The sequence below is a fragment of the Peromyscus eremicus genome, chromosome 7, assembly GCF_949786415.1.
Source record: "Peromyscus eremicus chromosome 7, PerEre_H2_v1, whole genome shotgun sequence".
NCBI lineage: Eukaryota > Metazoa > Chordata > Mammalia > Rodentia > Cricetidae > Peromyscus > Peromyscus eremicus.
The window spans coordinates 72,030,701-72,102,789 of NC_081422.1; the positions used below are offsets into that span (position 1 = coordinate 72,030,701).

General features: G+C 43.6%; 1 protein-coding gene across 1 annotated transcript; it reads left to right on the forward strand.

Moving 5' to 3' along the window:
* Window positions 1-1,838: 1,838 nt before the first annotated feature.
* Gclc (glutamate-cysteine ligase catalytic subunit) lies at window positions 1,839-46,236 on the forward strand. Its single transcript, XM_059268259.1, has 16 exons — window positions 1,839-2,022; window positions 24,945-25,057; window positions 25,716-25,898; window positions 29,948-30,061; window positions 31,646-31,704; window positions 31,807-31,940; window positions 35,860-35,934; window positions 36,317-36,433; window positions 37,285-37,423; window positions 37,850-37,962; window positions 38,392-38,484; window positions 38,765-38,869; window positions 43,429-43,510; window positions 43,592-43,695; window positions 43,764-43,884; window positions 44,907-46,236. The coding sequence occupies exons 1-16, from the start codon at window positions 1,873-1,875 to the stop codon at window positions 45,110-45,112; spliced, it is 1,908 nt and encodes a 635-aa protein (XP_059124242.1). The 5' UTR covers window positions 1,839-1,872; the 3' UTR covers window positions 45,113-46,236.
* The last annotated feature ends 25,853 nt before the right edge of the window (window positions 46,237-72,089 follow it).

Genomic DNA, 72,089 nt, shown 5'->3' on the forward strand with positions numbered 1-72,089 from the left:
GTCTATATCAAGTACTTTTCTAGAAGTACCACACACACACACACACACACACACACACACACACACGTCATCTCCACTCCAAAGAAAGCCACTACCTAACATATATAGTGTATAAGCAGAGGTGTCTACAAATTCAGGCACAATACAGAGTAACCAGGACGCAAAGGAGTGTGTCAGTTGGAGAATCTCAGTCATGCAGACAAAAAGGAAGAATGAATGGAGGACCAGAGCATAGTAGTTAAGGACCATCCATACACATGAAGGGTGTGGGGCAGGCACAATATGGTAAGGTTAGTGAGTAGCGGAGGTTGAGTGAGTGGGGGAAAGTTTGACTGAGTTTTTTGTTTTTTGTTTTTATTCCAGCTGTGTGCTAGAGATAGACGCCATTGTCTGTCTCAGTTTTAGATATCATCTAACCTATGCACATGCCCACTCACATACATCCCACTGTGGAAATCACAGCTATACCATGGTCCCAAGCTCTTTGATGGGCACATTGAATATAAAGGCAGTGAGAAATATTCTTATCATGCCTTCATTGACCAGTGTTTATTAAATGTGATTAGTGTTTATTAAATATTAACTCTAAGACAAGTGTAGAAATTCATACCTATAATTCCAGAACTCAGGAGGCTGAGCCAAGATGAACTCCAGGCAGTCAAGGCCTGGTCAGGTTACATAGTGAGATCTTGTCTCTAAATAAGTACATAATAAAAATGTAACTACAGTCTAGGAGAAAGGGTATAATAAATGTTTTCTGCCCTCTGTCCATGAATGAATCATCTAGTTACTGCATATATTTATCCAGTTGCAAAACATTAATCGAACAATTATTCCAGGGCAAGGCGCCATCTTACCTTCATTCCCACTAAATCCAGTTCGAGTGCCTGTAGCCCGCATGGTAAAGCTCTCCTGAGCAGTATTCTGACCAGTGCTGGATGAATCTTAGGTTCTGAAGGTGGGGGAATTTCTGAAGACAACTCCCCACACTGCCCACTTGGACATAGTCACAAGACTCTTCTGCATAGTAAATGATGTCTGTGCCAACCAGATCCCGTTGGCAAATAGTTAACTTAGAGGATTTGCAATGATTGCATACATATGCCAAACCCCTTTGTAGACACATGAATTCATGTAAATAACCAGCAGTCAACTCTATGTACATCCATGCCATGTGGAGTCGTACAACACCCATTAAAAAGTATTACTCTAACTTTATACATAGAGTTGAGCAGGCATTTCAGCTGACTCCCTAGAGTTAATTTTTTTTTTTTTTTTAATCTCTCACCGTTTTGTAAGCATGAGGCCCTTCCCGCCTAAAAACTAATCTGGTCGGCTTTTCATTAATTCAAACGATCGTTTGGGTTTTTTTGTTTTTTTGTTTTTTTCTTGACCCGGATTTTATCTCTTGGGACTAAGACTTCCCCGTCCTTATTCGCTGCTAGCCAGGCCACCCGCTGACGCCCACGGCCTCAGCCCCGCCCCCGCCCCCAGGCCCCGCCCCCGCCCCGCCGCTTCGGTCCCCGCCCCCCTCCGTCGCAGCCTATAAAATCCGGAGCCCGGCGCGCGGAGCGGCAGGCGAGTCACTGGGCATGCTCGGTGCTGGCGCAGCTTCGGGTCGCAAGTAGGAAGCCCGTGCACGACACCGGCGGCGCCGAGTGGAGCGCTGCCGCGGCGGCCTGGGCCGCAGGGCCGGCGTGGGAGCGCGAGGCCGGGCGGCGGCGAGAGACCGCGTCCCGGGCTGTCACCCGCGCGGCGGGGTCCGAGCCGGAGCGGGAACGGACGGGACGCCCGCCGCGCGGCCCGAGGGCGCCCCCAGGGCGGAGCTGCGGCCGGGAGGAGGAGGAGGAGGAGGAGGAGGAGGACTCGGCCATGGGGCTGCTGTCCCAGGGCTCGCCGCTGAGCTGGGAAGAGACCCAGCGCCACGCCGACCACGTGCGGCGGCACGGCATCCTCCAGTTCCTGCACATCTACCACGCCGTCAAGGACCGGCACAAGGACGTGCTCAAATGGGGTGACGAGGTGAGCCCGCGCGCCTTTGTTCGGCCAGGCCGCCCGCGGCCCCGTCGCTGGCCGGGCTCGGCGCTGCGTCTCCGGCTCATTCATTCACGTCCGGACGAAAGCGGCTCGGGTACTGGGAGGGCCTGAGCGGGAAGTGTGTGTGTGTGTGCGTGTGCGTGTGCGTGTCTGTCTGTCTGTCTGCCTCCCGCCGTCCCGTCACACAATTCGCCTTGGAGATAAGTGTGAACGGGACTGACTCGCCCCGGTTAGCTTGCTATCACGTTTCATTTCTCCAGGGTGTTTGCTTTGGCCCCCCATCATCTAGGTCCTTTTAAGCGACTGTCACATCTCACACCTGTCCACAAACTTTAGTTAGATATTTAAGGAAATACATTTCTACATCTAAGGGTTTGGGGCTGCCTCCCTACACGGAAGACCCAGCTATCCCGTTTAACTGTAAAGGCTTACAACTCAAAGGTTAGGTAAGACCGGTTAGATCCTGCCGCTAAGCATTACCAGTCAGTGCCGGATGAAATCGGCATGATCTCTGGGACCTGTTTGTTGAAATCATCTGAAATTGGCAACGCTAAAACTGTTGTTTATTTAGTTTTATGTACTCCCTGTTTTTAAAAAAACACCTTGATAGAAGATAATAAAGTTAAATGGACTCTTGAGGAGTCCGTCCCTTTGTTGTGTGGGTTTGGCATTTACCATAGATAGGGTGCCACTCCTATAATAATAGTACCCTTGGGCTAAGTTTCAAAGTGTTGCTGCACCAGCATGGGATATCTTCCTGCAAAAAGTTAGTTTATCTGTATCTAATGTTGGTAGATGACTGCTATCTGCAGCTGGAAGAATTGTTCTGGGACTAGGAAAATATAAGGACTAATAATTCACATTTCTACAAAAATTGTGTATCATTCTTCCCAGGAAAGGGACACACAACATGTTGGGCAGTTCTCCAGTTTTAATCTAAAGTTTGTTGTCTATTTACAACGTCTGACAGTTAGTTATTCGTTTGTGTTTTGTGGGTCATTTACAGGGCAGGGACATGCTTCTCAATCACTTGTTTTTCCTAGGGCCTAACCGTGTGCCTGGTATGGTTGGCAGCAGGTCATTGTGGCATCCTTTAAAGTTCTCTTGGAACTTAGCCATGTTTGAGCAATCAAAAATGTACTTTTGCATCTTTTGACGTTTAACTGGGACTCTATACTCCATAAAAAGAAAAGGACGGCCATTAATGTCTTTGTTGCAGGGAGAACTGCATCCACAGGAGATGTTTAGTGCGCTTGAAGCACAGCTGTTCACTCCAGAGTCTCCTTCCTCCTCTCCTTTTCTCTAACCTGGATCCTTTTCTCTTTAAAAATAAATAAATAAATAAAATGCTCCCCCTGTTGGCAAGAAGCGCATGTACAACTACCTGTTTCAAGTGACTTGCCCTTGCTGAGGTAAAGAGCTGTAGAGTAGGACCTCAAGTGACAGGCTTTGGTGGCTCGAGTGTTGGCATAGGTTTGCCTTCCTCCCCACAAACGATAGAGGGGAGCAGAGAAGCCTGGCAATACTGTGCACTTGTCTTCTGTTTAGGCCCAGCATTCCAGCCAGTTAACACTTACCTTTTTTAAAGAGATTTCTTCTGTGTAGCTCTGGCTGTCCTGGAACTCACTCTGTAGACCAGGCTGGCCTTGAACTCGGAGATCTGCCTGCCTCTGCCTCCCGAGTACTGGGATTAAAGGCATGCTCTGCCTCCTGAGTACTGGGATTAAAGGCATGCTCTGCCACCACCCAGCCAGTTAACACTTCTTGAAAAGAGGATATTAGGCAGGTCTGTTGAGACGTTAGACTTCAGAGGTGTAATCCTCTAATAAGTTGTCTGGGTAAAATGGCTCCTACGTTAAATGATGTCAAGGATGTTCTGTGAAAACGTAGTGGCTGCTGAAACTACATTCCCAAATTTCTTTTTGCAAATATTCTGTCATAAGTGACATAAGCTGATAAGCCTAATTTTCTCCAGCCTTCCAGTGTTGAGAGTTTACTTGGAAATAGCCTGACACCGGAAGAATTAGAACTGCGAAAAGTTCCTAGATGATAAACAGGAAAAGTCCCTACCCTGCTGTTACTCCTGAAAGGGCACTTCAGTGAAGCATTGGTCTCCTTCTCCAGGAGTTTCACTCTTGCCTTTGACCTTTGGAGTACAGACACTGAACCTCCCTTCCACATTTCTTCTAGCAGTCTCATGCTGCAGTTTTTGTTGATTTCAGCCTTGTGTACAAGAGCTAGAAGTCAGTACAAGTCCTTGTGCACAGTGGGGACTTACTGTTGCACACCCTGAAGAATTGTCTGAAGGCTAGTCAGTTCCTTACGGATACAAGTGGAGAAAGGTGTGGTGAGTGCTAGGGGCCCTGCAGATGAGATAGTCCTGCTGGATAGAAGTGTTTTATTTTTTTATTTTTTTTTCAAAGATTTATTTATTTATTTATGTATACAGCATGTATGACTGCAGGCCAGAAGAGGGCACCAGATCTCATTACAGATGGTTGTGAGTCACCATGTGGTTGCTGGGAATTGAACTCAGAACCTCTGGAAGAGCAGTCAGTGCTCTTAACCTCTGAGCCATCTCTCCAGCCCCCAGAAGTGTTTTAGATGTGAGACGTTGCACTGGATAGGCGTGATACCAAATACTACTTTACAACAGCAGTTTTCAACCTGTGGGTCATGACCCCTTTGGGGGGTCACATGTCAGATATCATGCATATCAGATTTATGCTTCATATCAGTAGCAAAATTACAGTTATAAAGTAGCAAGGAAATAATTTTATGATTGGGGGTCACCACAAAATGAGGAGGAGCTGTATTAAAGGGTTGCAGAAGGGAACCCTTTAATTGGGAAGGTTGAGAACCACTGCTCTACAAGGTTTGATGTTGCATCTGTCCAGCCTTGGACTTGGTTGGAAAAAAACAGAAAGAACTGCAGCCAAACCCTAGAACTGGTCATGGTTGTGTTTGGAAGAGAGCCTGCCACTTCAGAAATATGCGGCTCTGTGTATGAGGACAGTGTTTATATCTCCACATGAGAAAGAACCCTGTGTTTAGGGTTCGCCAAGCTGAGTTGGATCTTGAACCTACTTGCTTTGCTTTCTCTCATTTCTTCAAGCTTTTACAGTTCAAGTACGTATAGTTTGGAGATATATCTATATCTATCTATCTATCTATCTATCTATCTATCTATCTATCTATCTGGTGGTTGGTTTGTTGCCCTTGGAACCATGGCTGGCTTTGCTATTTTGTTTTTCTTCCTGCATATGCCTATTTCACCTTTAATATGACCAGACTTAGTTCTCGCCAGCATTTATTATGCTGTTTCTTTGGGAAATGGAAGTTTGAACCTGAAGAGCAGGTACAGGTTTTGTTTATAGCTCAGTGTGCATACGTTGATGGAGGAAGCTGGGCGTGGTGGTACATGCCTTCAACCCTCAGCATTCAGGAGGCCTAGGCAGTCAGGTCTCTGTGAGGTCAGCCTGGTCTATGTATTGAGTTCCAAGATAGCTGGGGCTACATAGAGAGACCCTGTCTCACAGAAAGTAACAAATACCAATGCAGGGCTAGGAACACAATTCAGTCATGGAGTTCTTTCCTAGGATGCACAGGGCCCTTGTTTCCAATCTCCACCATTCCCAGAAAATAATGGGAATTTATTGATCTGGGAAATCTAAAATGCGTATAGCAATAACTTCTTTTTAATGTTACTGTCAGCTGTGTGTACAGCCTTGTCTGTTACTTAGTAGCAGAATTGAAACCTGATTCTAAAGTTTGGCATGTTACCAAATCTCCTTTTACAGCACTCAAACTAGGCAGGTCATGGAGCTGTCAGGATGTATAAAAGATGTCATGATGTGCAGAGAGCAAGTGAAGTTCTGAGTGAACATGTATTGTTTGACTTGAGTCATGTCAAGGACCAAGACCTCAGACTCAATGGGAAATTGGCAAAACCTTCCTCTGGTCTGAGTGTGAACATTGACAGTGTGTGCAAGTAGAGTGTTTTTACATCCTGAGACCGCTCACCTCCTACAGAGACCTCCTACAAGACTAGCTAATCTACACACACACACACACACACACACACACACACACACACACACCCCTGTGCTCACCTACAGAGACCTCCTACCCTCCCCCACCCCCATGCTGTACATAAGGAACACATGGAGGTTTCTGGTTGGTGCTGTAGTTGGTGCTGCCCCATCAGAGCGAGCACAGCCTACCTGACCCTAACTTTTCTGTACTTGTATCTGTGTGTCTGCCCTTTCTTCATCTCTGCCCCAAATGTAAAGATGAGACCTTTGGCTGGGCGGTGGTGGCGCACGCCTTTAATCCCAGCACTCGGGAGGCAGAGCCAGGCGGATCTCTATGAGTTCGAGGCCAGCCTGGGCTACCAAGTGAGTTCCAGGTAAGGCGCAAAGCTACACAGAGAAACCTTGTCTCAAAAAACCAAAAAAAAAAAAAAAAAAAGATGAGACCTTTCTTAAATAATATATATTAATAAAAATGTTAAACAGTAAAAAGTTTTAATGCACAAAAAGAAAGCAATCATTTTCATATTTTTAACCAAATGCAGTAGTTCTTAAAGAATATGTCTTCCCCAAACCTGGTTGTTCCAAGTTTTCTTCTTTATCTCAAGGACATGCTCAGCAAGCACACTACCACTGAACTCTATATCCCCAGCCCTTTTTTAAAAATTTGAAACAGGTAGGGTAGGCCTTGAACTTGTGATCTTCTTGTTTCAGTCTTCCAGGTAGCTAGGGTTATAGGCTTGTACCACCAGGCCTCACTTTATATCTCATTTAAGTAACCATAGTCATTGTGGGTGAGACATTCCATATTAGTTGTTTTTTGTTTTGTTTTTGCAACCAGATCTGTTCCATTAGCTTAGTAGATTATGGTGGAATTTTAAAATGGCTCAACAGTTACGAGCACTTGTTACTTTCCCAGAGAACCCAGATTCTATTACCAGTACCCACATGGCCTCTCAGAGCCATCTGTAACTCCAGTCCCAGAGGATACAGCACCCTCTTCGGGCCTCTGAGGGTACTACACTCATGTGGTACACATACATACACATACACAAAACAATAGGATGATAATAATGAAATAGCATTTCAGAATCTCAATTTATTTCAGAACTCAATAGTATTTTAGAACTACGTTTATTGATTTACTAAAATATACTGTTGAACACAACTCATTTTTTTCTTTTTTGAATTTCATTTATTTTAAACTTTATCATTAAAAAAAGTTGCATATAAAAGAAAAATCACAGACCAAAATTAGACCAGACCCAAAGACCCAACAAACTTCTGTTCTGTTAGAATAGTGTCACCACTCTAGAGAAGGTGGGACCTGGGAGAATGGAGCTGATAAATGAGGTGGACAAAAGTCTCATGCAAAAGCCAACTTTATTCAGAGCCTCAGACAGTTTATACTCTGAAGGTTAAGAAAATCACAAGAGTAAAGTGTCCAGTCACAAGGATAAGCCACACATGGCAAAAAACAAAACAAAACATGTTTTCCATAGAGGCGTAGAAAGGATAGTTTAAACAGTTAATTGAATAACATCAGCAAGCAATAATGAGTCATCTGAAGTCAACTCACTCCTATCTAATACATGTAGGAGGAGCATGAAAACACATTCCAAGAACAGTTCCATGTTTTGAAGAAACTGAGGTCACAAGACTCTTGTTTCCTTAGAGTTTTCTCACAAGCACTGAGAATTCTCTCACATAACTCCATTCTTGGGCTATGTTCTGACAGAATAGCTTTCCAGAACAAACTGAAATTTCATGTTGGATTTTGTACTTTGACATTTGAATGAATGAATGTGTGTGTGTGTGTGTGTGTGTGTGTGTGTGTGTTTGTATCCACTACCAAAAATGAATAGAAGTAGAAAAGAGATTAGTTTTATATCCTTTCATAATTTGTGTGCATTACCTTCATTCTGTCTTTCTTTATCTCTTAATGTTTATTTAGCTTTTTTGTTCTCTTTCCTATATATTATACTGTACACATGTACATTTGTTTGTATATATTGGCTAGATTCCAAATATAAGGGAGACTATGAGAGGTTTTTTTCTTTCTGGGATTGTGTGACTTCGCTTAATATTATACATTCTGAGTCCATCCGTTTTCCTGCAAGTTATGTGATCACATTTTTCTTTAGAGCTAAATTGTGTGTGTGTGTGTGCGTGTGCGCACGTGCGTGTGTACATGTGTGTACACATACACTATATGGATGCCAAATTTTCATTATCCATTCACCTGCTGATGGACAACTAGGTTGATTCCAATTCCTTTCTGTAATGGATAAAGCAATGATAAACAGGGGGTGCAAATATCTCTATGGTAGAGTATAAAGTTCTATGGGTAAACGCCCAGGAGTAAAATACCTGGGTCATATGGTATTTCTATTTTTAATTTTTTGAGAAATCTTCAAACTGATTTCCATAATGGCTGTATTAATTTTCATCCCCTGCCAACAGCGAATAAGGTTCCTTTCTCTCCACATCCTCTCCAACATTTGTTGTGATTTATTAATGATAGCCATTCTGAATGGAGTGAGGTGGTATCTCAGAGTAGCTTTAATTTGCATTTTCCTGATTGCTAGGGGTATTGAACAGTTTTTAAATAGTTATTGACTATTTGTGTTTTGTTTTTGAACTATTTGTGTTTTATTTTTGAACACCGTCTGTTTAGTTCATTTGTCCATTCACTGAATGACTTATTTCCTTGGTATTTCATTTTTTCAATTTTTGTAAACTCTGAATATTAACTTCTGTCTGAAGTGAAAACAGTTTATTTCTTAATAGGCATTACAAAGATTCTGGTTTTCTCTCTCACTCCATTCCCTCACTCCATATGTTTATGGAATGAGGGATTCCATAGAAAAGGAAGGCAGCTTGTGTAGTGTGTGTGTGCATACATATGTATTTGTTTATGCTGAATGTTGCTCCAGTGTTTGTTGAACGACTAGCCTTCCTTCACTTCCAGAGGTGTACTTTCTCACTGTTAGATGTCGTTTTAGTTCTGTATTTGTTACACTGTCCCCTGATCTGTCTTTGTGCTGATAACATTTTCCTTTAATTTCTGTAGAGAATGAAGTCAAGAAATACCATCTGTTTGTTTCTTAGTTTAAACTATTCTACATACATTGACTTTCTATGAGTTTTACAGCCAGGTAAACAGTTTGTATAAAAAATAAATAAACCCTCATGAGATTTTGATCTCATTAGGACGCTACTGAGTACACATATCAGTTTGAGAGTTGGTACCTAAGCAATATTGAATCTTCCTTCTCACAAAGACATACTTCTCTCCTCTTGTCTACATCTTCAGTTTCTCTCAGTGGTGTTTTATAGTTTTTGATGTATTGGTTTTGCACATACAAGACCAGATACACTTACTGATTTCTGAATTTGTCTTTTATCCTGCACCCTTACTAAATTCACCTTTTTGAACACATTGAATTATAATAATTAGTGTGGTTCTGACAATTGCTTTTGATGTTTCAGGTCACCTGCCATAGGTTGGCCCCAATCCTCATTTTGCGTATGCTTCCATGTTTTGAATGCCTTCCATGCTTGTGAATTTTACCTAGTTAGGTGCTTAGTGTTTACATATTCTTATATGCATTCATAATACTTCTGGAATATAATTATTTAGACTGAGGATCTTTTAAAGGAGTTGTTTTTAATAGCTAATGAGTAGCTCCAGAAAAATCTGCATACTTATGCATCCTCGACCCAGTATCCCTGAATTAGGATTTGGTTAGAGTCAAATACCTGTGTCGCTTTGGGTGCTTCGGCATAACATGACTTAGTGAATTCTTGAGGAGGCTCTGCAGACTCTGAGGGCTTTTCTTGTCTGTTAGGGTTTTATATTACTTTTTGTTTGAGTAAGAGTAGGAAATGGAAGCCTCCCCACTTTGTTGTCCTTACAACTCTGTTCTCCTTTGTCTCTACTCTGTCCAAGCTAGCTGTCTTCCTGGTTCTAAGAACTCAATAACCAAGGTTCAGCTGAGTTTTTCTTGTTTGTTTTGGTATTCTTTTGTTTTGTGGTGCCAGAGATTCCAGTCAGGGCTTTGTGCATTCTGAGCAAGTGCTTTTAATACCTTTTAAGTGTTTTAGAATGTTCTAAATGCCATATAAATTTTGAAAATCATGGAATGCACACAACAAATATTAATTCTTCTAGGTCATCTGATAATAACCTGAAAAATGAGTTAGTAATGGTTCATAGAGAAGACAGGCTCACACTCAAGCATGTAGTATTTGCTATCAGAGGTTTTTATTTGTATGCTTTTAGGGTTTGTTTGTTTGTTTAACATTTGTGTTGTAGCACCTGGGTATCAAACCCAGAGCCTTCACACATGTGAGCAAGAGCTCTTCTTCCCTAAGAGGTTTTTTTTTTTTTTTTGATACATCATAGTAAGTAACCAGAAGACCTGGCTGTGGTCCTGGTCTGTCCTAGGAGAGTTTGTGGTCCTACTCTGTTGGACTGTCTTGTAGTGCTCTGTATTCAGATTGCGTGTCTGTTATGGTCAGGGTTTTATAATTTAACTAATTTCCACAATAAGATAATAAAAAGTACCCTGATCCTGAGTGGTGTGGTACACATGCCTTTAATCCCAGCACTCGGGAGGCAGATCTCTGTGAGTTTGAGGCCAGCCTGGTCTACAGAGCGAGATCCAGGACAGGCACCAAAACAACACAGAGAAACCCTGTCTTGAAAAAACAAAAGTACTCCGAAGACACATGTTCCTGAAGACACAAATGTCCACACACATCTACCATCATCTTTGTAGTCCTGCAATATCCTTTTAAGATTGTTAAGTCCTTCGTTTCTAAAAGGCATACTGATTTAGCAGAAACTATAAAGTAAGGGACTCCTGAATATTTTCCGTGAAACTCTTAGAAACCATTAAAAATCTGAGGTGTAGATTGGGGAAATGGCTCAATTAATAAAATGTTTGTCACAGAGTGTGAAGACTTGAGTTCGAATCCCTGGACTCATGTAAAAGCCAGCTGTAGAAGTTCAAGCATCTGTAATCTCAGCGCTCTTACAAAGACGTGGGAGGTCTCAAACAAACTAGAAGACAAGGACCGACACAGGAATGTGCATCCGTATGTGTACATGTTGCACACAACAAAACTGGGATATGATTTTTATCTCATTGAAATTAACGACAGGAGTTAGAGCATCATGGAGCTGGCAAGGGTCCATGTGTCTGTGGAATCGGCCACACTTCTCTAAGTGTTGATGATACTTAAAAGAAAACAGCAGTGACTGTAGAGCTCGGAAAGTTAATAAAAAAAAAATCTTCATGGAGGTTATTCTCTGAGAGCTGAAAGCCTCAGACATCTAAAGGGGAATTAAAACTACTTTATTGCTGGTGGACCAAGAGTTAGCTAAGTCTAGGGCTTAGGATCCGTTAACCCTTCTAGTCAAGTAGAATAAGAACCAGGAAGTAAATAGTCCTGAAAATACAAAGTTCATGTACTTCACTCCCAGCTCCTACCCGGAGATGACTTATTCTGTACTCCATTCTGAAGAGCTTGGTTGCCTAATTGCTTGGCTTAGAATGAACTATGGAAAATGGATTGAGGTGACAAAGAGCAGGAGTCAGTTGGCCACCCTGTAACTCCAAGTGACTTGCTTCATTATAACTAAAAAATGAAATTGCCTGAAGAAGTCTGTAGAACTAATAAAAAGTGTCTTACTGCTAACAGAAGAGAGCATAGTCGGTTTCAGAGTCCCACTCATGTATGGAGAGGTTGGTTAAGCCTGTGTTCTAAAGAGGCAACCTTGGGTACCAAGATTGCATTTAGGTAAAGGGTGCTTCTGGGAAAACAGAGTAGGTAAGGCAGTTTATCTGGTGCAGTGAGTGGCCACTTTAGGAGGGGTCAGTGTGTGGGGACTGCAAAGTTCCCCTGAAGAAGTGACACAGGAGTGCCCTGGCTGACCTCATGTGGTTACTGGAGAAGCAGAAAGGCAAGTGTGCCTGCAGCATGGTGGGAGGGGTTGGATGGAGGATGCCAGTTGGCCTAATGGTCCTAGGAGGGTGTTGGGGAATTTACTGTGAGCCCTTGAATAGTTTGGAACAGGGGAGTGATTGATCTGTGCAGTGAAGGGTGCTGGGTCAGCCTAGTTGCACATTTTGTAACTTCCAGTTAAGTAAGACCAGACCTAAAAGAAAATTCCAAGTGAAACAGTATTTTTGTCACCTGAATGAGATATTCCTGTATTTTCTCTGTTGCAATAAATACGTATTCTCTAGTATTAATCATATCTACTATATGTAGTAGGAAGTTTTTCTGTGTCTTGGCCAGCCAGGGGTCAGGACAGATCTCTCCCACTTGCGTCCCCCAAGTAAACACACAGAGGCTTATATTAATTATAACTGCTTGGCCATTAGCTCAGGCTTATTACTGACTAGCTCTTACACTTAAATTAACCTATAATTCTTATCTGTATTTAGCCACGTGGCTTGGTACCATTTCTCAGTTCTGCCTTGCTATCTTGCTTCCTCTGTTTCTGGCTGGTGACTCCTGACTCAACCTTCCTCTTCCCAGAGTTCTCTTTGTCTACTTCCTGCCTGGCTACTGGCCAATCTGCATTTTATTTATCAACCAATTAAAGCAACACCATATTCACAGCATACAGAACAACATCCCACAACATTTCCCCCTTTTCTGTCTAATCAAAATGGAAGGTTTTAACTTTAACATAGTAAAATTACTTATAGTAATTTTATCAAGCAAGTTATCAAGCAAGAATTACAGTTATAATATCTAGTCTACTTGTATTTGGCAAAATTAAAGAAAATATTCTATCTATCCTATATTTGTGAGTCTAAAGTTTCATATCTAATTTATCTTTTATCATAACCAAGGAAAATTATAACTATCTAGTCTTCAACTACATCAAAGACCCCAGAAGGCTATAATATTACCTAAGTGAATAGGAAATGCATTATAAGCAACTTCTAAAAATCTGGAAATAACAGCTTCCTGCCTGGACAGTCATCCAAAGTTCCTCTGTAACTTTGGGGCATCCATCTTCAGCCTATAGGTTTAGAGTCTTAGATTTCTCAGTTGTTTCTCTCTGTGTCCTGTAGAATGTCTGTCAGTTTCTTCTGCGAAGCAGGAACCTGAAGGACCATCTCGCCTTGCAAAGTTCAGCAGTTACCTTCCTATGTGTCCTGCATGTCCAGTCAATACAATATTTTGTCAAGCAGTCCAGGCAAGAACAGTTTCTTGCCCAAATGGCTATTTTTGCCAAGAAGAAGATAAACTCCATATGGAGTGTCTTCAACGCCCATTTTCCTCTTTGAAGTAAATTGGTGCTACCAGGAGCAGACATATCTCACTGTACAGAAAGTCTAAGTTTTTAAAACATTTTAAATGCCATATTCTGTAGGTCTTTGAAGTGTTTGGAGATTACCTAACTAACTGAAATATATCTATGTATACCTAGAAAACTAACATAACTATAAGTTTGATTACCATAGAAGACTAACTATTAATCTGTATTTCTTAATTATGAGTTACATAAACATAATACCTTAAACGAGAGTAGAAATATATATATATAAAATAATAAAATTATACTATTTGAATTTGTAATAAACTAAAATCTATAGCAATGTAAAACATTTTAAACAAGTTGCTCTTTAAAAGTAGATTCAATAATCTACCCTTTCATCCTATCATATCTATATCCTATCCCCCTTTTTTCTTTTAGAAAGATATTGAGTATGACCAATAACAATTTGTAACCAATCTCTAACAAAGACAAATATCCATAATCCATTTTTTGGGAATGTGGGCATAGTTTTCTAGTCTACTTCCTCCTGTTTGAGGGCACTGGCAATCTTAGGGGATCCTGACAGTTCCAGATAATGTTCAAATCCTGGGCAGACCGGCTATAGCCTTTGTTGACAGGTACCATCTGTCTAGGTTCAGGAGGTCTGGAACAAATCCATAGCCTCTTGCTTCCTGTGGAAACAAAAGCAGAGCCTCATTTCCAAAGCAACATATCCAAGTTTGAAGTCAAGATACCTTTAAAATACATATATTGATTTAACTCAGTAGCCTTTACAATCAAATGTCTCTCTGCAGTTAAAAATCCCAAAGACAACACAATCTAGATTCTCTATGTAATATCCATCTTTTTTTTGTTTTGTTTTGTTTTGTTTTGTTTTTTCGAGACAGGGTTTCTCTGTGTAGCTTTGCGCCTTTCCTGGAACTCGCTTTGGAGACCAGGCTGGCCTCGAACTCACAGAGATCCGCCTGGCTCTGCCTCCCAAGTGCTGGGATTAAAGGCGTGCGCCACCATCGCCTGGTAATATCCATCTTTATTGGTTTATTTTTTATATTACTTTTACTGCCTCTTTAAAGACTTTATTTTTTAAAACTTTTTATTTTGTTATGTAACTGTCTATATTCCTTTTCCTCTCTCTTTCAAGCCTATGTACATTTTTACACACACTGTAAACTGTTTAGGGTTTATCTCATCTGAATCTGTCTTATTGTGAATCTATTGCTTTAAATTAGTCTTATTGTGAATCTATTGCTTTAAATTAGTCTTATTGTGAATCTATTGCTTTAAATTACAGCAGCTAGTACTGAAATGGCAGCTTTGGGTGCTGTCTCCACCCACCTCAGCTTTCCAACATGGCGGAACTACGTTTACCGCCAGCTCTGTGGGAACCATGTTCATGGCTGACACTAAAGCAGTGGGCCTATGCTTCCATGCAGCAGCATATAGCCCAAAAGCCTTATCTTTCTTTCCTTTTTTTTTTTTTTTTTTTTTTTTTTTTATGTCTGTACTAGCAAAAACTATATCCACCATGCACCATGCTGCATAGCTTGCAGACACCACTGTATATAGTGGCAGGAATTCACCATGCTGCACTTAAGCCTATATGCTATGAACCCTCCATACCGTAGTTCAAGTCTACACTCCACAGCATCTGTGTACCTTGGCGTCTCTATATCTTGACTCACATGAGACATGAAGTAGAAAGCTGTTTTTGGCTCCATTATTGTGTGTTTAGAAGTCCTTTTTAGGGCTAGAGAGATGGCTCAGAGGTTAAGAGCACTGACTGCTCTTCCAGGGGTCCTGAGTTCAATTTCCAGCAGCCACATGGTAGCTCACAACCATCTGTAATGAGATCTGCTGCCCTCTTCTGGCCTGCAATCATACATGCTGTATACATAATAAATAAATTAAAAAAAAAAATCAGGTCTTGCCTTAAAAAAAAAAAAAGCCCTTTTTAAACTCTTTTAGGTCTTATGGAAATTCAAGAGCCCCATGTTGGTACACCAAATGTAGTTGGAAGGTTTCCTGTGTCCCGCCTGGCCTGCGGTCAGGACAAATCTCTCACCCACAGTCCCACAGCCTTTTATAAAATAATCACACAAAGGCTTAATATTAATTACAAACTCTATGGCCATTAGCTCGGGCTTATTACTGACTAGCTCTTACACTTAAATTAATCCATAATTCTTATCTGTGTTTAGCCACATGACTTGGTACCTTTTCTCATTTCTGCCTTGTCATCTTGCTTCCTCTGCATCTGGCTGGCAACAGCCTTCCTCTTCTCAGAATTCTCCTTGTCTGCTTGCCTGCCTATACTTCCTGCCTGGCTACTGGACAATCACTGTTTTATTTATCAACCAATCAAAGCAACATATATTCACAGCATACAGAATGATATCCCACAGCAACCATGACCACCAAGATGTTGTAATCAACATTTGAAAAGCTTTATGCCCCTGCTGTAGAGCTAGGAAACAATGAGCACTGGCCTGCAATGGCAGTATGTTTGGTGCCGTTCTCTCTGGGGCCTGTGGAGTTGGTATTATCTTCATATTACTTAAAAAAATAAAACAAAACACCAGAAAAGTGAGGCATGTGGTTCCCAGGTTTCGCAGGACGGTCTGTACTCATCACTGTTCCCCCTAGGTTGCTGCCCAAGTAGGCAGGAGCAATGATGGTGTGTACAGACTTCACTACAGATCAGGAGAAGAGGGGGCAGGGGACAAGTGACAAGTAGTACCACTCCTTGTGAGGATAGGAATGCATCACAGAACCATAACAGAGGCAAACTTAAACATAGGCATATTTCATTATCAGATGGCCAGTAATTCTCAGTGAGATGCCTGTACTCAAGAGAATGACTCTGTTCATTGTGTACATAGTAAATTCCTCAATTGGAGCACAAAGGCTGCAAGTTGAGTGCATGACTGCAACCTTCCCAGCCAATCTGCTGGCAAGCTGGCTCTATGAAAAGGCAAAGACAGGACCAGCCCTTCCTAAGATACTGAGGCTGAGCTTGCTTTATAGGTAGGCAGCCTGTGCTGAACCAGAGACTCTTAAGAGATCTGTAGGCATGATTCAGCTTGTCTAAATGTCCCAAGTCATGTTTAAAGCAGGCTGGGATGACTCTGATGGTCAGTCTGCTAACATCAGGTACAGCTTTGGAATGGACCCTGACACTGCTTTGTGAGCTGTGATTAACAAAGAGTACCTGTGTTCAGACTCTTAACATTTTGGAATGGCAATTCAGTGTTTGGGAGAGTGGGGGCTGGCGTTCCTGTCATCCTGTCTCTTGAGTACAGCAGGTGCTTTGGAGTTACCTGTTTTGAGTCCCTGTCGCTTATGCATGATATGGTTCCTAGGAATTAAACCCCAAGTTTCTCCTGTTTCTCACAGCATTTAGGACAAGGTAAATACATGGTACACGGGGATATGTTTACTCACCTCTCTGAGTGAGAACAGCTATGAGCGCTCTCTCCAGTAATAGGCATGCTTCTGTGCTAAAGCCTTAAAGGCCCTTGCACTTAGGAGAGTCACTGCAGAGTGCACAGCTCTCACACTCTTTAGATGGTGACCTCACCCCCCCTCCAGCTCTGCCTGCTTCCAGGCAGTTGATTGAAAACGGCCTCTGAGTAGGAACCAGAGTTCTCTGTGTCCTATCCTCCACATACATGAGACTAGAACTCTGACAGGGGAATATAGGAGTTCATTTGTCCTTGAAATCTAGAAACAGAGTTGTTTTGAGGTAAATACCTGCTTATATTTACAATACTGCAAGTTATTGGTGGCCAAAGCATGCATCACATTGGTAACCTGATACATTTCCTTCTTAGGTTTGAGCAAGAAGACTAGTTAGGTTCATAAACAAGGTAGGGCTTCATACATGTCAGAAAATTTAAAATGACATGCCAAGAATTATTGCATGACTTAAAAAAGAATAGCTAACATAAATTAAGAGGCCCAGAAAGTGGATGTTTTATGTCATCCATAAAGCATGAAAGAGCAGGGGCGGCAGGATAGGGCTTAGTGGATAAAGGAGGCTTGTCCCGCAGCCCTGATAGCCTAAGGGTGACTCCTGGAACCCACGTCGTCGGCAGAGGAAGTCAGCTCCTAACCTGTATATACATAAGCATCCTGACATGCCCCAGACCATAGATTAGTAAGTGTGGGAGATTGGGAACATGAGGGAGATCCACACTCATGGCTCCTTTGTGCCACTGTGGGTGTGTCTAGGTCAGAGTTCTGGTATCTCTTGAGTTCCTGTCCTTTGTACAGGAATAGAAATGTTCTAGTCTGTACTATTTAACTGAAAATTTCCTTTATGTTAATGAAAGTCTAAATAACCATATGGAGAACGTGATCTGTTTGTGAGAGTCACAATCATATTTTCTTCTTAAAGTCTTGATTTTTCACATGGGCCTCTTCTCACTAAAGTAGGCATGGGAAAAATTTCCTCTATGGGCCAAAGTGACTCAGAGAGGTAAGTCTGCCTACAAGAGAAGTTCACTTATGCAGTGTTAAAACAGAGGTTAATAATTAATATGAGATTAATAATTAATAAAAAGACAACTCTGGAAGCTACTGTCCTGATCAAGCATGCCAGATGCTGACCAAAGATCAGAGCAGGGTGAGGCCAATTTATTTTGATTTCTAAATATCTAAACTTGCCCTAGAGTGTATTATATAATTCTGTGGCATAAATTGTCATTGAAGTGTATGTGAGGGGGAAGGGGAGCTATTGTCTTATGATACATGAGGTGTTTTTGGATTCCACTAAAAACCTTTTTGAGGCATGAACAATTTATTGTTTCATTTCACCAGTTTACAGTACTACCATATTATCACAGGCGGAAAACCACAGAAGTTTGCACTTTGTACTCCAAAACCGCTAAACATGATCAAAAATGTAGTAGTTTTGATATTTATGATAACACTAGAGTCCACCTTAAATCAAAATCTGACCCATCTCAAAGTTTGGTGTGAAAATTTCTGTTAGGATTTTGTCCTAGTCACTGTTCTGTTGCTTCGTGAAGAGACACCATGACCGTGGTAGCTCTTTAAAAGGACAGCAATTAATTGGGGGTTTGTGGGTAAGTCCATTGTCATCATGGTGGGCAGCATGATGGCACACATGGCCCTGGAGCAGTAGCTGAGAGCTACGTCCTCATCCACCAGCCACAAGAAGAGAGAGTCTTAGACTTTTAAAATCTCAGAGCCCACCCCCAGTGACAGACTTCCTCCAACAAAGCCACACCTACTCCAACAAGGCTACTTCTTTCTTAGTCCTTCTATTCCTTTCAAAGAGTTCCACTCCCTGGTGACTAAGCGTTCAAGTACACGAGTCTATAGGAGCTGCTCTTATTCTAACCAGCACAAATTTCCCATTCAGTTTTACACTGTGCTCAGCATAAATGTTCTTGGTTTTGACATTTAGATTCTCCCTACTATGGGGTGATTACAAATTAAGTAATATCACTGTGGCTCTCACCTACAGGGCTTCAAGTTTGGGTGTCAGGCTGGATGTGGAAATGGTGCTGTCCAACTTGGTGGCTGAGAGTGTGCCCCCAAAATAAGTTACTAATACTTTCTGTGTAAGGAATCTTTCCCGAGACCCCAGCCATGAGCCCAGGGTTAAGAGTTTGTGATTTAGAGGAGAACTATTATGAGATGATGTCCAGTTTGTGAGCTCATGCCACATCTACTGGGAAGACAGCAGCTCCCCAGGAGTGGGTAGAGACGTAGAGTATCCTGAAGGAAGTTGTACTTACATAGCAGGAATGTTCTGTAGACACTTACCTTTGTGTGTGGCCAGTGTCTCTTCAAGGTATTAACTTAAGTTTAAACGATGCATCCTCTGGAAAGCCCTCTGGATCCCTAGATTTAATTAGGCCCTGTTACTCTACATACATACATACTCTACACCATTCAGTTAATTTAGTTTTCTAGTGGTTTTGACTGTCTTTCTAGCTGTAGTGTAATGTTAAGAGCAAAAGCTGCATCTCCCAGACTCTTCAGTGTTCCCAATACCATCTCAGGATTTTGTTGAAGAATGAAAGAACAAAAGAAATAATGTTAGGCAGAATGGGCAGCTGGACCATGCCTTAGATCTAGAAAACAGTTTCCCCACATAACAAAACACTAATAAGCATTTTGGGGAAGAACTCCAACCACCACTAATTAGTCATCTTTTCTCACAGAATGGCTGTGGATTGTCCAGGAGTTGATGTAAGGAGAAATCTGGGTCTCCGTGGGAGTGCTGGTGCTTCTAGCAATAGAGTCAAGCTACTGCATAGGCTGGAAGAGAGCTAACAGTGGGGTGGGAGAGGGCTGGCCCTGAACCTGGCTTCTGCCCTACACTGACGTCTAGGGTATAAACAGTACCCACCATATACACTGTAGGCGGAAATAGAGTACTTTGTGGCTCCTTACACATCAGGTACTGGGTTCCTTCTCTCCAGGGGTCAGGTGCATGCTGGGTGGGTTAAACACCTTTGAGTGCAGAAATGGCTTAGTTGTCATTCATATGGAAGCTGAAAAAAAGAGTTTTCTCAAAGTATACTCTTTCTCTGGGAAACTTCCCGTTAGTCCTAGGCTAATGAATCACTTCTTCTTTGCTCAAGTAGAAACCAAGAAGGCAGTGCTTTGTAAAGTGCCCAGCATGCCTCAGTGTCTAGCTCCCTTCCCAGGGTCTTCAAAACTTATAAAACTAAGAGGAGGTAGAAATTTTAATTTATACTACTGACAAGTACCACTTACGGGCTTTATGTAAGTCCTAAGATTTTGAGTAGGATTACTGTTATTTTAACCTTTAATACTACAAATATTTGCTGTATGTCTGTTCTGTATTCAGTATATTACAGACTACTTAGATCACTCTCAATTAAGATTCTTTATTTTTATTAATATAATTTTACATGAACATAAAGATGCTCACCTTTGCTCAAACCTGCATTATAACTTAGAATTACATGTCTGGTTGTTTCTGGCAACCATAAAGCAGAGTTCACAATACCCTTTTATATGTGCCTTTGTCCTGATTCAACAGCTCAGAGACATTTGAGACTAGATTTGTATGTCTCTGGTCTTGATTCAGATGTTGAAAGATGGTAGTGACTATCTAATGGAATAAAAATCATTGTCAACAATAGAAATGTCAGGGATCTGAGGGTTAATGCATAGATTTAAAAAGATAGCAAAGTGGGCAGGCGTTTTTACTGGTCCCTTTCTCCATTTGGAAGGATAACTCATGGGTCCTGGGCAGCCATGTTTCAAATTCTGTGTTGGGAGTTGTCTGCGTTTTATGGAGCATAGACGTTTGGTGCTGGTGTGTGCTGAGTGTTTTGTTTCTTCCTCTGCTACTTCTGGGATGTGCTTTGATTGCATGAAATTGAATTAGTCACCCTGCAACCCATTTATAATGTTTTCAGAATGGTGCTTATGAGATGTTGCTGGGAATCTGGCTGTACAGCCCAGTCAGAGTTAGAGAATTGGCATATTCACTCCTTAATCATTAGGGTTAGTTAAATCAAGTTTAATTGCTGCTCACAGTGAGAGATTAACACATAATTATAATACACTGTAATAAGAGTTACGGGACTGATCTTTGTCAGAAGTAACGATATAGCAAGGTTTTGGGACTGTGCGTAGCTGAAATCAGAGAAAGAAAAACCTCATGGAAGGGCGACTACTGTCGCTAGTTATCCCAAGTGCTGCCTAGGTGACCTCACTGAATTTTCCCTGCTCTAACATGTTCTTCTTGGAGGGTCAGGTACCTGTGGGTCAGAAGTCCCTGTTCGGGTGGACTAGCTCACAATAATCCATCCTCAGTGCCCCAATACCGGAGAGTTGCCATGACAGCAACTGGAAAGACCATGAAAGAAGTAAAAAGTGAGTTCCCAGATACTCTCTGCCTGTTCCTGGGGAAGGCATGGACTCTTCCCTTTCTTAGCCCATCCCTCCCTCCTATTCTCCGTAACCTCCTGACCCCCAGGTGTTGAGAAGTTGATTTGTGGGTTTATCCAGCACTTCTGGCTTAAGCCTTTTCAAACTTTATCTTCCTGATAATTTAACACTTCACTTCTTGGACATCTTCCCTTCTCCAGTAGCACTCAGTCTTGTAGGTCCCACATTTATGAGGGGTAAGAAGGACCTACTTTGGGGGTGGTGACTGAAAACACAATGTGTTATTCCTTGGCATAGAAGGCTTCCACACTGTTGCCTTATTGTCTCTTTAGCTTTCTTTCTCTCTTTTATCAAGGAAGCAGTTAGGAAAGGGGTGAAATCCAGGCTCGTCATGTAAACCATTGGTTGTAGCTTTAGGCATCAAGTATGGGAAGCTTTGGCTCACTGTATCATTGTTATCCTTATTTAGGTGACTGAGCCAAGCCCCATTTTAGCCCAGCTTTGGTTGTTAGAGATTCCATTAGCACTTTGAGGTGACGGGCTGTGCTGGCCTCACGAAATGAGCAATTCTGAAGACTGCTGTGGAAAGGCAAGAGGAGAAAAAGCTCATTTTGTTTTATATTTATTTAGTTAAAATTGAAAAGTTCTCAGGAACTTTTATAAGATTTCATTCAAACTTAGGCCTTATAAAAAAAAGTCAGGTTTGTTTTTTTTCTCATGTAATAATTATTCTGATATTTTCTATTCTGTTTGCTTCATGAGATCACAGGATGATTGTTTTCCATTTAAGAGATGATTTATTAGTATCTTCAATGTCACTCACTTGGCTGATTTAAAACAGAATGAGTTTAAGGTTTTTGCCCCTTTGCCCTTCTTGGTGCTTTAAATTTGATGCTAGGGTTTCTGAAATTTAGGATTTCAATTTTAAACTAGGAAACTAACCAAAGTCATTTCAGTTTAGCTGTATAATGACCACAGATATTCTTGATTGTTTTGCATACAGATAAATGATGCAGACCCAGTAAACCAAAAGTTACCTCTTAGTTTATCTTTAAGAAAGCTTATTATCTGCTTAAGATTCATGTGTAGCTAATGATGCCAGGCCAGTGAGTAAAGGAGGAAGATTCCCTCTAGCTCTCAGAAGCAACTTTGGGAGGAAAGCGGTCCTGGTCTGTCTGGGAGTGGGAACCTGTGGTGACAAGAGAGGTCTGTCCATGGGAGTGCGAACTCTTGGTATAGGGAGCATGGTGGTGGGAAGCAGAGATCTCAAGACAGAACCAGAAGCAGACACAACGTTCAAGGTGTGTCTAAGCAGTGACCACCTTTGCCAGCTGTAACGCTAGTCTCAAAGGCTCCACAATCTCTCAAAACAGTGCTGTCAGCTCGGGACTGAGTGTTCAAGCACATGAGGCTGTGGGGAGCGGTTCACATTTCACCTGTAAGAACAGGCTTTAAGGTTAAGATCTCAGTATGAAAATGTCACCGGCACCCTTTCTCTTGTGTTCCTTTGCAGACTTAACATACCTGTGCAGACACAGTGCTGATTCAGGTAGTGAGTTTCATGTACCCCTCCTGAGTCTTACAAAGCGCCATGGTCCAACAGTGTTGAGCTAGTCAGGAATTCCTGGGTCTGTGGATGCTGTCTGGCAGTCTGGCAGGTGGGCAGCCCTTCCCCATTCTTCAGCCTTTTATTTTCACTACATTGACTGCGTGGTTATAACATCTCATATTTGTGTTTCACATACCTAAACCAAGTATATCACTCATTTCTTTCTTTTTTTTTTTAAAAAGATTTATTTATTACATATACAGCATATATGACTGAAGGCCAGAAGAGGGCACCAGATCTCATTACAGATGGTTGTGAGCCACCATGTGGTTGCTGGGAATTGAACTCAGGACCTCTGGAAGAGCAGTCAGTGCTCTTAACCTCTGAGCCATCTCTCCAGCCCCTATCACTCATTTCTTAAACTAAAAATTCTTGATAGGAACCTAAATTCATCAATGAGATGACTAGTAATATTAATCGCACATGTTTTTCTTGGTTGGTTGGTTGGCTAGTTAGTTTTCTTTTGTATTTTAAACTGCCATGCCATTTCCTGTGGTTATAAATGTTCATCTCTCTGTATGTTTTAACTGAAAAACAAAAGAGCCTCTTAAAGTTTATTGCTTCTGCCTGGTACTGTGGCACATACCTATACTCTTCTGCACTAGGGAAGCCGTGGCAAGAAGATTGTGAGTTTGATGTCAGCTTTGGCTACACAGTGAGTTCAAGGCCAGTCTGGGCAACTAAGTGAGACCCTGTCTAAAAACAAAGCAGTTAACAGCAAACCAACTGTGGAGTGGCTAGCTTAAATGCCCACCAATGCTGAGCTAAATCCACACAACTAAAAGATGAGGTACTGACATCAACTGTACTCAGAAGGGAGCAGACAGGCTGCAGGCTGGCTTCTGGGTGTATTGAAGGTTGAAATTCTGCATTTATATGTGAAACATAGGGAAAGGGAAGTAGATACAGTCTTACCTGCCTTTTCTCTCCCCCCCCTTTTGTTTAATAAAAATAAGCCAAGCCACATATATCTGGGGAGGTTTGTCTTGTGGGCCTTCAGCCTGCCACACGTTCTCTATAGTCGCTATCTGAAGAGAGTCAGCTGAGCATTTGCTTGACTGACTTAGCTCCACAACTTCTTGCTTACATGTGAATAGTGGGTATTTTATTTCATTCACTAATAGTGATTCATAATCTAAATTTCCACACCAACTCTCATTGTTTTAAAGCATACCGTCTCAGAGAAAACAAAAGCAAGCTCAAGTTTTACTCTGTCCACAAAAGTCTGTCTTTGGTGTTTGACCTGTGGGTTGTTTTGTTTTTGTTTTTGGTTAGAATTCTATCAGGTATAATAAATGCACTAGTATGTCCTGCATTATAAATGGTATTGTGTTTCAGATCAGAAAGTTGTCTTCAATTACTTGTATCATACCAAAACTAAATTATTGGAGCCTCTAAAATAATATCTTTACATTGGTGTGTTTATGATTTTAATCCTTGAAGGAGAATGGGAAATTCCAGGATTGTAGAAGAATCTACCTGGAACTGTAATCTATCTTGACTCTGATTCTGGAGAGCCTTTTTGTTAAACAGTTCAGGAAATGAGCATTAGAATGCGTCTTTTTTCAAATGCTTCTCTCAGCATCTCAGCTCTGAAGGCATCTCCCTTAAGTAGCACTTGTCAAAATGGACATCTTGACCTTTCTATGGGATAAGGAGTAGAACAGAGGAAAGAGATTGAAGAATGAGTTCTTGTCCTCCCACAATGAACTACAGACCATGCTCTGCAGGTTTTTATGTAATGCACAGGAGTTGTAGTGCAAGAGATATGACCGTCCCCAGTTTCTGTGACTCTTTCCAACCTTCATATTTCCCTGTTCTCTGTTCTGTTTCTTTTTTTTCTGAGACAGGGTTTCCCTGTGTAAGCGCCATGGCTGTCCTGGAACTCACTTTGTAGACCAGGATGGCCTCGAACTCAGAGATCCTCCTGCCTCTGCCTCCCGAGTACTGGGATTAAAGGCTTGTGCCATCACTGCCCAGCTTCCCCTGATCTGTTTCTGAAGGTCATGTTGAGTTCAAGTCTGGAAAAACATTAATCTCTTGTCTTTATTACTTTCCACAGGTGGAATATATGTTGGTGTCCTTTGATCATGAAAATAAAAAAGTCCAGTTGGTGCTGTCTGGAGAAGACGTTCTTGAGACTCTGCAGGAGAAGGGGGAGAGGACTAACCCCAAGTAAGCTGGTGCACCCGAGACTCGGCCTCGTGGTTCTGGAACCTTTAGAGGAACTAAGATATAGCTAGGATCTTTTCCTCAGACTTGTAGAGTGTAGGCTTGGGCCCCAGGTTACAGTTTCCAACTCTGGTTCCTTTGCTCACAGTGCCTCCGTCTCCTCATCTCTATAGAGTGTGGATAATGATAGTCACCTCAGGGCACCTCAGAACATGAGCACAGTCAGCTGCAGCAATGTGGAAGGGCGTGTTTGTTCTTAAAGACCCAGTTCTGAAATAGAATTGAGATCCACAGCAAAGTTCAGACAGCTGGAGGCAGTTTTGTTTTGGCAGCAAGATATTTAAATATTTCTTCTTTTTTTTTTTTAACTTCAAGTTTTTTGAGATAGGGTCACCCCGTGTAGCCCTAGCTGTCCCAGAGCTCACTCTGTAGACCAGGCTGGCCTCGAACTCACAGAGGTCCTCCTGGCTCTGCCTCCCGGAGTGCTGGGATTAAAGGCATGTGCCACCATCACCTGGCTGAAAATTTGTATCTCTTAGTGAGGCTTTTATTCATTTGTACCTAATAGCTTTAAATTTTTTAATGCAACTTGAAAAAATTCTGAAAAAGTGAGTGGACCCAAGTAAAAGGATATACTGAAACTAAAATGGCTTCTCTGTAGCCACCCAACCCTCTGGAGACCGGAGTACGGAAGTTACATGATTGAAGGGACGCCTGGCCAGCCCTACGGAGGAACGATGTCCGAGTTCAACACAGTGGAGGCCAACATGAGGAAACGCCGGAAGGAGGCTACTTCTGTGTTAGGGGAAAACCAGGCTCTTTGCACGATAACTTCTTTTCCCAGGTTAGTTCCTGCATCAGCGTCTTAGATCAGGAGCGTCAGACTAGAGGTGATGAAGTCCTGGCACTTCCCTTTACAGTCCTTCCACTTACAGAGGTTTGTACTGGTGGACTGTGCGGCACCAGCATCTTCAAATTTCACTGTGAGACATAAAGTGAGACATGCACACACAAGTCTCATGTTTGAAATCAATTTACAGTCTTATATTGGCCCCCTTCACAGCTAACCTGCGGCATGTGTGGCCCATGCACTGGAGGTTGGACCTGCTTACTGACATTTGATAGACTCTTACGTTAAGGCTGCTACAGCAGTTGCATAGCATCCTCAGTTGGCTGGTGCCTGTACACTAGTGAGAGAGAGCACACGTGTGGACTGGGTTGGAAAGACCCTGGGACTGGTGATCGGTTGGCAGTGTGCAGAGAGTGTGGCTCTGGCCCACCCCTGGGGCTCCTCTCACTGGACTCTAGCAGTTGCCCACATCTGTATCTGCCCTCTAGCACTTGCTGGGGTGTTCTGAGCCATGGTTCCCAACCCCCAGAGTGCTTTTGAACACTAAGGAGGGAGCATACTTTCACAATCTGGCAGACATCTAGCACAGATAAGGTGAGCTCAGGGTGTGGGCAGCACTGGAGCACCTTGGGCACTCTTGTTCCTGGTATACTCTTGCCAGATACCATCTGAACACACTGAGTCACTGGAAACTTAGAGTCTGTCATCAATCTGGTTAGGACAATAAATACCAGTAAGTAAACAGAGTGAAGGTTAGAAAGGGGCACACAGATGTCCTATAGTAAGTACAGTGCCCTATGTGAGATCGGAATTCTACTCACAAACCTCATTTACCTATGCTGGATATCTGCCTTCTCCATCAAAAGAGCTATGGGGGTGAGTATCCATAACCTTAAAACACTACACTGTTCTGATGTTGCTTTCTCTTCTGAGAGCAGGGGCATTCAGAATCATACCATTGATCTTGGAAGGACATTGTTTTAAATAAGAATTACAGTTTTTAAGCTCTCTATTGTAATCTCTACATAGGAGTTAAAACCTTAAAGTCAATTATCTTAGAGACACTGAGTGCCTGTTCTGTTCTAGACCCAGGCAGGCTTTGATCTGCAGAGCTGAGGGCACAGCAGAGATTAATCAAATACCCATTATATAAATATGAAATATATAGTAATAAAATTAGGGAGTGCTGTGGGGGTGTGGCTATGGCTATGTGATGGATTCTGGGGTGGAGGAAGGTCTTTCCAAGGGAAGATGATCGAGCATCATCTAGGAGGAGTTCCATGGGAGAGGGAGCAGAGGGATATTCTGGGGAAGAGGAGTCCCACAGTCAAGCCTGGTGGGAAGTGGAAGAAAGCACGTTAGCTGTTGTGACCAGGTTAGCTGTTGTGACCAGGAACCTGAGGTGCAGGTGATTGGAGAGGCTGGGTGGGTGTTGGGAACTTTGATTGTTATTCTAAAAGCAGTAGAGACCTTGGGAATCTAGGCTGAGTAGATATTATCACAGTTTGCTTTGTAGCCTCATCTGGGCTGTTGGCATGAGAGCGAATGTATAGCAAGTGCCAGGGCATGCCAGGAGAGGGGAAAGGGAACTCCCTAGGCACTGTCTTGGTGGCAATGGAAAGTGGATGGACCATAAAATGACAGAATCGGCCAAGCTGCTGGAGGAGACTAGAGATTCCAAGGATAGTGCTATAGGGTAACTCATGGAAACCTGAGGATAATGGAGTAGCAGCCTAAGAATCAGGCTGTAGGTGTTACTTGACAACTTTTAGCAATGCCACATTTTTTTTCTCCTTAACATTGAGAGAATTATACATTTAGCTTTAGCAAACTAAAGTGGGGCGGGGAGAGGCAGCACAAGCCAGAACCATTTCAGACAGTTGAGAAATGTGCAGCATTGCACGGAGTGAGTGTTCTCTCTGGGCCACAGAGTAAAAGTGTTTGGTTAAACTCTACTGTGTCTCTTGCCTCAGTTAATGGTTCTGTATGGGATAGTTGTTCTCTGTAGAAAAGATTTATAGTGGCTTCTTCCACTATAAAGAGAATTGAAACAGGAGTAGGTTCCATCAAAAGTCTGTTAATTCTTTAAAATTCTGTTTAAAAAAAAAAAAGCCTGCCGGGCGGTGGTGGCGCACGCCTTTAATCCCAGCACTCGGGAGGCAGAGCCAGGCGGATCTCTGTGAGTTCGAGGCCAGCCTGGGCTACCAAGTGAGTTCCAGGAAAGGCGCAAAGCTACACAGAGAAACCTTGTCTCGAAAAACCAAAAAAATAAAAAATTTAAAAAAAAAAAAAAAAAAAAAGCCTAGTTATATGTACTAGAATGGGAGGTATTTGGGGACTTGTAAATGACACATTAATAATTATTACTGATTTAGTTCTTCAAACCCTTCCTGTAGGGGCTGGAAAAATGGCTCACTAGTTGAAAGTGCAGACTGCTCTTACAGAGGACCTGAGTTTAATTCCCAGCACCCGTATTGGGTGCTCATACCTGCCTGTAACTCCAGCTCCCAGAGATCCTATGCCTCCTGCCTCCAAGAGCAGCTGCACAGACATGCACATAACCCACGTACACACACATAATTAAAAATAAAAACAAATCTTAACACCAGTCCCTGTGCAGCTATCCTAAATGATGAAGTTTTGCTGTATCTTGGGATTGAGCAGGAAATGCTGTACTGAAGTATAAACAGTGTGATTTTTCTCTAAAAAGAGGCACAGCTCTGTAGTCTGGAACAGTGCAAAACTGAATTTCAATTAACTTTGTATGCAGTGAAAATCCTGCTTCTCAGTCAGACTTGCCTCACTTCAGGTGCTCATAGTTGGTTTGGACAGCATAGTAGATAAATTTTCTGTCATTGTGGAATGTTCTGGTGGACAGTACAGGTGCATGGTAAAAGTGGTGCTGTGATGTCAGAATATGCATTCTGAGTTTAGTGTGGGTTCATCCCACCTGGTTCTCGGAAGCTAGGATTTCCACAGGTTAATGTCTGTCATCTCCTAAAGGACTTTTTAAAAAGGCTCAGAAAAGATGCACAGTTGCTACGTGAATGCCCAGGAGGCCTTGGAGCTAGGAACTGTTTTCCAGATGAGCGACAGCTTCGGTTGTTTGTAGGGTGGTGGGCAGCTGCACTGACTGGACTGACTTAGAGAAGGTCTGGGGAGTGGTTCCTGTTGCTGATCTAAACCCTGTGGAGAGCCTGCTTTGTTTTGCTTTCACTAACTTGGAGGGACTGCCTTAGTGCAAGTGAGGTCTTCTTGAGGTCAAATTAGACAATAAGGTTGGATCTTGGATATCAGAAGGCACTCTGGTATAAATTGGGCACGTGAGAGACACTGTTTAACCTTGAGGGATTCCTGAGGAGATGTGCAGAGGCAAAAATCAGGACACCCAGTCCAGATTCATCATGAGGTTGGAGCAATGGAGTAAACAAGGTTGAAAGGTAATTTGAGCATTTGTAGCTAGTGAAGAACACTTCCAAAACAATGTAGGGCACTTCCATTACACATACCTCATAATAGCATGTGACCAAGGGATTCGTTCTCTTCTTCAGGAAGCTGAGTAAATGTTTCTAGATGCTGGTGGAGACTGATAAAGTCAAAATCAGCTGGAGTAAACAAATGAGACCCCAGTGCAAGGCAATTGAAGTACAGAAAAGGGCCACAAAGGGGCTGGCATTCACAGCATTTACATTGGTTTGGGAACACTGCCAGACCCTCCAGAGTAGGGAGTAATGGAAGTTAGATGTTTGGGGTTTTTTTTCTCTAATGATTTATTTTTATGTGTATTGGTGTTTTGTTTGCACCTGTGTCTGTGAGAGAGTGTCAGGTTCCCTGGAACTAGAGTTACAGATAGTTGTGAGCAGCCATGTGGGTGCTAGGAATTGAACTTGCGACCTCTGGAATAGCAACTAGTGCTCTTAACCACTGAGCCATCTCTCCAGCCCTGGAAATAAGATGTTTTTAACCATCGTGAATTCTGGTGATACTATAGTCAATTGGTTCTAAAACCACTTCTCACTTATTCCTTTCTCAATTGGTTGTAGACTAGGCTGCCCTGGATTCACACTGCCGGAGCACAAACCCAACCCAGAGGAAGGAGGCGCATCCAAGTCCCTCTTCTTTCCAGATGAAGCCATAAACAAACACCCCCGCTTTGGGTGAGTATAGCTCAGAGTCTGCCTGCTGGGATATAATATTTGGTCTGGGAATTCCTCTCATGCATGCACTGGGTTCAGAGGAGACAGCAGACACATATCTGCTCATATCCACAGGAGCCCAAAACTATTCCCTTGTTACTTCCTGCATCCAGGTTTGCTTTGTCCATTTCCAAGTCATCCTTCAAGTCCTTGGCTCCTTTTCTCCGCTTTAATTTACAGGTAGTTTTCAGTTCTAATTCTGCAAGCACGTGTATTGGGAGGTTTCCTTTACCTGGTTCTTTCCCGTCTAAGTTACCACCAGGATCTGTGATCGCCCTGTATTACTCTGTATGCAGTGACAAGGTCAGATGTGAACATCACCTGTTAGAGCGTAGGCGTTCTCCTGTGTCTTCTAGGTCTGTAGCCGGTGGTTAAGTCTTAGCTTTGAAGTGGCTTCAGGTCCTGCACCAGCTGGATCTTGGCTTTTTACCTATGGGCTCACCTGTCCTCCTGACCCAGTGGCAGGGACACTAGGAACTCTGAGTTTATTCTTTTCATGGGCCCTCACACCTGTCACATTCAAAGTCTTTGCTTCCACAGGCCCCCACGTATTTTACATTTAAAATCTTTGTAAGGATAGACAAAGATTTATTTATTTGTTCTGCTGGGTTTTGTTTTGTTTTGAGACAGGGTCTGTCTACATAGCCGTGGCTATCCTGGAACTCATAAACTAGGCTGGCCTCAAATTCCTAGAGATCCTCCTGCCTCTGCCTCTCTAGTGCTGGGATAAAAGGCATGCTCCACCATGCCCAGCTAGACAAAAATTTATAAATACAGTTTCTCTGAAGCATTTTCATGTGTTTAAAGAGAAAAACATCGAGCTTCAAGAAAAGACAGACCATGACAGTTATCAAATACCAGAATTCCTCATGGAAGAGGAACGCACGGGAGGTGGTCATGGAGAAGGATAGCAGCATGTCCTGACCAGCTGAAGGAAAGCAGCCTCCGAGCAGATGGAGCGTTCAAGCTGAGTCAGTGACAGCACTGTGCCAGTCTTCTAGTAGTCATAGTGACATAGAAATGAAATAAACCTAGTTTCATAACTTACTGTACCTCATCCGTGTAAAGTGTTACTACAATTTGTAATCAGTTTCAGAAATCTGAGGAAATGTTTTCCTTTCTTTGTGCTGTTAAAATTGTGTTTGAATTAGGACTAGTCACGTGCTCAGTGGCCATAGTGAGGAGGTTGTCAGTTAGTGCCAGGAGTCAGGGTAGTGCTGGCAAAACCCAAGTTCTTAAATTTGACTAAAATGATTGGAATTTCTACGAGAAGTGTTAGAATGAGCCAGACTGTGGCTGGCCTTGAACACTGAGCTGGACCTCAGGTTAGCACCAGGAGGAGAGATGGCGGTGCCACCCAGAGCTGAGGAACTGCTGGATGCCAAGCTTCTTTCAGAAAACCCTTAGAGTAGCATGTTACATGTGCCACGAGGCTGTCTTGGTGTTTTAGTTTGAGGTAGAATTCAGTTCCGTTCCTTTTGATGTCCTCCAACTCTGTAACGTGGCAGTTCTTGGGTGACCTTTTCTTCTGTTTGCTTGTTTTAGAACTCTCACAAGAAACATCCGGCACAGGAGAGGAGAAAAGGTCGTTATCAATGTTCCAGGTAAGTCAGTGGGCCATGGGGTGATGGCAGCTTGTGGAACTGTTGTTGTCCTTGATTCTCAACTGTTTCTTCTTCTTCTTCTTCTTTTAATTAACAATACAGTATTTAAAGACAAGAACACACCGTCTCCATTTGTAGAAACATTTCCTGAAGATGAGGAGGCAGCAAAGGCTTCTAAGCCAGACCATATTTACATGGATGCCATGGGATTTGGGATGGGAAATTGCTGTCTTCAGGTATTGCTTCCGTTACATGAAGAGGCTAAGTGTCCTCTTCCTTTCTTCTTACTAACTCCATGCGTGTTTCTTGTTTAAAAACCACCTTTTAATCAGATTCAAAGATAGAATGCTTTTCTGAAACGAGATTGTTTTAGTAACATCATTTGTAATCTTTTGACTAAGAATTTAGAGTTCACCACAAAGATATATTGTTGTTACTAAGCTTAAATGCAAAGTATTTGCGAATTCTTTCTAGAAGCCTGATTTTTACTGCCATCTAGTGACAGCCTTTGAGGATATTAGACAAGGCTCAGATGGCTTTATTTCTGAAAATGACCTCTGATGGGAGAATCCAGTGATTTTGTGATCCAAGGAGAAAGGCATTTACATTATTTTGGCATTTACATTTTTATGTCTGTGGAAAGTTACCTCATTGTTTAAAAGGAATAAATATTTAACAGCTTTTTGCCTTGCCCCTGGCTAAGTTACACAGCAAATTCAACAGCGTTTCTCTGTTGACTTAATTGACATTTTTGTTGGGTCTAATCAAATAACTGATGGCCCCTGGCGGTGACTGCGCCCAGGGCCAGAATGGGGATACAGAGCTCCTACTCCCACATTCTCCCCCTGCTTAGTCATGCAGCTTCCTCCCTGCTTTTGGGGGGCTCATTTTATTAAACTGGGCTGTAGGCACTGCAGAGAGGCCACAGCACTCAGCGTTCTTCCCTCAAGGCTGGAGGAGTCACTTAAGTCTCCAAACTGTTATTTTTAAACTACAGATGTAATCCAGATTGAATACCCAAGTCAGGCTTTCCCACACTATCTGTTTCTATAACATGATAAAGGACAAGGTATTTTGTTTCTTCCACGTATTTGGGTAGGATCAGATATGTGGCCTCCAAACACAGGCCAGTCCGTTCCCTTAGAAATGGTCACAGTCATTTAAAAAGAGGCTGACTGAACTGCATTATCTGCTGTCCTATCTTAAACACAAACATTTCTAGAATGGACCATTAAGCTCTAGCATTTAAAATACCTGGCTTCGGTATTCTGTGAGTGCTCTTGGAACCCAGCCTTCCCTTGGTTTAATACTGAACCGGGGAAGCACAGTTACTGTAGCACCATACCAGAGGGACAGTCTCTCCCTTGTGACACTTGCTTTATGCAAATAAGGGTAAACACAGTCTCTAAGGCACGAGTGTAGTACTTGCTCCCCCCTGACATACCCAGTTACAATATTCCACTTTAAAAAGTTACAGTCACAGATATTTAAAATGTGTGATAAATGAGATGAATTCACAAATAGCCACAGAAGTTCCTGACTGGAACAGAAGGAACTGTTTATTATAGAAAAGGACCCAAAAAAAGATGGAAAGTAGTGTTTCAGTTACTGGAAGATTTAACTGAACACCTTCAAATCTGTGAACTTGCCAGGTGCTAGTGGGGTGCTGTGACCTCAGTGCTGCAGAAGGGTTGTGAGTTCGGGGCCTCCTGGGCTCACAACAAGACCATCTCCAAGAAAAGAAATCTTCATCCTCAGAACAAAAAGGTCATGGCCTGCTAGGGGTTTGTTTGGTTTTTTTTTTTTTCCCCACTTAAGAAAATTATGCGGCCTCAAAACTGGTAAACTTGAGATTCGGATTCTGACATCATGTGTTCATACTTCCTCCTTTGCCTCTTGTTGGTGTCACTTCCTCTTAATGATCCTTTAAAAGGGCAACCAAAGGCTTCCTGTTTACACCTCTGTTAAGGTACCAGACTCCTTGGTTTTGCTTTCTCCACTAAAGGCACCGTCTACAGTGATGTTCTGTTTGACTTGATGGACGTACTGGTTCAGCTCTAGAGCCAGGAAAGTAGTCAGGAAATTTACTTAAAATAACTAAGTCGTTAGAAATGAACTTTCAAATTTTAGTTGCTACTTTTCTTAGATTTTTCTAAAGTTGGTTTTCCAGGATGTACCTACAAATCCTCTGCTGTGTCCCAGGCAACCTGAGAAATCAGTCAAAACCATTCAGGAAAAATATTCATTACAGTATCTGCAAAACCAAAGATAGTAACACACAAGAACAAACCCAGAAGTCAGAGGAAAGAGCTAGATCAACTAAGAAACACAAGCCCAACGGTCTCTGTCTATCACAAGTCCCGGAAATACCTGGATCTTTCAAATCTCAGTGTTTTTTCAAGTAGCTCAACATACCTTTTCCCCATGTTCCTGTCTTTATCGTCCTCTTTCCTTCATGACTCTCTGTAAATGTAATAAGTGGGTGACAGACAACTGCCCCACACGCTTGGGATTCAGAACGGCAAGGCTGAGTGCTACAGCTCACCCTAAGTGATAGGAAGGACCACAGCCAACATGAGTGCTCTGCTTAGCCAGTCTCCCATTCTACACTGAATCCTGACTACACATAGAGTATGTGCAAGCTTGCTTGTTTGCTTGCATCCTGTGTGCATAGACCAGAGACCAGCCTCAGGGGTCATCCTCAAGTGCTGTCCACAAGGGTCACTCATTGGCCTGGAGCCAGCAAGCCCTAGGAATCTGCCAGCCTTTGTCTCCCCGACTCCAAGACTAGACACATGCCACCACACCCGACTTTTGGGAGTTCTAGGGATCAAACTCGGGTCCCAATGCTAACGAGGGAAACACTTTACCTACTGACCTATGTCCCTGGCCTTACAAGTGAGTTTCTAAGTCCCATGTCACTGGAGAAGCTACTCTGCCTTGCTCATCAGTGACCTCATCTTCAGCCCTCCTCAGTTTTTACTGTGGCCTTTGAGACTCGTTGTCCTTAGTAGCTTCAGCATTGCGTCAATTATCTTTTTTTTTTTAAAGATTTATTTATTTATTATGCATACAGTGCTCTGTCTGCATGTATGTCTGCAGGCCAGAAGAGGGTGCCAGATCTCACTACAGATGGCTGTGAGCCACCATGTGGGTGCTGGGAATTGAACTCAGGTCCTCTGGAAGAGCAGCCAGTGCCCTTAACCACTGAGCCATCTCTCCAGCCCGCGTCAATTATCTTAATCTGTGGTGGCTGGTAAGTTGACATGTGTTACTCAGCATTAGCATGGAAACTACAGGAATATCAGGACACTGAGCTGTTTAAATAATTGTTTCAGTAGCCAGTTACCCATGTAATTCAGTCGGTGTGTCCCCCGTGGAACTTGTTTGATGTCATAAGGGATAGTTGAGATAGTCAGTTAAACCATTGGAACTGAGATTCATAACAGTGCACTGGTTGGCCACTGTTATTTCAAGGTTTAAGCACATAAATTATTTCCTGCATCAGGCCAAACTCAAAACTGTCATTATCGAATGGCTGTAATGGAGGAAGTTAGAATTACTCCCAATCTGTGGTTATAACACTTGGCTGTTACACAAAGTGTGTTCCCTGACCGTTTTACCGTCGCCAACACGCCTCCCCAGGGAAGGAGCACAAGACTTTGGGGCAATCACTTTAGAGGATTTGGGTGATTTCTTTTTTTCTTGTAATTTTCCAGACTTGATAGTGTTTTCCATTTACATTGATGTTTAGAACTTTTTCCTATGCAGTGGGACATGATTAAGTACCATTTTCTGGTTAAGGTCACCCAAGACAACTTTTTTCGTTTATTTTTGTTTTTTGAGACAGAGTTTCTCTATATAACAGCCCTAGCTGTCCTGAAACTCACTTTGTAGACCAGGCTGGTCTCGAACTCACAGAGATCTGCCTGCCTCTGCCTCCTGAGATTGGCACAAGCTGGGATTGAAGGCTTGTGCCACGACTACCTGTCCCAAGACAACTTGTAAACAAAGTTCAACACCTAAAGCCTTCTCATCTGTGAGGTGACCCCTTCTATTCCCACCATCAGACTTACTTCTTATGGGGCCTGATAATGACTTTTTATAATTATTTTAATAATTTTTAATCATTTTAATAATTTTATTGTTAAACAGGTAACATTCCAAGCCTGCAGCATATCTGAGGCCAGATACCTTTATGATCAGCTGGCCACTATCTGCCCAATTGTTGTAAGTAGAAAGTATGTCTTCCTTTAAATATATCTGTGAAGAAAATAAGACCACATGGCTATTTATTGAACTAGTAACACATAGGTGGAGAACTGAGGAGCCAAGCTATAGTTCCTTATTGCTATTACTAAGTTTGAATATGATCATCCTTTCTCCTCTGCTAAGTATGCCCTCATGTTGTAGAAGGGATGATTCAATAGTAAATGAAGACTTGGGGTTCTTTCCTGTGCGTTCTGTGTAAAACAGCACTGGGAGTACATCAGTAGAACCTCGGGCTGCATGGACGGATGAACGGAACCTCGGGCTGCATGGACGGATGAACGGGTGGGAGCCTTTCCTGTGTCTGCAGCACTTTGACTGCATTTGCTCACTTTGGTTTTAGATGGCTTTGAGTGCTGCATCTCCGTTTTACCGAGGCTACGTGTCGGACATTGACTGTCGCTGGGGAGTGATTTCTGCGTCTGTAGATGATAGAACACGGGAGGAGAGAGGACTGGAGGTAGGAATGTTTTTCTCCTTAACAGATCTTTTACGTCCAGCAGTGATGTACGCATATTGTACCCACTTGGCATTTTGAAGTCTCTCTTAGATGTTTACCCTGTGGGTGTTCACATAAGGGAGGAGGATAGAGGTGGTGAGACTGCCTTTGTTTTAAGTGGATATGTGAGGAGAAGGGTGGTTAGTTTAGGTGTGAGGAGTCAGCTTTTTATCCTTGCTTGAAATTTCCATTAGTTGTAGCTTCTTTTAAAAAAGTGCCATTTTCTGTTGCAGAAGTCACACTGACGGCTGATTTACCAAAAGACTCTGGGCACTGTGTGAGTGCTGTATGTCCAGTGGTTTCTGTTAGGAAGTGTAATTTGTGGTCAGATGGTTGTCTCACTGGAAGGCTTAGGTTCTGCCCCATAAGGGCCGGTTAGCACTGTTAGCATTTGTCGGTGCTGAACTGTAGCAGTGAGTGCTTTGAACTCTGCACTTCAGAGAGCCAGGCACCCAGCTTCCTCCTAGATGAGACTCTCCAGGACAAGGACCTGGCTGGACATCAGTGTTTTTAAAGGCTTCCATGAAGGACGTCTCCACTAAGGGCATTTCTGTTCTGGTCTTTTCATAATTATTCACAAATTGTTGAACATATTCTATAAATAGAAATAAACGTGCAATTTTATTATTGTGTGTGAAAGAGAAAGGTTGGAAGGGGCAGATGTTCCTCAGTATATGTATGGAAGTAAGAGAACAACATTGCGAGTCAGTTTTCTCCACCATGAGTTCTAAGGATTGAACACAGGTCACCAGGCAAATGTGCTTCTATATAATTACCTGGGTGGTAATTTCAGATCGTTTCTTTTGTTTTAGCCTCTGAAGAACAACCGATTTAGGATTAGTAAATCTCGGTATGACTCAATAGATAGCTACCTATCTAAGTGTGGTGAGAAATACAATGACATCGACCTGACCATTGATAACGAAATCTATGAGCAGCTCTTGCGGGAAGGTGAGCAGCTCCCCACTCCTAAGCTGATCATATGTGCACCTTTTGTTCTTCAAAGCGCTTTCAACTTTGCTGACTCCTGGTCTGGTTTCTGTTTTTAGTGTGAAGTCTCTAACTTTTCTTATGAGGCTGCTTGTTCCTAAAGTTTCAAGTTCCAAATACTTGTGAGATCTTCTTGACTTTTAGCAAAAGGAACTTTTTGGAGCTCTGTATCTAGGTCCACACCAGTGCCCAGCAGGCATTGTGTGAGGAGTGAGTAAACTCCGACTCTTCCCCAGTGTCCATAGGATAAAATCCTGGGCAAGGTGAGAACACTGAACCACCCAGCCATTTCCTACGTCTAGACACCCTTTCTTCAGTCTGTGGACTTAGAGATTGTACGAGGTGCCTTGCCCTTGGCAGTTAGCCCCCTGCGGTCTGTCTTTGCAGGCATTGATCATCTGTTGGCACAGCACGTTGCTCATCTCTTTATTAGAGACCCACTCACCCTATTCGAAGAGAAAATACACCTGGATGACGCCAACGAGTCTGACCATTTTGAGGTATCTCCTGTTCAAGTGCATTTCACTTCCCAAACTGAGGCAGGATTGTTTCTGTGCCTGTGAGGGTCAGTGACAGGAGAAATCTGTCTTCATTACCTAGTGCAATAGAGAACCAAGAAAAACTAAAAACTAATTTAAAGTACACTGGATGACTCTTTCTAGTTATTTCTCAGTTCTATGATACTAAAACATAAGCTGCACAAACTAAGTGTTGAAGACATGTCCTGACTTCAGGGAACACTTACACTTTGTTCTAACAGGTCACACTCAACAGAGTCTTCAAGTTGTAATGTTTATGTATTTGTAAATTGGGGAGTATTAGGTATGGATGGACAGTACATAGTCTTTGTCCCTCACTAAATACATGTCATCTAACTGTTCTAAATGCATAGAAAGTTGGTTTTATCCTATTCCTTTGTGTTGTTACAGAATATTCAATCCACAAACTGGCAGACAATGAGATTTAAGCCCCCTCCTCCAAACTCAGATATTGGATGGAGAGTGGAGTTCAGACCCATGGAGGTGAGACACATGCTTCGGCTCGGAAGCTCCCTTTGACCACCCCACCCTCCTGATGTTCTTCTCAGAGGGCTCTGAGTTTATTCAAAAGCAGTAGGAATCCAAATGTGCCTCTAAATAGCCACTCCAAAGCCACTGGGAGCTGATACCAGAGCGTGGACCTGGATAGAGGGCTTCAGCCTCAAATGGGAGATGAAGGCGCTCGGGATAATACAGCCTAAAGGGCTAGGGAGGGGAGCTGGGGCAGGCAGCCGGTCCCTAACCTTCTGGTCATCGTCACTAGGTACAGCTGACAGACTTTGAGAACTCCGCCTATGTGGTGTTTGTGGTTCTGCTCACCAGAGTGATCCTCTCCTACAAACTGGATTTCCTTATTCCACTATCCAAGGTAATGACAGGTGTGATTACAGCCATGAACACAGACAGTGCAGATGTGTTTAATTACTTACTGTATTCACTGGCCAATTCCAACCTATCTTTACATAGAGTTTTCTTACCCGTTAGGATAAACTGTCTCTACTTTGACTCTGGTTTTCCCCATAAGCCTAAATTGATCACTAGAGGCTTTGTTTAAAGATGATGGCTAGAGGTGGTCCCACAAGCTAGTGCTATCTCCCTAACAGTCCATTTGGTCTACAATGTCAAAATTAGGATGACTGGAGGCTTACCTGTAGAATTCAGGAAAAGGTGTCCATGCAACCAAACTTGGGATATTTGTGGAGGATGTGATGGCATTAGATTACCAAATTAAGAGTTACAAATCCTACCACAGGAAGACCAGAGAAGGGGTTTCTTGGAGGAAGTTGGCCAGCAGAGCTTTTGAGCATGTCCTTGCTCAGAGGCCACAAAGCTGATGATCAGCAGCAGTCCTTAAGGTGGTCAAGGCCATGAGTTGTTGGGCCAGGATCTTCTCGACATCCTAATGGATGGGAAAGACTGTTAAGTGGAGTGAGGACTCTGCTGCTAAGGAGTCAGGCCACCGAAGAGTCAGAGCTGCCTTGTCATAGCTAACCTGGGAGGAGTTAAGAGCTTATGCCCGTGGGTGGGTGTGCAGGTTAAGTCAGATCCACCCAAAGAAGAGGCCATGTGGGCTGCTCATCCAGGCCTCTGTGAGCATGAGTGGATGTCCCAAAGCTGACAGAAGGCTAAAAAACATATCCCGAAGAGAGGGTTCCAGCTTCCTCACTTGGACAGTCCTCAGTGAAGCAGTGAACTCCAGCACCCAAACCTAGGAATTGTATATCTCAGCAGAACCGTCCTGGACAGGAGGGATGGTCAGGCCGTCTACAGGCGAGAAAAGGAAGTGGCAGTACTTCTTTACTGAATTTAATGCCAGGGAGATGGGAAGAGCACTGTCCGAGGTCGCTTCCCATCCAAGTGGTTTCTTCTCTCTTTTCCATAACTTAGTGTGTGTGTGTGTGTGTGTGTGTGTGTGTGTGTGTGTCCTCCTTTGTTTATGTGACTGTGATGAGCACCATGACCAAAGCAACTTAGAACAGGTTTGTTTTGTCTTAGGATCTAGGTCCTAATTGATCACGAGGGAAGTCAGGGTGGGTGTTCAAGAGTTACTTGCTTAGCAGCCTGCTTTCTTATCTAACCCAGGATCACCTGTCCAGGGTGGCACCACTGTGGTGGGGTTGATTGTCCCTTCTCCTATATCGATCAGCATCAAGAAAATGCCCCCCAGTCTTGCCTGCAGACCAGTTTAACAGAGGCAGCTGGTCAGCTGAGGTCACCTCTTCCAAGATGACCCGACTTTGTATCAACTTGACCTAAAAACCAACTAGCAGATGCTGTGTGGCAAGGGCCACTTTCTCATTTTTAGATGATAAGTTTTTCCTGTGTCCACAGATGACAGAGGGGCCTTGCTAGCTTTGGGGAGACCTCCCCTTTGTTTATGGTGTTTCCCCATTCAGTGTTGGTTTTCTTCAGTGGTAGAGAGAAACCTAAGACTTCAGGCATGGGAAGCAGGTACTCTACAACTCAGCTACACTCCATTGCAGTCTGAGGTCTTGAATAAAGGCCCTATTCCCATTCAGAAGGGCAAAGGCTCCCAGATCCTAATTCTGTCGCACTGGGGATCAGGGACATTGTGTGGATTTTCAAGTGACACAGACACTCAGTGTGTTCTGATGCTGGACATGGAGAGAATAAGACTTTCAAAACTGCTTTTTAAAAACAAAGAAAATGGCCTGGGAAGAGGACTGAGCAGTTACTAGCACTGACTGCTCTTGCAGAGGGCCAAGGTTTGGTTCCCAGCACCCACATGGTCACAACAAGCTGTAATTCTAATTTGGGGTAGAGGGATCCAGAACCCTCTTCTGGCCTCTGTGGGCACTGTATACACATGGTACACATAAACACATGCAGCCCAAACCCCAAAATAATGACTCTTTTAAAAATAGGAAACAGGACTCCAAGATGGTTCCGTGAGTAAAGGTGCGTGCCACTGGGCCCAGTGACCTGAGTTCAAATCCCTAGAATCCACATGGTGGAAAACTAAAACTGACCCCTGCAAGTTCTCCTCTGACTACCACATGTATATCATGGGGCACACGTTTTGCTCCCACCCCCTCACATACACTAATTAACTAAACAATTTTAATTAAAAATAAAGCATCTAGGAGTATAGCTCACCAACAGAGCCCTTTGCCTAACATGTGAGTAATTCTTACCACCTCAAAGAATAAGAAAAAAATATAAAGCTATTTATTAACCCTCAGTGGCAGGATATGATAATGCACCTAAGATCTCAAGCACTTGGGAAGCTGAGGCAGGAGGATCACAAGTTCAAGGCCACCTTGGCTCCATAAGCAAGAACCTGTGTCAAACGTAAAAAAATAAACAATATGAAAAGAGCATTTGTTTAAAACTAAAGTTATTTCCAAATGACTGGCTGGAGCAAGAAAAAGAAGAAAGAAAACTTCTTAGCATTAGGAAGGGAGTGTGAAGACATAACTCACAGAAGGGAAAGCAGTAAGAATAAATGACGGCAAAAAAAAGGACTGGAGGGAGAGACGGCTGTGCAGGTGAAGACATTTGACTCCCACACAAGCCGTCTTCTGACACACACGAAGATAAATAAATACATGTGAAAGTGTTTTTGAGAGGGAACAGGTAACGTCAAATTGCAGCATTCCAGTATGATTTGCTTTTGTAAGACATTCCCAAAACAAGGACAAATGCTGGAAATAAGAGAAACACACTGACCTTTTAAAAAGTTAACAGGAATGACAAAGTGTCACACAAAATAAAGGGTGAGGTAGACAGGGTCGCATGGGCTGTTGACAGCAGTGCTGACTGCTTGTCCAGGATGAGCGCCAGCCCTGGCTGTCTGTACATGAAGTGGAGGACATTCATAGAGGCATTTAGTGTGGTGCGCAGGAGGTGCATAAGATCTGAAACTCGGTTCGTAAGCTGTTCATCCTGTTTACCAGTTTTTTAACCTGGGCAGGCTGCTCGTGGCCGCTGTGCTTCCTTCCACATAGAGGACAGGGTTGTCTAGCTTCCTGACAGGCAAACCACTTAGCCCCTTATGTGTAATCACAAGCTGAGGAACCGTAAGCAATTAAATGATGTATTAACAAGTTTAGATGTATAGGCTAGATCACATATGTCATGTCAAAGAGCATCTTTTCTTCACATGCCTTGAAGATTTATAAAAGTCAAAAAAGAAAAATCTTTACTTCTCAAAAATAGACATTATCAGAAATGCATTCTCACTAAAATTCAACAAAATAATACTCAAAAAACATTGACTATTGGAAGTTTAAAGTGTCTTTCCTAGTAGATCTTGAAGTAAGCTAAAACTTGAATGACTGACAGGTAGGAAAATTGATGGTGTGAATGTTGGTGGAGCAAAACTAATAAAAGCCAAATATTATGAGACCCGAAAACCTTAGAGATGCCCACAATCTTAGCCTATTACTTGAGTGTGTTCCTAGATGTGTCAAGATATCCAGAAGGTCCTGCCTTATCATTTTAAGCGTCAAAGGAATAACCATAGCTCTCTTTCCATAATGAATGTGGAAGGAGGCTAAATATCACAAAAGACTTTGTAACCAGGCTGGGGAGATGGCTCGCTGGGCAAAGCACAGATCCTCACCATCTACTTACAAACAGGGTGTAGCAACGTACTACTGTAACCCCAGTTCTGTGTGTGGAGACGAGTGGATCCCAGGCTCAGTGGTCAGCCAGTCTAGAAGAACCTGAGAGTTCCAAGTGCAGAGAGAGGCTGTGATTGAGAAAGACACCCCAGCATCAGCTCTGGCCTCCACCCTGACCCTCAGTCTGTGTTATATATTGAGGCTGCACATAGGTAACACAGTAGAGAACTGGAGAGATCATTCAGTTGTAGAGGACTCAGGTTCAAGTCCCAGCACCTGTGAGATCTGATACCCTCTTCTACCCTCCAAAAGCACTGCACGTACATGGTGGTCAGACATACATGCAGACAAAACCCCCGTACACAAAAAGTGGGAAAAAAAAATAAACATTGCAGAAAATGCAGCTATTAAAATACTTTAAAAGGTTAAAGTATTAGAGAGATTGAGAATGCATGCTTGAGTTACCAGGAAGGCAAATGCATTGGTGATCTGCCCTTGGTGAGCCATCCAGTACTGCAAACCCAAGGCCTGCTGCCCCGTTGCTCATTTGAGTGAGGCAAGGCTGAGGAGAACACTGACTTGAGACCAGGATCTTAAGCCCTTCCACGTCTCAAGACCTTGCGAAGCCTTAGGAAGGAACATTTTCAACTCGACTTGGTTTTGTGAAATGAGCTTCTCTTAATTTCCCATTATTTTACACAAACTAGTGTGTGATGAGTACATAGTCTGTTTCTCCAATGTGAAGGATTGAAGGGAACAGAATTCTAAGGGGAGTGATGAAGGCATTGGTGTGTTTGACCCAAGATGTTCTGACTTCGTCCTGATTCTTTTTCTCCGTTAGGTTGATGAAAACATGAAAATGGCACAGAAGCGAGATGCTGTCTTGCAGGGGATGTTTTATTTCAGGAAAGACATTTGCAAAGGTATCATATGTTCGGGTTTATTAGGGTCAGTTTATGCTGAACAAGCTGCTGAAGCTCCTCTGTGCTCCCCTTGGTTGGCAGGTGGCAATGCTGTGGTGGATGGATGTAGCAAGGCCCAGAACAGCTCTGAGCCAGCAGCAGAGGAGTACGCTCTCATGAGCATAGACACCATCATCAACGGGAAGGTACGGCCTGAGCGGGGCTTGCGCAAGGAGCACTGGCCGGCAGAGTTTATAATGTGTTCTTCTTGTAGGAAGGGGTGTTTCCTGGGCTCATCCCCATTCTGAACTCCTATCTTGAAAACATGGAAGTAGATGTGGACACCAGATGCAGTATTCTGAACTACCTAAAGCTAATTAAGAAGAGAGCATCTGGTATAGTAGATTTTTTTTTTCCCTTTTCTTTGTCTGACTCCTTACAATATTTGGTTCTGTGACGTGCTTGACAGTATATCTCACTCTAGCCATGCTCATTGTTTTCCACATTTTGCTAATTGTACAGTTGCCATACACCGTAAAATCTTGGGATCAGTTTTGTTTGTTTGTTTGTTTTTCGAGACAGGGTTTCTCTGTGTAGCTTTGCACCTTTCCTGGAACTCACTTGGTAGCCCAGGCTGGCCTCGAACTCACAGAGATCCGCCTGGCTCTGCCTCCCGAGTGCTGGGATTAAAGGCGGGCGCCACCACCGCCCGGCAGGATCAGTTTTAAATTAAGAAAGCTTTTTCTCCCTTACTGGCTTATGAAATATGATGCATTTTTAAATGTGGCATTTCGATGAGGTATGGTGACTGTAGTGTCACTCTGGTGTCACCTATATGTACTGCATGTCATGGTGAACTTTTGTCAGGCTAAATCACCACAGCTCCAAAAGCCCACACCGCCACACGTGTGCAGCCCTCAGCTCCTGTACAGAGGCCCTCCTGAGGACCTTTCTTCGTCGGTTTTCAGAGCTAGCTCATTTACAATGCCTCATTGGCCTTGCCAGTACTTACAGGGGGAGCAGCTCATGCAAACCTCAGTGTGAATGCTAAGAGCATCTTGGCAAAGGTCATCTGTAAGAGCACATCACCTCCAGAATGTCGTATCTACAGCTTCCCTTTTTATTCTGTGTGCTCATCACTGTAGGGTCCCTATAGTCCACTGAAGTAGTCACATAACAGCATCATCTATAGACGTAGCCCTCTGGCCAAGAAGGAGGACAACATAGCTCTTACAAACAATACTGACCCTCCATCCCTTAAGAACTGGTAGTGTCAGTCTATGGGTGGCATCTAACTGGGTATGTATATGATGAAAGCTATCCTCTCAGCTCTTACTGTGTGGGCACTCCCAGGTCATGTGTTTGCTAGTCATTAAATACCCACTTCTTAAAGCACCTAATTTTTTTTTTTTTTCAGGAGAACTAATGACAGTTGCCAGATGGATGAGAGAGTTTATTGCAAACCACCCTGACTACAAGCAAGACAGTATAATAACTGATGAGATAAATTATAGCCTCGTTTTGAAGTGTAACCAAATTGCAAATGAATTATGCGAATGTCCAGAGTTACTTGGATCAGGATTTAGAAAAGCAAAGTATAGTGGAGATAAAAGCGACTCTTGAAACTAGACATCCAGCAGAAAGGTGCGTCGCTGTTCAGTTGGTGACAGACACAGCACTGACTCCTGGCCCACGCGGATGCTGTGACACCTATGTGGTCTGCAGCGTTCCTGTGCCAGTGGCCAGCAAGTGACCAGAAGCTTCCTTCAGTAGGCAAACCTGAGTTTGTACATGTATATACTAAAGTATTTTTATGATTAACAACGTATTTTAATAACATTGTATCTAAAGTCATAGTGAACTGGCTTGTACATTTTTGAATTCTTACTCTGGAGCAACTAATGTCTAGGCAGTTTTGTAAATGTCATTGTACAATAATATCTGCATTCCAGAGTTTTCAATGTTTACTGTAAATCTTCCTTTAATACTACCTGGGACCTGATTCACTGAAATTTACTGAAAAAAATGCTTTCTCGTAACTGTTTTTTGAGCTGCCTCCTTTGCTGTGTACATAAAATCATTGGACTGCACTGACGCCCGAGGTGACAGACACCTTCCCCGTGATGTTTCTTTTCCAGAGCAGTCTCATGCTCTCACCACTGAACTGAACTCTGCTGGCTCTTAGAAAAGAAACTCCTTTGGGATTTGTCTAAATATACAGACTCATGGTTCATGCATAGAGAATATTGGGGGTGATTTTGTTTCATCTGAAAAGGGAAATCATTTCCTTCTACACGCACCAAGAACTCTGTCAAAGAAGTCTGCTCTTCCATTTCCTCCAGTTGTGTGACCGCTGTGCTCGTGAGCGGTCACATCAGTGCAGCTGCCAAGGCGTTGTTTCTTTCTCTAGTTCGCTGTCAGCACATCGGCAGGCTGTCTTCTAACAGCCATTCATTCCAGATTTTCCCTGGGGAGTATTCTGCATTCAGCCTGCTTTCTCTCTAAAACTCACACATCAATCATGAAATGCACTAATTTTTGTGAATCAGGACCCTAAATGTTTAATTGTAAATAATTTGTTTCATAGATTGCTTTAGCTTTATGTTATCTTCTTCATTGTTAACTAAACTTAACTACTTCTGAAATAACTGTACTGTAGATTAAGCCAAGCTTTATGAATATAAATATTTACTGTAATGCTAATTTTGAAAGATTACAATAAAGCTGCTTCAGCTTAAAACTTTTAAGGACTAGGACTGACTATATTTCATCTATTTTGGTAAGTTAAAGTCCTTTTTCCCTCTACAGTTTTGTTATATAAATCAGGTTGTAAAAAGGATAAAATGTTTGTGGTATAAGAAAATATAAGAATGGAATTCATGGTCTGGAGAGATGTCTCAGCAGTTAAGAGCACTGGCTACTCTTCCAGAGGTCCTGAGTTCAATTTCCAGCAACCACATGGTGGCTCACAGCCATCTATAATGGGATCTGATGCCCTCCTCTGGTGTGCAGGTATACATGCAGACAGCACTCATACAAAAAAAAAAAAAAAAAAAAAAAATGGAATTCATATTCAAAAGCTTGTGCATGTATGAGTGGTTTTAAGGGTTTTTAAGTTTGGGTTTGGGACCATTTTTTTGTTGTTTTGGATTTTGTTTTTAACTATGTTGCCTGGCTACTGGTTTATACCTACTTTGTGGATCAGGCTGGCCTTGAACTCACAGATACCCACCTGCCTCTACCTCCTTAGTTCTGTTCAAAGCATGTGCCAATATGCCTAGTTTTGACTGGGGAGATTTTTGTTGTTTTTTGTTTTTCGAGACAAGGTTTTTCTGTGTAGCTTTGGCTGTCCTAGAACTCACTCTGTAGACTAGGCTGGCCTCGAACTCACAGAGATCCACCTGTTTCTGCCTCCTGAGTGCTGGGATTAAAGGTGTGTGCCACCCCAGCTTGTTGGGAAGATTTTTTTTTTTGTTTTTGTTTTTTTGTTTTTCGAGACAGGGTTTCTCTGGCCTCGAAATCACAGAGATCCGCCTGCCTCTGCCTCCCAAGTGCTGGGATTAAAAGTGTGCACCACCACTGCCTGGCGTTGGGAAGATTTTTTAATTAGGCCTGATTGTGAGGTGTCATTTCATCATTGCAGCTCTCCAATCCTTTAAGAGAACCAATAATAAAGATAGGTGTGTAGTTGGAGTTTTCTCCGGTCCCACCCAGGCCCACAGCAGCTCAGACCCAAATAAACACACAGGCTTATATTAATTTTAACTGCTTGGCCATTGGCTCAGACTAACTACTGACTAGCTCTTGCAGTTAAACTCAGCCCATTTCTGTTAATCGATATGTCACCACCTGTTCCGTGGCTTTACCTGTGTGCCATTACATGCTGCTCCCTGGACAGCAGGCTGGTGTCCTGACTCGGCCTTCCTCTCCCCAGCAGTCTCCTTGTCTGTTTGTCCCGCCTATGCTTCCTGCCTGGCTACTGGCCAATCAGCTTTTTATTTATCAACCAGTCAGAGCAACACATTCACAGCATACAGAACATCCCACAGCACAGGTGGATCTCCCTCAGCTTTCACCCACACCTACCTTACACCCATCTGCAGAGTGACATAGACCTTGAACTGTGACTTATACACTGCTTTGCCTCAGGAAGAGAATTTTCCTTTCACTCTCAGCCACCCTCATGCTGCTGGGCCAGTGATGACCTGGAAAATGTAGTCTACACTGGAGACACTTAGACTGAGGAATTAACAAGCCCTGCAGAGCTATTTTTAGCCTGTCTGAATCCACATTGCATCCCCCACATAGACTAAGCTCAGGTAATAGGTTTTTATTGGTCTGTACCTTGAATACAAAACTAAGACGATGCAGTGCAGACATAAAGGAGAGACATTATAACAGGAGGGTTATTTCCAAATCATCAGGCAATTATGCACAAAATGGGATTTTATTTTGTTCAGGGACTTCATTCTGCAAAGTACTTTGGGGACATTCCCAAGCATGCTCAATTTAAGGTGATAATTTAAGAAGGAAAATGGGAATGCTTAGTTCGAGATCATGCTTCACAGGTTTGAAAGGCTGAAGTGGGAGAGAAGAACACCTATAGATGTGATGTGCTGGGTTTCCATCAGAATTTCAGCTACAAGTAAAGGGAAAAACATATGGAAGGTACATGTGTTAGCGAAGGAGTGTGTGCCCTGAAGGGCTTTCCCTTGCTCGCCTTCCTCTGGGCAATACATACACTTAGGGCTGTGACTTCCTTGGCAGCACTTAGCACTGTGATCTACATCACCTGGAGTGGAGTCCACATTTCTACATTGCTAACAAGCTCCTATGTAATGCTGGTCTGTGCTGATCGCATGAATAACAAGATTTATTACCACTTCACACGCAAGTCACAGATACATCAACTTAAAGCATTAACACGACTTCAGGATATGCTAGACTGTTCTCTTGCTAAATTTTAAACCAGGCAAACTTCAGTCTGTCATATATGCTCTTCCTCTCCACTCCTGACAGCAAGTATGACCCCCAGCTTATGAGCTGTACCATTTAAACAGTTCAGGGTTGTGAGCCAAATTATAAACACAAGAATGAATGATGCTTTGTCTTTGGTAAAAATACATGAAGACTTCTGAACCCCCACTGGTTTGTAAGCTAATTAAAAATAAAGGAGTTTGGATGGAAGTACCCCACACTAGTGAACAATGCTGAGAAGACAAGTTATTAAGTGAAAATCTCAGTGCCAGGCATGGGTTCTCTGTATGGTTAGAGAGGCCCAGTGGTACCCAAAACGATGCAGATAATTGCCATTGCTCTTGGTTACCCAGAAAGGTGGTAAGACCCTGTTGTTGAAGATCCACATGCCTTAATTGCAGGACACAGAGAACTCCAACTGACCAGGAAGTTCTCTCCCTGCTTGCTTGCTTTTAGTGCCAGAAGGGGCTGTGTAGGATGCTAGAGGAGAAAAGATACTAATCATCTTGTCCAGTGGTAGACTAGACTCCGCCTGCTACGAACCCCACCTGCCAGGCAAGATGGGCCCCCTGGAGCAATAGTGGGGAGACCTGCTTGGATTGGAGGTCTGCTCCACAGGAGGAAATCAATGCCTGTGCTGTCAACATGCTCAAAACCCATGGCTAGAGAAGTTAACGAGCCCGGGGGAGAACCTATTGCTGTTATTCTAAATTATCACATCAGAGTGCCTTCTACATTCATTATACCTGTAGATTTGTGCCCGCAGTGGGCCGTGGTTAGTGCAGAGGTGCATCGCTGTTCAGAGTGCTGGGAATAAGCCACTGAGTGCAGCTGCAGATGGGACAGCTACATCGACATGCCTGCCTAAGGCTCAGGAGTTCACAGAAGAGGGCCAGAAGGAATAGAAAAGCTGGAGGATGGGTAGAAGTGCTGTCCTCTGGACATAACAGGCTGTTGCACCCATAAACTCACAGCAGCTGTTAATTACCTGCACGAGTCAAGACACTTAAAAATTCCGGGAAGAGGAAGTCTGGGCCCCACCACTAGCAGAGGGACTATGTGTAGTTGATGGCTGCTGGGGGATGACTAGTTACTTTTGTGGGGAGTGTGGCCACTGGTAGGTTCCCCATGCCCTGGTGGATGACCCCACAGCCATGCACATACGGACAGCATTAATTGAGTTAAAAATAAATACATAATTATAAAATTATGAAGTTGGGAGGGAGATGTGATGAGGGGTTCTGGGGAGAGCTGGAGGGAAGGGTGATATTATGATTAAGACATATTCTGTACATAATTTTCAAATAAAAATTAACATTAAAAAAACCCTAAACCATGGTCAAGCCTGGACTCTGTTCTCTTATTTAGACATGGCCTTTTTTACCTGCTGGTCACAGGGGCATATCCCTTGTGGTGGTGAGCAGATCCTCCTTTTTTCTAAGATGCCTCTTTCGTCTCAAGAGATGGAGCATGCCAGGCCCTCTTAAACCAATGCCTAATTGAAGAATTGGCCGTCACAGGCGTCTGGGGTTTGGCAAGGTCAGGCCCAAGTCTTGGGGTGCTAGGAAGTGTATTAGGAACCTGCAGAGGACAGGTGAAGTATTCCCTCAGGGTTAATGGGCAAGGAAGATGGTGGTGAGCCTCTGATGGCTGAGTCTTTCAAAGTTTAGCTTAGGGGCCTTCTCAGCTTCCAGGAAGCTGCCTGGTCCCCGGGCTCTCAGAGGTCCTCATCATGAGCTCCCCTCGAGGTTAGTTCAGGTCACCATCTTTCCCCGAAGACAAGTGCCTGAGGTCTCCCATCTGCTCTCCCATTCCACTATGCCCATTGTGTAAGCATTCCACCTTCTCCATGAACACTTTTGGAGTTCACACCAAATGATAGAGAAGCTGAAAGGTGTCTTGGTGCAGACGCCAGACCAACATCGCAGACTCTGTGGCTTGACATCGTTTCTCAGTTTTGGAGACTGGAAGTCCAGGCTCACGCATTGGCAGGCAGGGCTCCTTCCTGGTGAGGGCTCTTCCTGACTTGCAGATTAACTTAGTACCATTCTGATGGATGGTGTGGGTCTCCTCTGCTAAGGGCATTGATCCCATTCACGTAAGCTGCCACCACCATCTGAACCAACTTCCTTAAGGTCCCACCTGTAAATCCCATTAGGAGGTAGGCATTTGAGGGGAGATACACTCAGTCTGCAACAGGAAGGAAGTAAGGAAACCAGTTCTGGGAGTGAGACCTTGATCCAGCCTCAGCTGGGAAAGGGGCATCCTTGAACTGCCTGATAAGGAGAAGCCAAAACAGTCTGAATCCCTTTTCACTCTAAACATCATGGGAAGGAATTGTGGCAAAGTATGGAAGAGGCACTGAGGAAGAACAGTGTAGTGGGGAGTGCACTACACTGTTGTAGCAGAGGCTGTCCCAAGGGAGAGAGGCCAGATACGACGTGCCCTGTGTGGGCTCCGCTCGTAATTCAGTACATAAAGGATTCCTAGGAGTTACTCCACAGTGAACACTGACTGGAACCCAGCCATCAACTGCAATGCTAGGCTGGGTTTCTACCCTAATCTGGGTGATGAGTCCGTGTGCTGAAAAGTACAGGGTGTTGGCATTCTGGCCCACCCCATGGGGACACACAGGCTCCACCCATGTTCATCTTGAAGTCCAGCTGTGACAGGCTGGGAGGATGGCCTGGTGGATGTCCCAGGAGCTCCTCAAGGCCGCTGACAGGTGGGCTTGTGTGGACCCAGTGACACTGCTGGAAGTTCAAGGGTCACTAAAGCCAGGGCCACACACAGTGTCTCAGGCTCTCTTGCAGACGGGTATCAACACAGAGGCTGGAGAAGCTGTGTCCCAGAAGCGTGACAGTGCAATCCTGGAGACCCTTTCCAAAGTTCCAGGTTTTGTGTTATTTCATCATGCGGTAGCTTTGAGCTCTCCAGGCTCACAGCTTGGGGCTGCTGGTTCCCTAGCACATCACCACCACCCTCGAGTTAGCTCGTTAGCATATCAAGGCAAGTCCTGGGCTGGGCTCTATCTGAGCTGTGCCTGGCCTGCCTAGGACTTATCAGAACTGCCTGGTGACATGCTCAGACATCACATTGTGCCAAGTCACACAAAATGGTGTTTTTAATTTACACAAAAATGGTTTCGACTATGTTCCTAACAAAACCCTAATATTTCCTTATACTAGTTTGGTGAGTAGATAAATAACAAATCTAACCTCTTTGTTTCTAAGAGTCGCACGGGTGGGAAATAAAAACAAAACATAGCTTTCTTCTGTGGAGCCTTACCCCATTGTTACCCTCTCAGAGGATACACCTCTGTTATAGATGCCCCCCACCCCACAGGACTCTAACCAGCCTAATGTATCTTCTTAAGAGCTTCCTTTGAAATGGGAGACATTTCCAATGATGCAACGAGAAATTAGAACAAGAAAAAAAAAACAACGGCCATGTTGAAAGCTAAAGCTGAGATTCTCTTTTTAGTCAGCTCTCAAACAGGGGCCTAGTGAGTTTCCTAGAGTCCTTTTGGGTTTGGGTTTGGATTTGCTTTGTGATAAAATAGAATTAGGTGTTTCCAATGCTCTCAGACTTCTCAGGAGGTGGAGGTGCTGGGTGTGGTTAGAGCAGTTGGGTGTAGGTGGCAGAAAAGCCTGGTGCCTAATAGCTTGGAATTCAAAACAAAACAACCTGTCTGCTTGAATAGTAAAATGTCCAAGATGGGACACTATGTCCTCAAGTCCTAGACTGCCACAGATGGCCTGTGCTTTCTCAGAACACAGTTCCCCCTTACCACAGCAGCTCCAGCAACTCCGGGTGTCCTCATGGGCTCCGAGTCCACAACACAATCCCGTCTGAGTGACTAGCCAAGACTCCCAAAGCTGGCCCTTGGTCTGAGTCCTCCCAGGATGTCTGATACTAGGGTTGTCATTTGCTCCCTCTAAACCTCGATCTTCTGCTTTTCAAAATGTATAAGATCTCACTACTCTCTCGGATTTACTCCAGAGCCAACATGCTTTCTCATGAAAACCTTACTCCTTTTGAAGCTAGGGGCTGCCATCTATTCAGTTGGTACCTTTTTATGCAGTCTCCTTCCGAGTTTTGGTCTTGTCTGTTTTAGTTTACAAATACTCCCCAATTCATTGACCTATTCTGAACAGCTTGTTGTAAAGTGAAACTCCATATTGAGTTTTTATTTTTATGCGTATGGAAATTTTGTTTGCATGTTTGCCTGTACATCACATTCATGCCTGGTGACCCCAGAAGCCAGAAGAGGGCACTTGGATCCCCTGGGACTGGGAAACTCCGTATTGAGATGTACTTTAATTCTGTTCTTATAGTTAGATATAAATGACCTTTCAGTCTAACATAGCTGGTAAGTCGTGGGCTCACTTTCACTACTGCTACATGGACCTGTTGTTTTGTTACCCTTTTTTTTTTTTCATTTTGCATGCACTAACCTGCACACACATTTGTCTAGATATCTTTTTATTATCTTTATATCTAGCATAATTTCTTGTTCACAAAATATTCTGAATTACTCTAGTACTTTACACTTTTAAAAGCTTTTTAATAGCTCAACATTTGCCCTTTCATGGAAAATATTCCATATTTCTTTTCTTTTTTTTTTTTTTTTTTTTTTTTGGTTTTTCGAGACAGGGTTTCTCTGTGTAGCTTTGCGCCTTTCCTGGAACTCGCTTTGGAGACCAAGCTGGACTCGAACTCACAGAGATCCGCCTGGCTCTGCCTCCCGAGTGCTGGGATTAAAGGCGTGCGCCACCACCGCCCGGCTCATATTTCTTTTCATTTCTGCTGTTTCCTAGTCTTTTAATCGACATTTCTTCCTAGATTTAGGTCTGGAATTGTCTCATCTCTATTAACTCAGTTATGTCACAGTGGCTTCTTTCAAAGGTTCATCTTCGCATGTTTCTCAATAAACATGATGCATATTTCTAACATTGCCTCAATGAACATAATGCATATTCCTAACACAGCTAAGCATGGACCCACACTGTCACAGTTCATGTGTGATCTAAGGATTATACGTAGGGATACTCTTTGGTCACCACTCTTTGGATGGTGGTTGCTGTATATTTTACTGAAGTGGTCATGTTGCTCACAATCCAATATTGATACTTTATACTAAAAATTAAACATCCAAAGTCTTTGTCTCTAATATATGTAAAACACACACACACACACACACACACACACATCAATAGTGATAGCTCACAACTCATTAGTGACCTGCAATGCCCTTATAAAACAGGAGAAAGATCTGAAGGACTAGTTAGGAAAGAGTTGAAACAACTGGCACGTGAACACTGGAAAAGCTGCTCAACATTACTAGCTGTTAGGGGAGGGCAAAAGGATGTGGCCCAGTGAACGTTACTACACACTTACTAGAAACACTGAAACACAAAATAGTGTAACTACATTGCTGGTTGGGACAATGGTAACAGCCACTCTGGGAAACAGTGTGAGAGCTTCTGATACTAAGCACGTAATTATCATTTGGCCCAGATGCTGTACTCCAAGGCATTTGTCCCAGAGACATGGAAAGTCCTGTTTGCACCAAGGCCTCTTTATAGCAGCTTTATTCCTGGTAGCCAGACACAAGAAGCAACCCAGCTACCCTTCAAGGGCTGTTCAGCAAACAGTGGTACATCTCTACCATCTAAGATCAGGTGATAATAAACGAGATGAACTATTGATGTGAGCCACAGTTTGCATGGATCCCCGGTGAATCACGCTAAGTAAACAAAGCCCTATGTCAGTTGGGCCACTGGAGCTTCAGGACAGGCAGTGAGGATACAGGAGATGAACTGGTGTGGTTAGAAGAGGTAGACCAGTGCAAGAGATGCTGTGGATGGCGGAACTGCATCTCCTTGATCTGCACTACAGCCTTCTGCGACAGGACATCACTCCCGCCATTGCTGGTGAAGGGAGTAACACACGGTCGGGTGAAGTAACTTAGTGACTTGTCCAGTCCGAGGAGATCTTGATTTGGTGATCGTTAGTGATATTTTGATGCCATATAAAGAGCACTAGATGATTTGTGAAAAATCTTAGGCCCCAGTCGCATTTCCAGTGATTCACATTTTAATTTGAAAGTGACTTAAATACTTACTTGGTTGCTCCATGGGGGACGGGGGTGGGGGGGGTGGGTGGTGGTGGTGGTGGTGGGGTGGGGGGGTGCAGTATGTATTTTTATGATTCCCTCACCTTGGGGCAGGCAGAAGGCAGAGGACATGAGCAGGGATGGGGGAGAGATGGGCTTCAAAGGCTCTCTTCCTGTAACCTACATCCTCTAGCTGGGCCCCGTTGCTAGTAACCCAGTCAACTACGAACCCACCAACAGATTGATCCACTGGTCAGTAGATGGGTTTAGTACACTCCTGACCCAGTTACCTTTCCAAGCCCCATGTTTTTAACATTACAATACTTGAGAGTCACGCCTTCACCATAGGGATCTTTGGAGAATCTTTTCATATTTAAAGTAATTCAAGCACACACGCCAAAGCTCTCTACCCCTTCAAAGCCTTCCAGATGACAGGTTGTGCCTTTATGGTTTTTGGTCAATTATAAGTTTAAATCTAATCATATTACTTAAATAATATAATGTAAAATTAACTTGCTCACTTTCACTTCCGAAAATTGACTTTTGAGACTAGTTTTCTAAGTACCTTGAAATCCCAGCAGCGCCCCCATGATGGCAGTATAAGACTAGTCAGGATGCCTGCCGCCTCTGGGACAGTAAACTCACCCACCGGCAGGCGACGTCTAAACTCCGGAATTGTATGAAATGCAAAATCAGGTTGCTCTGAAGGGAGATAACGTTCCTCAAACATCCAGGTTGTTAACCTTAGAAACAGAAGAAATGTGACACATTTCCCAGACAGAGAAAACAATTTCTTATGGGGAAAACAAAGCGTCTACTCTGTGAGAGCAGCCTTTTCATAAGTCTTGGACAGCAGCCAGCAGCAAACACAATGGCCTGTCTGCAAATGTTTTTCCTATCTCCTCTGTCCCCCTGAAAGCAAGCATTTGAGAATAAATAGTTCAGTTCTCCTTTCCTGGTTGGCTCCCTGGTTGTAAACAAGGGGACAACTGGCCTATAGAAATGTCACATATTTTTCTTGGCTGCATGAAGCCGTATGAACCCCTGCCGGGGAATTACACTAACATCGAAAAAAGTGATGCAGCCAAGGTTCTCAAAGTGCTTTGTGGAGAGTAATAAATATATGCACTCTCCCAAACACACCAGGTCAGAAGCATTCACTGACTTATAGCCAAGTCCGATAGACAGCTAGAGTGAGATCGGGTCTCTGCGGGTATAGTCATTGTTCGGTTTGGTCCTTTAGCGACCTGAACCATCTGTAGATAACAGAATTAGCCCCCACAGGTCTTGCTTTCACTTCATGACTCTTGGTCACGGCTGATTGGACTAGAGGCAAATGCCTGATACAGGAGAAGGTACCTCAGAGTCACGGAGGGTCTGCCCTTTGAGAATGTCAATTAAAACACAGGCACCAGCTAAGGCTTTCAGCAGTGGACAGACTTTAGAGAGAAAGTCCAGAGACCCCTGATGCCGAGGCCTTGGTTGTCCAACTTGCCCTGTATTCTGAAAAACTGACAAATGTCCTACCCCATAAATATGTAATTTAGTGTAAACTTATTTCAAGTGAGTTTCTGCTACATGCGTCTCCTGCCAAAGATATCTTTCTGTCCAAAATTCAATGGGGGTATATATATAAAAAAAAAAAAACCTGACTTGGTCCCACAGAACCTTCTTTGCTATCAAAATGAATAGATTCTCTGGAATTCAATCCTGCTTTGTGACACCAAATTTTATTTTTTCCTTGTTCTCCATAAGCACAAAAAATGATAACATCAGCCTGATGAAGTCATTCAAGCAGGAAGCACTCATCTGGCCAGGTGCCCAGCACAAGATGCCCAATTCAAATGAGCCTGGGCCCTGCCTTCGTCATTCTGATAAAGAAAAAAGAAACAGCCGGGCAAAGGATCTCCCTGGAGTCTGGGGTTGGCAGCAAGCAATGGGGTCTACTTCTGAGCAAGAGGAACAAGAACTGTGAAGCCAAGGTCCCTCTCTGCAGAGAAGAGATGTGCCTCACGTGTTTGAAGCCAGTGGTGCAGATGAGACGATCCCAGGGCCTTGGGACCACTGTTGGAGAGCACAAGTACAAAGCAGGGAAAGCCTTCCTAACTAAGCCACAGCCCCTCTGCTTCTGCTCTCTCCAAGAAAATGTCCACCCCATCAACTCGTTATCTCGAAGACGCGGGAGCCTGATGTGTGTACCCCTCACTAGGCATTTTCTACGAAGTCAGTGAGACAGCAAACAGAAAACCTCTGGTCTCGTGGTTTCAGACCCCCTGGGGAAACTCCAGGTGGATCCCAGGAGGCACTCCTGCCTCCCTCTTACCTGTGGGGATCTTGTGCTTCTTCCTCATGGCCTTTGTGGGTTTCTGTGGAGTCCACAAGGAGAATCATCATCTCCTGGTCACATGACATTGCTAGCTCCCTGTTTCACCATTCAGAGGGGTAGATGCTGCCATGCTGCCAGTGTGCCTAGAGATAAAGCGGCGGAGCCTCCAGCAACAGATATAGACTGGGAAGGAAAGAAAGAAGGAAGGGAGGGAAGGAGGGAGGGAGGGAGAGAGGGAGGGAGGGAGGGAGGAAGGGAGGAAGGGAGGGAGGAAGGGAGGAAGGAAGGAAGGAAGGAAGGAAGGAAGGAAGGAAGGAAGGAAGGAGGAAAGATGCTATATCAATCCTGGGCAGGATGCTGACTTGAGGGCGGCGGCCCTGCTAACAACACAGACTGGGAGACTATCCCAGGAAGCTCCTGGTGCACCAGCACTGCAGTACAGAAGAGCGGGTCTACCTGAGGAGGGTAGTTTCAGCAGTGGCTGCAGCAGCCCTGGGCCTTGTGCTCGGGTAGGGGTCCCGGGAACCATCTTTGCAGGCTGGCTGGAGGAGTAGCTGAAATGCCTCGAGGCTGTGTAGAAGGTCTGCTCTGGCCAGCGCTCCAGGATTTATTAGATGGGTCGTTTGGGAAGGGAGGGGAAACGTTACTTTCCTGGAGCTGTCGTATAGAGCCCATAACAGACTTTCCCATGGTCTAGCTGCCCTGAAGTCCTGTCCAAGATCTATGGAGAATGTAGAAGAGCTGTCTCTTCAAAGCTCTTCAGAACAGTGGGGCACTGAAATTGTTAAAAAATTAAAAGGAAGATTATTGCATGGTCCAACAATTCTAATTCTGTACATACACATCCCAAAGAATTGGAAGTGTGATCTCAAGATGTATTTATATAGAGCAACATCATTCACACCAGCCAGAGGTAGGGGTAATAGAAATGTCTAGCAACAGACCAATGGGCAAAGAAAAGATGGAATACTACATACAATGAAAAATTCGGTAACTTTTAAGAAGAAGGAAATTCCCATAGGTTCTACAACCTGAATGAATCTTGAAGACATTATACTGCTACAAATACAGTCACAAAAGAACAAATACTGTATTGTCCTACTTATATAAAGTAACAAGAGTAGTCAAATTCATAGAGACAGAAAGTGAATGGTAGTTGCCAGGAACTGTAGGAAGAAAGAATGGGGAGTTGTTGTTTAATGAATCTAGGGTTTCAGTTTTACAAGATGGAAAACAGTATGGAAATTGAATTAAATTTATGAACAAAATTATGAATGTACTCAACTACAAAACTGTGCACTTCGGCATTGTTAGTGAAGATATAAAATGGTTGAAGTGATAAACTTACGTTACGTAAGTATTTAGCCAGTTAAAAATAAAAATACATAATTAAAATATTTTAAAGAAAGGAACGCTAATGGACATATGGAACAATACGATCACACACAACACAAAGCAAAGGCTGAAACGGGATTGATTTTCACAGCAAATCTGTTTGCCTGTACAACAGCCAGTGCTGGAATTAATAAAGCAGAAGGCGAAGTCCCCACTTTAAAGCACTACACCAATTGCTTAAAAATACCCATGTTGGGGGCTGGAGAGATTGCTCAGAGGTTAGGAGCACTGGCTGTTCTTCCAGAGGTCCTGAGTTCAATTCCCAGCAATCAAATGGGGGCTCACAACCATCCGTAATGAAATCTGGTGACTTCTTCTGGCCTGTAAAAACATATGCAGGCATAACACTGTATATTGTAATAAATAAATAAATCTTTATTTTTTTATTTTTTGAAGACATTATAAAAATGTGGAAAGATGGCTTGGTGGTTAAGAGCACCTGCTGCTCTTCCAGGGGACCCAGGTTCCATTCCCAGCACCCACATGGCATCTCCCAACTGTCTGTAGCTCTAGTTCCAAGGGATCTGACACCCTCACACAGGCAGGGGAGATATCAATGCATACAAAATTAAAAAAAAAACTTAATAAGTAAATAAAATCTATTTAAAATACCCATATCTTTGCTCTTACCGTCTACTGTGGGATCTGTCTGGAAAAGGTAATTAGAAATTCAGGGTCTACTACATGTATATTTATGTCTGTTCAAAGATCTCACCACTGTTTTGTTTGGTTGCTTGTTGGTTGGTTGGTTTTGTTTTTCAAGACAAGGTTTCTCCATGTTACAGCTTTGGCTGTCATGGAACTCACTTTGTAGGCCAGGCTGGCCTTGAACTCACAGAGATCTGCCTGGCTTTGCCTCCCTAGTGCTGGAATTAAAGGTGTGCACCACCACTGTTTGGCTCCCACTGTTATTTATAATAAAGAAAATTAGAAAACCTAAAGCTTAGTAATAAATAAATGGTTGCAGGTGCTACCTGATAGAATGTACTTCATGTAGACCATTCTGCAGCTGTTAGGAACTATATTTCCAAACAACTTTTAATGGCATGAGAAAATTGTTGGTGTAATGTTAGTACACAGGATAGAGTTATGAATGTCATATATACTGTATAATATCTATTAATGCATATGTAAGATGCATACTGAAACCGAGCAGGATGAATGGAAGCAGTTCCGTCCAAGACTGCTCCAGGGCCTCTGCAGTCCCAGCAGGGCTGCTGGGCAACAGTTCCCCATTAGTGGACACTGTGGCTAACAGCAATGCCATCCCCTTCAGTCCTCAAGTCCATCTCCTCCTGTCTTAAACTCCAGTTACAGAACATAATCCCATCACTGTCATTACAAGGTTCATGTGGTTATATGGTAATAACACACACACACACACACACACACACACACACACGATCACACATACAATTAGTAAGACCATTACATCATTTACATTCTTAAGAATTTGCTGTAAATCAGGAGTTCTTTTTTTTTTTTAACTTTGTTCTACAGAGCAACTTTCTGAAAGTGCACATGAGGAAACCAACATGAAAGGCATACATGAAAACTGTTTGTTAAGTCCTGTTACTCTCTCTGTTCCCTGACTTTATGTGATAACAGACTTCTTTCATCGAGTAGGAACTTTTAACATCCTGTGGGACTGCTTCCTGGGGATGATGGTTACTCTTGTTGATATGACAGCATTGAAACGTACCTAGGAGGTCAGTAATAGTACAAATAATATTAGTGGTGTACCAGCTTATACCCCACCGGACCTGCAGGATAGCAAGGGCCTAAGGGAGTGTTAGAAGCCAATGACTGTGCATAGAAGCCAATGACTATGATGATAAAAGCTTCCTCTCGACTTTCAGTCAGTTTAATTGTTGCTTTTAAGTTAGCTACAGACAATGCATTGTCTTACTGTCTACGCAGGAATGGCCATTCTTTCCTTCCTGTCTTGGTGAGATATGTCTTTAAATCAGTGTTGCACATTGAGATGTGTCTTCCGAAAAAGGCATGTTGAAATCTTAATACTAACACTCATACACACACATACACACACACCACCACCACCACCACCACCACCACCACCACCACCACCACCAGTCCTGTGAACATGACCTTATTTGGAAACAGGATTTTTTGGAGGGTATAACTAAGTTAAGGTTAGCTCTAAATCCAATGTCCATCAATGTCTGCTGTCTGTCTTTGACTTTGACTGGTGTCCACCATTGACTGCTCTCCATTGATGTCTGTTGTCCATAAATGGCTGCTGTCCACCAATGATTGCTGTCTTTTTTTTTTTTTTTTTTTTTTTTTAAGATTGGAGCCATACAGACATACAAAAAGGAAGGCCATGGAGGCAAAGATCGGAGTCCATGTATATTATAAGCTGAGTATATATCTCTAGGAACCACCAGAAATTAGAAGAGGCCAGAGAATTCTTCCCTGAGCCTCCAAAGGGAATATGCCCTGACAGCATCTTGATTTTTACTGCTAGTCTCCAAACTGAGAGAATAACTTTCTGCTGTTGGAAGTCACCTTGCTTCTTCTATTTTGCTACAGCAAACCCAGGAAACTGGCATAGTCAAGAAAAGCTGAAGCTAGTGGTCCCTGGCTCAAACAGCTCTTTTTCTGTTTGGAAGTTTACACACTTCGGTAGATACCAGCTGCTCATCTATTCCTTTGTGATTAATAGTCAGAAATACTTGACAGGTTCTGGAATGCCTTGAATGATCTCGCCAGGTCCGTGCCCCACTGTTCTAGAGAATGTTCAGTAGTGACTTGCTGCCAAGATACACCACAGTAGGAAAGTGCTTCTCATGATGCCTTTTATCTACTCCATATAACATTTAAAAGAGGAAATGACAGCTGTAGCTATGACATCTTGAATGACACCTGGCATATAGAAAATCTCAATAAAAATCGGCTCAAAGAAGTGAATGAGTACACGATGGCCATAGTGTAGGGTGAACATGCACCTCTCTTTCTCATGACCACAGAATCTTTAGTCAAAACAATCTTCTGAAGTCACTTTCTGTGGTTGTTTAATTGGCCCCCATAATCTCATAGGGAGTGGCACTATTAGGAAGTGTAGCTTTGTTGGCGTGGGTATGGCTTTGTTGGTGGAAGTGTGTTACTGTGGGGGCGGGCTTTGAGGTTTCCTATGCTCAGGATACGACCCAGTGAGACTTCCTGTAACCTGCATATCAAGATATAGCCAGTATCACATTTGCCTGTATGCTGCCATGTTCCAAATCATGATGATAATGGACTGAACCTCCAAATTTTAAGTATGCCACCCCAATTAAATGTTTTCTTTATAAGAGTTGCTGTGGTCATGGTGTCTCTTCCCAGCAATAGAACTGCCAAGACACCCCAACTAAGACACTTTCTTATTTTTGTGGACAGAAAGATCAGAGGAATTTTCCCACTTCCTATCTCAGAAGTAAGGTAGATCTCTGCCTGTTCTAGCCTGCATCACTGTATTGCAGAAACAGGTACCAAGGTGCTCAAAACAAGGGCCTGTGGATAGCCTGAACAGCAATAACACATTAGGCCACATCAGCTAACATCGTTCTGGGACCACGGCAATGTTCTGCCTCCATAAGACCACAGAGGCAGTGAGGATTAGCCTCGACTGTTCTAACTTGTCAAAGGCCACCTGAGTATGGAACATAGACAATTCCTAGCTCCATATGAGGGCAACTGCTGGGAAGCATTATTTATAGAGTATTTATAGAGTGGTGTAGGGGATGGAGGAAGAAGAATCAAATATCATCACAAGAAGAAGGTTGCTTCAAGCTTTTAAGGCCAGGACTTCCTCAGAGAGGACACACAAGGCATTTGTCTGATTCTGGCCTGTGGTGGTTTGAAAGAAAATAGCCCCGAAAGGACATGGCACTATTAGGAGGTATGGCCTTGTTGGAGTGTGTGTGGCCTTGTTGGAGTGGGTGTGGTCTTGTTGGAGGAAGTGTGTCACTGCGGAGATGGGCTTTGAGGTATCATATATGCTCAAGCCATGCCCAGTGAGACAGTTCACTTCCAGTGGATCAAAGAAAGATGTGGAACTCTCAGCTCCTTCTCCAGCACCATGACTGCCTGCACACCACCATGTCCCACCATGATGATAACGGACTGAACCTCTGAACTCTAAGTCACCCAATTAAATAATTTTCCTTTATAAGAGTTGCCATGGTCATGGAGTCCCTTCACAGCAGTAAAAAACCCTAACTTAGACATGGCCCAAGCATGCTAACTTCACTCCTGGTTTCCTAACCAAGAATATTACTGTGTTTTCTCACTTTTGCCCATGTGTCTTACAAAACTGCTCCTTTGCTCAGGAGCCTCCTCTTCCTTCATCCTCCCTGTTTCGAGGGGCCTGAGACATCCCACTAGTTGAAACTGATTCCTTCTCAGGCAGGGGCAGTTTCCTGTACCTTCTCCTTTGGACTCGGGAAAGAACCTAACAGCTGCAGAATGTCTCCTGGGCCTGGATTGCTAACAGTTTTGTCTCAGACTCAAGGATCTGGATACCCTCCACTGTCTGGTACACTCAGTTGACCACTCCCCCAGTGTCGGTTGGGCTCTGACCTCCCTGGCAGGCTAACCTCTCCTTACCCTTGGCTTACCATCACCACCCCTTAGGGGATTTTCCCAAAGATGCAACGTGAGGCCAGCATCGGCTGTTTGTACTCCATGAGATGATGCCTTTGCCTGGAATTTTATCTCCTAATCTCCTGCAGATTCTTCTCAGTTTTCAAAACTAAGGTCAACATCTCTTCTGAATTCCTTTCTTTGGCCTGAAAATATTAGAGACTTGGCCCTGGCAATATCTCTTGATCCTTTTCTGAACTCTTGCCTCTGTGCTTGGGTCACACTGGACTCTTGCTGACCCTGGAGTTCCCAAGTATGTCCCACCATGGCCATTGTGTTTCTGCCCCTCGGCCCAGAATGCTCTTCTCCTACTGCAGTGTGTGTGTGTGTGCTCCCGTGCTCACATTGTCTCAAGCCCCAGCTCCTCCAGAAGCTGATTTTAAGTTGCATATGTATGTGTATGTTCCCAGTCCACCTCCCTGTGTAAGTCCTGTGCCTATAGGAGAATTTTTGCTCACCACCACAATGTAAGCATGTAAAAGAACATCTGGCCAGATGCTGCCCAGCCTAATAAACAGTAGCTGAACACGGGGTTGTTTCAATGTGATGTTCCATTGCCCTCAGACAACTCTGAATGACTAGAAGGCTCCACGCATGCCTCACATAGATTTAACTCAAATGACTTATCAACAGGCCAAGTCATCAATAGAAGCTACTATGAATGTCAGGGTTTGGGGATACACTTGTGGCATCTACAAAACCTACCTCATTAATGAAGTAGCAAGCTCAGAGATCATTTAGGCTTCACAGCCAAGGTCATAGGTCCCCCAAGCCTTCATACGCCTCCTCTTGGGAGCAGAAGCATGGTTTAGACATAGCTCTTTGGCTTTGGAATTCTTTAATTAATAAGCATAAATTATAATGGAGGTAGTAAGAACTGAAGGGCATGGAGAGATAAAAAAAAAAAAAAGATATGGTAAAGAAAGAAATGATGGGGCCGAAGAGGTGGCACTGTATAAGAGCGTGTACTGCTCTTGCAGAGGACCAGAGTTCAGTTCCCAGCACCCATATCAAGTGGCTCACAACCTCCTGGAACTCCAGCTCTGTGGGATCTAATACCCTTTCCTGGCTTTCAACAATACTGCACACACATATACATGTAACTGAAAGTAAAATGAAATTTTTTTTTGAAATTTTCAAAGAATTAATAATTTTTATTAATTTATTTATTTTACATTCCAACTATAGTCTCCCCTCCCTCCTGTCCTCTCATTCCCTTTCCCCTCTTCCCCTCTGTCCCCTGCTCAATCCACCTCTCCTCTGTAATCACCCCATGGGCTTCAGCATAGCATGGCATGTCAAGCTGCCGTAGGATCGAGCCCCTCCCCCTGGGCAATTCAGGCTGGGCAATGCAGTCCAGCATGAGGAATGGGTTCCTAGGAGCCAGGCAAAGTGCTGGAGACAAACCTGCTCCCATTGCCGGGAGTCCCACAAATAGACCAAGCTACTCAACTGTCACATATATGCAGAGGGCCTAGGTTGGTCCCGTGCAGGCTCCCTGGTTATTGGTTCAGACTCTGAGTTCCCATGAGCCAGGCTAGTGGTTTCTGGGGGTTTTCTTGCAATGTTCCTGACCGCCCTGTTTCCTGCAATCCCCCTTCCCTCTCCTCAGCAGGACTCCCTGAACATAGCCCAATGTTTGGCCTTGGGTCTGTGAATCTGCCTCCATCAGTCACTGGATGAAAGCTCTCTGATGACAGTGGGGTAGTCACCAATCCAATCACAGGGATGGCCAGTTCAGTTCACAGCTGCCAGGAGTTTTAGCTGGGGCCATCCTTGTAGAGTCATGGAAGTTTCCCTTGCATCAGGCTTCTACCCAACTCTGTAAAGCCCCCACTTTCCATCATCCCTCACAGCACTGTCCCCCTCCACCCCCCCAACCCCATCCCTTAAGCTTCTATGCCAACCCACCCCCAGCACAACCAGGAGAGCTCCTCTATTTCCCCTTCCCAGGGAGATTCATGGGTCCCCACTTGGGCCCTCCTTGTTACCTCCCTGTTACCTTGGGCCCTCTCTGAGTTTGTGGATTGTAGCATGGTTATTATCTACTTTACAGTTAATATCCACTTGTAAGTCTGTACATAGTATGTTTATCTTTCTGGTTCTGGGTTATCTCACTCAGGATGATTTTTTTTTTCTAGTTCCATCCATTTGCTTTCAAATTTTCTAATGTCATTGTTTTTAACAGCTGAATAATACTACATTGTGTAAATGTACCACATTTTCTTTATCCATTCTTCTATTGAGGGACATTTAGGCTGTTTCCAGGTTCTGGCTATTACAAATAAAGCTGCTATGAACATAGTTGAGCAAGTGTCCTTGCAGTATGATTGAATATCCTTTGGCTATATGCCCAAGAGTGGTATAGCTGGGTCTTGAGGTAGATTGATTCTCAATTTTCTGAGAAACCGCCATACTGATTTTCAAAGTGGCTGTCCAAGTTTGCACTCCCACCAGCAATAGAGGAGTGTTCCCCTTGTTCCACATCCTCTCCGCCATAAGCTGTCATTTGTGTTTTTTATCTTAGCCAGTAAAATGGAATGCTTTAAAAAGAAATAGTTAAGAATATTATGTCGCCGGGCGGTGGTGGCGCACGCCTTTAATCCCAGCACTCGGGAGGCAGAGCCAGGCAGATCTCTGTGAGTTCGAGGCCAGCCTGGGCTACCAAGTGAGTCCCAGGAAAGGCGCAAAGCTACACAGAGAAACCCTGTCTCGAAAAACCAAAAAAAAAAAAAAAAAAAAAAGAATATTATGTCAAAGACCATGGTAACTAGAAAAAGAAAGAAAGATGTTGGCACTGATCCTCAGGCCTGGCAGTGGAAGGAGTGATAAGCCACTGTGATTTTTGAAGGAGCTGGAAGCTGGTTTGCTGCAAGGGGCAGAAGCTGTGAGAGAGATGTGATCTTTGGATGGTGACAAATGCTTTGAAATTGCCCCATAGGTCCACACCTCCCTCACTGCACAAACTTGAGAGGCATCATTCATTTTGAACACACTATGGGTGCTAGCATTGGGATGTACCTGGTGGAGTTTGAGATGACAATGGACTGTTCTAATGTAACCTTTATCAGGAAGTACATTTAACAAGCCCAGCCTTTGAATTACATTCCTGGATACCACGACATGGGAAGTTATAGAAATGAGGACATCTTTTAAGTGGTACTATGGACAGTAAAGTCACGCTTGGCCTGGGGGACGTTTTCAATCAAAGGAGGAGAGCAGCAGGGAAGCTCTGACCTGGTTTTTTAACAAAGAAGAGCTTCCGTGTTAAAGGAGGTCAAGAGAGATAAACACTTCAAAGACAAGGTGCAGGGCCACATCAAATGCCAGGGGAGGTCAGAGAAGCCATGAAGTAGAGTCTAGATGGGAAGGGGTTTTGTTGGTTTTCTTTTCTCGAAACAAGGCTCACTGTGTAGTCCAGGCTAGCCTTGAATTTTATATTCGTATTGCCTCTGCCTCCTGGGCATTGGATTTATGTATGGAGTGAGAGGTTCCTGAAAGGACGAGTCCCTTCCACATCTGTCATCTTGCTGTCATACTAGTAGCAGCTCCTATCGCTCTCACAAGTGTCCCAGTTGAGCTGAGTCATAGGATTTGAAGAGAAGCCCAGTTTGATTGTGTTAAGGGGAAAGACAAGAGTAGAGGTAGAGTCCTGCCATCTCTACTTGGCAGTCTCCTGAGAAAACAGAATAGAGGGATCACTGGCTACTTATATTCTGCCTTTTGCAATACAGCCACAGACCTCTTCGAGCTTTTTAAGACAAGGTCTCACCAAGTTATTAGGATGACCGTGAGCTTGCAATCCTCCTGCCTCAGCATCCTGAGTATCCGGTACTGTAGATCTATGCCGCAGACTTAGGTAGCTTTGCAAAGATGTATTTACTCTTTGGTTTACATGGCTGGCTTTGTTTCAGAAAAGGTAAGATAAAAAATCAAAGGAATCATCTGTCTACTAAGTAGCTGCTAATAACGGGGATGGTGTCCTTTGACACTGCTGGGGACTGTGTCTGAGTGTGCAAAATCCCACACATCCCACCCATGGGTGATTTGGCAGCCGCCACCTCCTCTTCCTCTCCCTTCCTCCTTTTCCTCTTCCTTCTCCTACAGCTCCTCTTCCTCTTCCTGCTTCAGAACCTTCTCCTTCTGAACCATTTCCTTCTGTCTCACACCTTGGTGTTTACACCTTGAGAACAGTTAGCCCCTGGGAAGGAGAGGTAGAGCTGAAGCAATCAGAGGACAACTCGGTAGCTTTCTGTCTAAATTCTATTACTTAATAGATTATGTAATTTTTAATCACTCTCGGGTGCGATTATGACACCTTTATGTAATGTATAGATAAACTGAAACCTTATATGGTCGCCTACTAATACTTACTTTTAATGTTTTACATATACTAAGTATAAGTTCTAAAAATTTTTGAGAAAAAATGCAGTTCAGACAATTAACCTAAATGCTTAGGATTTTAAATCTATGCATTATATAATCTAGGTATTTAGTCCTTGCCTGTGCATGCACGTGTGTGTGAAATGGCTCAGCATTTTATTTTCTAGGGTGTGAAGCCAAATGACCATTTTAAACCATAGTTTATGCGCTAACATGGACCTTTTCTTTCTCTAAGTCAAGGCATAAACACCAAGGTGTGGGACAGAAGGAAATGGTTCTGAAGGAGAAGGTTCTGAAGGTTGAAGGAACTAGAAAAGGGTGTGACTTTAAGGGTAAGAAATCCTTCCAGTGAGGCCAGCTGCTTCGTGTATTTGAGATGTATGCACGCACATTTTGAGAAAAATCACACAAAGCATCCACGTGATTATCTGAATAAAGAAGACAGGAGGGTCTTCCAAGAGCTCTGCGCTAAGCTGGTGGTTTTCTCGGGAGAAATCACCTCCTGATCCTTTTCCTCAGAGAAGTGGAGAGAAGCAGGGCTGGAGCCTCCTTCAGACACTGGGCTTCTCAAGGGCGGGCCACCTGTGTGCTTCAGACCTACTGGCAAAGATCCTACTTGTGAAGAGGCCAGCATTGGTAACTGATGGAGGTGGCTAGAGGTAAAAATTAGTGCAATTCTCTTGGGGGAGTGCCAAAAAGCTATGTTGCTTGCAGCCACCCCTCTAGCATTCAGATATTTCAAATGGACTGGCACATTTCCCTATCTTTGCCTGTTGTAACATACATCCATTGCCAGACTTAGCTACCAAAAATACAAGAAGCTAGTTAATGTCTATTTTAAATAAACAACTAATAAATGTTTAGTGTAAGTATATCTTGTACAATATTGGGAGCATAGTTAGACTAAAAACTTCATTGTTAATCTGAAATGTATATTTCTATATTTTATCTAAGAACTCTAAGCTTCCTCTAAAATAGGAGAAATTCATTTAGTTCAACTGACATTTGTGCCCCCGTTGGTCATCAGGGTAGCAGAACATGTTCAAAGATGATACTCTACAGCTCTGGCCTGAGAGAACTCACAGCCTGAAGTCTAGCTAACTGTAGAAATGCAGGTAGCACAATGTCTTGATGACCTTATGGGAGAAAGTGTTAGGATACTATCTCCACTCCAGCTGCATGACCGTACATGCGCAGTTCAGGAGCTAAGCAAGGGGTCCTTCATCTTACGTCATCAGTGTGTGGTGGTGACTATGTGCTCACTGAATGGTTACACAATCAGCATGTGCCTGGCGTAGTTCCATAACCCACCTGCACCTTAAAAAGCCGGACATAGACCCCCTCCTTCTCTCTATCCTGTTCTCTCTGCCCCCCATCTCTATCTCTCTCCCCCTCTCTCTGCTCTCTGCACGTGCTTCCTCCTAGGCCTGGTTCTTTTGTGCCCCCCCCAATAAAGCTCTGATACTGGATTTTGTCATGCCTCATGACCTTTCCCCACAGTAACCAGTGCCACTTATCATTTTTAAAACCATCAGAAAGTACTGTAGAAAACAGACTATTTATCGACTAAGAGACTCAAGGGATACCCCGTAAACTGTGTTTGTTGGGTGTCCTGGTTGGTTTTTTTGTCAATTTGACTCAAGTTAGAGTTATCTGAGAAGAAGACTCTCAGTTGAGAAAAAAACCTCCATAGACTGCCTGTAGGTAAGTCTGTAGGGCAGTTTCTTGGTTAATGATGGATATGGGAGGGCCCAGCTCACTGTGGGCAATGTCACCAATGGAAAGATGGTCCTGGGTTGTACAAGAAAGCAAGCTAAACAAGCCATGGGGAGCATGCCAGTGAGTGGCATTCCTCCACCGCTTCTGCTTTGGTTCTTGCCTCCATCTTCATGCCCTGCTTAAGTTTCTACCTTGGCTTCAACACTCTCACTAACGGACTGTGATTGAGACATGTAAGCCAGATGAACCCTTTCCTCCCCTAAGCTGTTTTTAGTTATGTTTTTTTTTATCACAACAGTAGATAACAGACTTAAGACAAGGGTAAGACAGGGGTCGCGGTCAGCCACACATGGGGAAAGAGAGTTGGAAGAGCCAATGAAGGAACAGGCAGGCTTCTTGGGAAAGGTAACTTGCAGAGAGTTAGGGACTTGCAAAGTGGTGAAACTGTTATGCCCAGATTACGGGGACCCCCAAAAGACCACCACAGAGATGGAATCCTGCATGTAAAAGCAAAGAGCCTTTATTTTCAAGCTCAGAGCTTGGAGTCTCTCTGATGCAGTGGTGAGAGCAGAGAGCCCAGAGCCCAGGCAGGGTGGGGTTTTCGTCATAGTAGAGGTTGGGGTGAGGGGATTTCTAGGGTTCAGGACCTTGACTGGCTGACATTTGTCTAGGGGTACAGGGAATGTTTGGAATGTCAGGTATTTCCTCTTAGATGCAGGCCCCACTGGGTGGGGTCATTTTTTTTTTAATTTTAATTTTAATTTTTTTACATTTCTTTTTTTTCCTATTAAGAAAAAATTTCCACTCATTTTACATACCAATCAAAGATCCCCCTTTTCCCTTCTCCTACCCCCACCAGCCTCCCCCTCCCAACCTACCCCCCACAAGAAGGCAAGGACCTCCCATAGGGAGGCACATCCAGTAGAGGCAAGTCCAAGCCCTTCCCCCTGCCTCAAGGCTGCACGAGGTGTCCCATCATAGGTAGTGGGGCTCCAAAAAACCCACTCATGCACCAGGGAATGGGTTCTGATCCTACCACCAAGGGGCACCCCCAAGAAATCAAGCTACACAGTTGTCTCACCATGCAGAGGGCCTAGTCCAGTCCCATGCAGGCTCCACAGCCATTGATCCAACTTTCATGAGTTCCCACTAGTTTGGTTTGGTCGTCTCTGCAGGTTTCTCCATCATGACCCTGATGTACTTGCTCATAGAATCCCTCTTCTCTCTCTTTGACTGGACTCCTGGAGCTCTGTCTGGTGTTTGGCTGTGGATCTCTGCATCTGCTTCCATCAGTCATTGGAGAAAAGCTCTGTGATCACAGTTAGGGTATTCACCAGTCTAATTACTAGGGTAAGCCAGTTCAGTTCAGGCACCCTCTCTACTATTTCTAGTAGTCCAACTGGGGTCATCCTTGGGGATTCCTGGCAACTTCCCTAGCACCAGATTTCTCTATCCCCATGGCATCTTCCTCTATCATGATATCTTTTTCATTGCTTTCGGGTGGGGTCATCTTACGGCTTTTCCTGGGTCCGGGTGTTGCTTGCCAGAAGCTATGTCTGGGCCTCTAAGCCTGTTATGGCAGCTGTGTGGTCAAGCTGTTTTGCCAGCCCCCCCCAAACCAGACCTGGGAGAGAGGAAACCATGAGAGCTGAAGAACAGGGTGGGGAGGATGCAGGAAGACAAGTAGGAGCAGGCTAGGGTGTCTGCTCTGGGGTCAGAAAGCTGTTCAGAAGGCCAGCGCTTAAGATGCGGGTGGAGAGAAGGAAATAAAAATGTTGGGTTGGGGCTACATTAGAGTAAGCCTTAATGAGGGTCCAAAAAGGTTTTCTTTTCTTTGAGGCCAATGTCAGGGGCTTGTTCAACAAGTAGGGAGCTAGCGTGTGCTGGTGTGAGGTGACGTCAAGAGGCCACACGCATTGGCAGGCTATGTCACCATTCACTGGTCTCCACCAAAGTCTCACCTCACTGATACTGACAGGCAGTAAAGAAGATCAAGATGAGCTAGCGAGAAATTAAAGGTGACTGCAGCGAACTCCCTGCCAGCTTCTTTCTAATGTGTGACCTCCATTCATCCTCCATTCATGCCCCATTCATCCTCCATTCATCCTCCATTTATCCCCCATTCATCCTCCATTCATCCTCCCATCCCTAATCTGCCTTCCTTCTGTGTGGAAGCGTAAGCCGAATAAACCCTTTCCCCCCCTAAGTTGCTTTGGTCATGGTCGAAGCAATAGAAACCTTAGCTAAAACAAGTAGCAAGTGCTGTTAACTGTTGAGCCATCTGTCAGCCCCCTAGGCACACGTTTATACACCTTCCATAACCAGTTCAAATGTAGATATGGGCTGTACCAGGAGAGTGCAGAATAGTGTTGTTAACTGGGAAGGACAATAAAAGTATGCCTGTCTCTGTCACAAAACTTTGGCTTGGGAAAATTTATTGCAGTATTTAAAAAGTCGTTCCATCCCATACTCTCCTCACATGACTGAAAAATGTTAAAAGCTTGGCCAGGTTTCATGTCATTTTTAATTACTCAGAATGAACCAAAGCAGCTTATCATTAGCAATCATAAGCCTGTTTCTATTCCTTATCAGAACCAAGAAGCCATTTCCTCTCTCTCCTTGATGATGCTGAGGGAGGAACCTCCCTTGATCTCTCCCCAGATTGTCGTTAGGAAAGACAGATTTTTCACAGATCTTATTGAACATTTGCTCACTGAGTGCTGCATGTAACCCTGTGCCCAGGACTATTTAGTTCCAAATAATAGTAATAATGGGAAGACGTTAAACACAAATGTTACTTGACAGTTTTAACCTTTCAAATAAAATGTTGGTTGGACACACCTGAAGACCTCTTTGTTTCTCATGAGGCTCACTGTATTCATGGAGAGCATCACCCTGAATTGCAAGGTGAGGGTGTGATGGGACTTGCCATCAAGGAGAAGCCCACTATTGGGAACACTCTGTATACGTGAGAACAGTGATTATGGAAAGAATTTAAGATAATGGTAGCTCTGAAGTTACTGTCGTGCCAACAAATG

Excerpts from the sequence above, each read along its gene's own strand:
- Gclc (XM_059268259.1), top strand. The coding sequence starts at position 1,873 with ATGGGGCTGCTGTCCCAGGGCTCGCCGCTGAGCTGGGAAGAGACCCAG. Across the intron at positions 2,023-24,944 it reads TGCTCAAATGGGGTGACGAG|GTGGAATATATGTTGGTGTC; the intron begins GTGAGCCCGCGC and ends TACTTTCCACAG. Across the intron at positions 36,434-37,284 it reads GGGAGGAGAGAGGACTGGAG|CCTCTGAAGAACAACCGATT; the intron begins GTAGGAATGTTT and ends CTTTTGTTTTAG.